Source organism: Aythya ferina, assembly GCF_964211825.1.
Source record: "Aythya ferina genome assembly, chromosome: Z".
In the NCBI taxonomy this organism is placed as follows: Eukaryota; Metazoa; Chordata; class Aves; order Anseriformes; family Anatidae; genus Aythya; species Aythya ferina.
The window spans coordinates 57556293-57628381 of NC_140299.1; the positions used below are offsets into that span (position 1 = coordinate 57556293).

At 37.3% G+C, this 72089-nt stretch overlaps 2 protein-coding genes across 7 annotated transcripts in view; both read right to left on the reverse strand.

Moving 5' to 3' along the window:
- Nucleotides 1-3661: 3661 nt before the first annotated feature.
- On the reverse strand, nt 3662-46136 carry LOC311427337 (uncharacterized protein; the record flags this gene model as incomplete). Its single annotated transcript, XM_084504651.1, has 12 exons — nt 3662-3928; nt 4688-4823; nt 7836-8022; nt 11229-11271; nt 12713-12870; nt 26076-26254; nt 27640-27750; nt 31682-31783; nt 33521-33688; nt 40005-40187; nt 42565-45048; nt 46079-46136. The coding sequence occupies 12 exons, from the start codon at nt 46134-46136 to the stop codon at nt 3829-3831; spliced, it is 3909 nt and encodes a 1302-aa protein (XP_084360777.1). The 3' UTR covers nt 3662-3828.
- A 13320-nt stretch (nt 46137-59456) lies between these two features.
- Nucleotides 59457-72089, reverse strand: part of NUDT12 (nudix hydrolase 12) — a 14102-nt gene continuing 1469 nt past the window's right edge. Inside the window, exons 1-7 of one of the 6 annotated variants that reach the window (XM_084503307.1) lie at nt 70483-70631; nt 69205-69418; nt 66047-66642; nt 64956-65123; nt 63110-63223; nt 60884-61083; nt 59457-59659 (exon numbers count right to left, since the gene is read on the reverse strand). In XM_084503307.1, coding sequence (XP_084359433.1) covers nt 59549-59659; nt 60884-61083; nt 63110-63223; nt 64956-65123; nt 66047-66642; nt 69205-69410 — 1395 coding nt within the window. In that variant the 5' untranslated portion in view covers nt 69411-69418; nt 70483-70631 and the 3' untranslated portion in view covers nt 59457-59548. The other 5 variants (XM_084503309.1, XM_084503308.1, XM_084503306.1 and 2 more) reach the window with 5 other exon arrangements.

A 72089-nucleotide genomic window follows, 5' to 3' on the forward strand; every position in this document is an offset into this window, starting at 1 on the left:
CTGAGCTTCACCTTGTCTCAACCTCCTTTCAGGTAGTTATAGAGAGCATATTGTCTCCCCTGAGCCTCCTTTTCCCCATACTAAACAACCCCAGTTCCCTCAGCCACTCCTCACAGAACTTGTGTTCTATGTCATTCACCACCTCCGTAGCCTGTCTCTGGACATGCTCCAGGGCCTTGATGTCCTTCTTGTAGTGAGGGTGTTGTGGTTCTGCTCGAGTGGGCAGCTGAGCTCCACCACAGGCGCTCTCTCACTCCCCCTCCTCAAAGAGGAATGGGGAGAAAATACAATGAAAAGGGCTCAAGGGTTGAGATAAGGACGAGAAGATCATGCAGTAATTATTGTAATGGGCAAAACAGACTCGGCATAAGGAGATAGTAAGATTTATTGCCTATTACTAACAAGCGAGAGAAGTGAGAAAACAAAGAAAAAAAAAAACAAAAGCACCCTCCCCCCCATCCACCCTCTTCCACCTCCTCCCCCCGAGCAGCGCAGGGGAATGGGGGAATGGAGGTTATGGTCAGTCTACAGCACTTCTTCTCTGCCGCTCCTTCTCGGTCACTCTCATCCCCTGTGCTGTGGGGTCCCACCCACTGGATACAGCCCTTGATGAACTGATCCGGCATGGGCTTCCCACAGGCAGCAGCTCTTCCAGAACTGCTCCAGATATGGGTCTGTACCATGGAGTCCATCCCTCAGGAGAAAACTGCTCCACGGGCAGCAGCTCCTGCCAGGTCACCTGCTCCTGCGTGGGCTCCTCTCCACGGGCTACAGGTCTGGCCTGGAATCTGCTCCGGCAGGGGTCTTCCACAGGCGGCAGCTTCCATCGGTGCAGGGCCACCTGCTCCACCGTGGTCTCCTCCACGGGCTGCAGCGTGGAACCCTGTTCCACCGTGGTACTCCATGGGCTGCAGGGGGACATCCTGCTTCACCATGGTCCTCACCACAGGCCGCAGGGGACTTTTGCTCCGGCGCCTGGAGCACCTCTCCCCCTCCTTCTACACTGACCTTGGCGCCTGCAAGGCTGTTCCTCACTCCTCTCTCTCTCCCAGCTGCTGTGTGGTGCAGCGCTTTCTTTCCCTGTCTTAAATATGCTCTCACAGAGGCACAAAACAACATCGCTTATTGGCTCAGCTCTGGAAAACAGTGGGGCTCTTACCAAACATGGGGCAGCTTCTAGATCCTTCTCACAGAAACCACCCCTATGGCCCCCTGCTACCAAAACCTGGCCACGTAAACCCACTATAGAGGGGCACATTATTTGAGGTGCGGCCTCACCAGAGCAGAGTACAGGGGGATATTCATCTCCCTGGTCCTGCTGACTATGGGGACAGTCTGCTCCTGTGCATTTAAGATTTCCTTCTTGAGGAGCATCCAAGCCTTCCTGGACCCCTCTGCTCTTCAGGACTGACTCCCAAGAAACCCTCCCTACCAGTGTCCTGAACAGTTCAAAGTCTGCCTTCCAGAAGTCCAAGACAACAGTTTTACTGACCCCTCTCCTGACTTCACCAAGAATAGAGAACTCTACCGTGTCGTGGTCACTCTGCCCAAGACACCCAACCACCACACCTTACACCAGTCCCTCTCTGTTTGTGAAAATTATTGAAATTACGGGGGAAAGCACTTTAATTTATAGAGCACTTTATAATGATGAAAATTTGGTGAGATATTAAGAAAAAAAGACCCTTTGCTGTAACATTCATTCAGACTGAAGAGCTCATTTCTTTTTGCAACTTGCCATTGTGGTTACTAAATCTTTCATCAACACTCATTCTTTGCACCACATAAATTATAATATATGTCTTCAAAACTTTATACAAACAAAGACACTTTGCTATGCTGTGACTGAGGTTGGCTGCAAGTAACACTTGTTAAAGGGGAAAAACAGGCTTAGTAAGCTAGCAACATTTGAAGAGGAATATCAGTTCAGAGCTCACATAAGAAGATTATCGTAGGGTAACCAATCCTCTCAGCTTCTTTGTTTAAGCTTTTTATTTTTATTTTATTTTTATTTTTTAAAGGGAAGGGAAGCGCATTGGTTCTGTTTCTTTTTGTATGCAAGAATTTTACCTACTGATTCTTTTCTTCTTCCTATCTGTGAACAGCCACTTTAGATTTGATAACTGCTACTTAGGAAATGTTAACAGTTATTAGTTTCAAATTAACAGCATTTGTACTTGATCTGTATGTTGCCTTCTCCAATGTCAAAAAGAATAAGAAAAATAAATCACTAATACCTACTTCATTACTTGTTCTCACAGTTGTAGTGGAAATGTGCGTTTGACTTCTGAACATGAAAACTTCAAAATGCTAGCAGTAAGTGTAGGATGTGATCATGTTGACCAGACTTGTTCTCTTTCAAATATAGTTATACATTTTTATCTCAGATCTATTTGGGGTTGGCTGCCTGTTTTCAGAAAATTGTTTCTATTACTTTACTTTATTTATTTATTTATTAATTCACTGAAATCACTAGAAAGCCATTTTGACTGTGTAAGTGCTTTCTTTGAAGTGGCATCTTTAAGTATCTAAAGCATGTAAAGCTCTGAGGTCTCCTTAAGATAAGCTTAAATGTGAAGAGGCCTGAAAAAATACACTTGTGGTAGGTGAGGGAGCATCACTCACTTTTTCACTTTTTATAGCACGGCAATTGGTATTTCACAGAATGACAACAAGGGCTAGCACGTAGCTGAAGTACTGCTGTGTTCAAGGTTTGGTGTGTTCTGGTGATCTCAGGGTCTAAGGACTCTCACAAGAAAACTAAGCATAAGCCTTTGTAATAAAATCTCATTAACTGGTATTGTCGTTGTTGTTGCTATTACTATTATTATTAATTAGTGTTATTATTATTTTGTCTGTATTTTGTACATACTTTTTTCCTTTCTGTACTTTGCTGCAGCATTAAATAGCAAATTTCTTAGGATGAGATATTTATTTTGTACATAGTTTCAACAAATAAATTGAACTAACCTTTTACTATTTTATTTGAGTTAGTATTTTGGAAAGCTTGGAAACAACACACAGATTTTTTTCATGGGAAGAATTATTTTAATGTTAGAAAATAATGTAGAACACAGTGTATATGACCAGCTGTAATGACCATATACATCTAACTCCGATATCCTTGTAAGATTTATGCTACTGTTTCTTTCTGATAATTCTAGAGGAAACAGTGTCTTTGATTCTTGATTTCTCTCCATAAATTTGCAGCGCTGTGCTGCCAGATGGCCAAATCCAAACCACTTTTAAATTAAAATTTATGTTAATATAGAATGCACAAGAACAAAGGTATTCATCCATATCATAAAAATTTATTCCATTCCTCCAGGCATACTGTAGTGGTATGTAATTCTTAACAAATCAGTCAGCCTGTCCTATTCCAACCTTGGGCCTCACAGCATCTATAAACCTAAAGGCAAACCCACATATGAAGCTTTGGGATGGAAAAAGCAGAAGTCTTTGCAAAGGATGCATTTGCAATTAAAAAGTGATGCAGATACAAGACATCAGCTAATATGGAATAATTGAAATATAGTGCTTTCTCTTTTGGTTGAATCAGATAAATTCAATGTCACTTCATGGCTTCAAAGCCAAAGTAGTGTTATGCATGACTTATGAACCCTAAAACTGAAAAGAAGCACAAAATAAAGATAGCCACAAAGAAGGCAATATTGCTTTGATTTTATTTACTAAAGCTTGCAAAATATATGAATGTATAGCAATGCTAAAGATTACCTGCTGCTAGAACATCTTTTGAGATGGGACAAAAGACATAACATGAAGTTTTTAACAGAAGACAGAAATTGAGGGGGAAAATGAGCTTTCTTCTCACATCCTTGTCTCCTCCAGTGGTCTGTTCATGAAATCTTGGATTGCCTGGTGTAGGGGTAACCATTTATTAATAGATGCTTTCAAAGCTGTAATCCACCTAGAAGAAAGGAAAGATCAATTGTCTGTGATCAGTGTTATGCACTCACTTTTATATCCTGTGAAACATGTCTTTATAAATTGTTTGTGCAGACGTTACTGTGCATATTGATTGTAGAGAAGCAGGAGACAAAGGAGTTGACTATAACAGCAGTGCATCTTAACACCAGTTTCCAGCATACTGAATAGCTTTGTCCTCTGTTCATTAAATTAAACTCCAATCCTGTAATTAGAAGGCTTTACACAAGCAGAACTCCCACTGAGAGCTGTAGAATTTGGCTGTATTGTGATGACAGTATTCACCTTCAGAACATGATTTCACAGGCCAATTTTCAGTTTTAATTCTAATGATCATTGTTGGAAGTAAATCATCCTTGGGAATGAAGAGAATATACATTCCATTAGTTTGAGCTTCTCTAATGAGAAGGTGCCATAGCTTTTCTGTTTAGTGTAATCACCCCCACAACATTGTGAAAGGCACCTTATTCAGATTTCTTTCTGAACCTCTGCAATCCAGCTCTGCTGTAGTTTCAGCATTGACAGTAACAGAACCGATGACTCACATGTGCCAGCATGTTGTACTGCAGTGTGACTAAAGCTAGAATTAAAGGGAAATCTGAGGGAAAAAGTGAAAACAGAATTAAAAGTTGTCAACAGATCTTCCCAGGCTACAGTGTTCTCGCTTTCCTGCAGTCTGGCAAAAAACAACAACAACAACAACAAACAACAAACAAACAAACAAACAAAAAACTTGGTTTACCTTTTGTTTTCATTAACGTTCTCTGCACATAAGTAGAAAGTTTTAAACTCTTCAGATGGAGGTTTGAGTTCAATTACAGATCTTTTGGAGCCTAGAGACTGTTCACTCACAATATATCCCTGGAGGTAGAGGCCACCTGGTCAGAAAAAAATAATATGCATCATATATATTAAACATACCATTAATGAAACTGCTGCCCATTACATGCATACTGATGATTTTTGAAAAATTAATTTTCAGAAGAATTGTATTGGGTGTTTCCACGGAATTATGTAGAATTTACAAGTAAAATATGAAAAATACAACCGTTTGGTTTTATTCTGAAAATTGATTTGTAAATACTGTGGAGCTCCACGCTTGATCTTTCTACAAGACCAAATTCCTGTTCAAAATCAGAACCCCTTTTTTAAACGTACCTCTCTCTCTCTCTCTCTATATATATATATGTGGGTTTTTTTGTTTTGTTTTTGTTTTTGTTTTTTCCCCCTCAGCTGCTTGGTGTAGAATTTAATGGGAGTTCAGTAAGTTCTGTTTTCAGTTCTGTCCCTGGTCTGCATCAGGAAAGGTCTACACTTCCTTGGATGATAAAAGCGGAGTACAGAGGTAAACGTTTTTGTTATTGCATACTGAATTTTCTCTTGGTTAATACTTCTGCTCCCAGATGTTTTGGCACAAATGTGTCTGTCTAGTTACTGGAACTTAAGAAACAATTCTGTCGCATTATGAAAACTTACTCCACCTTGTTCTGTTTTGCCAGTGCCAACTTGAGAGATAAAGCCATAAAAGTCCATTCACATCCCTAAAATCAGCAAGTATGAATATGACTACAAAAAAAGGATGTTGGTTTAGTGAGAAAGTGACCTGTTCTGAAGTATGGACATACTAAAAGTTGTAGTGAAGTTATTTCATACTAAAAGTTAAGACTGAAAAGGATTATGGATGTGAATTTTGAGAATAGTTACATTTGTGCTGCACTGAGTTTCTTCTGTGCTAAACTCTTGTCCTCAGAACTGTATGAACACCCAAGATTCAGAGGTTTGATTTGTGTTGGTTAATTACAGCAACTGTTTCAAGTTAAACTTGAAAATTTTGTTTTATCTGTCAGGTACTTTAGACATTTTATACACACTGAAATTAAAATGATCTATATTTTAGTTCATTGAAATCAGTGAAATGTGAGCTAAAGACATAAATAGAAGCAGTATTAACATCATAGAATGATGTCTGTATACTTTCTGTCAGTATAGTATAATTTTGTTTCCATGTGTAATTCCAGCACAGTGACTGTATTTAGTACAATCTTCCTAACTTGCAGTCATCCATTTTGTCCAGCATACAATCAGCAGTATAGTTTTATTTAGCTTGTCTTTGATTATGAAGTGGCAATATATTTCTTCTAGCTTTTGATGGGCTTTTCTCTTTCTTTAAAAATTAAAAGGATATAAATTTCAAAATTTAAAAGAATCCTGGAGTCAGCACTGGTTCCCCTTATTTAACCTGAGTAGCTGGAATGCCATTATAGGCCATGCTAGCCAGCTGTGAAGGAAAGGCGTTATACAGAATTTGACACATTTTCATTTTAGCTGCTACTTTGTTTTTCAGATGTCACTCAACAACAATCACAGAATCACAGAATTGTCTAGGCTGGAAGAGACCTCCAAGATCACCTAGTCCAACCTCTGACTTAACACTGACCAGTCACTAATACTAAGCCATATCACTAAGCTCTACATCGAAATGTCTTTTAAAGGCCTCCAGGGATGGTGACTCAACCACTTCCCTGGGCAGCCCATTCCAATACCTAAATGCCTAAATTCCAATGCCTAAAATATATGCACAATGGTGCATATATTCCCTTTGTCCACGTATGGTGAATAGCCAAAAGATACATGGAGCTGATTACCTGCAGTTCCTGCTCCTGACTTCAAGGTCAGTTTTTTTTTTTTTTTTTTTTTTTTTTTTAAGTTCTCACATTTAATGACAAGAGCAACAAATTAATGCTACAGCATTGAAAATGATATGGAGGAGTGAGAATCTGCAGTGAAATTAGAAAAAAACAAGAGTGGCAATAACAAGACAGAAAACACTACTGTACAGAAGAAATTATATGTTGTAGAATATTTAAACACCAAAATGACACAGTTAGCAGTAGGAGCATAGGCTTGGATGTCATAAATACGTAATCCTTAATTTTTGCCGTTCCACTAATTCATTGCTTAGCTCTGGGCATAGCATCAGTGTCCTGTGGAAATTACTGGTCCTTTCACATGTATGGCCTTTTGCAGATGAAAGGTGCTATGTAAGTGATATAAAGTCAAAAGCCTCATGTTTGATTGTTTGGAGAAGAGCATAAACCCCAATAAAAAATTTCCCTGTAGCTGTCTAGTAAGCAAAAGTACAACAGCATTTCCTTTCCGATTCTTTGTCTGCCAGCTTCCTTAGGACACAGAGAGTGCATTTACAGGTCCTGACTAATATCCTTTTCTGTTGGAAAGTTTTTATTTTATTTTATTTTATTTTATTTTATTTTATTTTATTTTATTTTATTTTATTTTATTTTATTTTATTTTATTTTATTTTATTTTATTTTATTTTATTTTATTTTATTTTATTTTATTTTATTTTATTTTAATACATTTTCACAATGTTGTGCCTGCAGGCTCTCTTGAGTGCCTGAAACTCAGCTGCCTGAAAATCAGGTTCAGGGCTGCTCGTGACTGATGCGTGGTAATCTCGTCATGTTGCTGCTTTCATGGAGTGGCCAGACACCTTCCTCCTCTGTTATGAGAGCTGCTAGACAGCTCCACAGCTTTTCGGCTTAGCTGCAAAGAGACATGCCAAACCCTGCAGCACCAGCCTCTGCTGCAGGAGGGAAGTTCTGCCTGTCACTGAAATATACACAGATCTTGGTCAGCTCTGTTCCAGAAAGAAAACTTCAGATCTTTGGACAAAAAGAAAAGATGGGGGGGAATGAGGAGACTGTTTTATTGAAGAGAAGTTGAGTTTAGTTTTCCTATGCTTGTCTTCATAGAACAGTGTCAGTTTGCTGTTAGGAAACTTTCAATAATGGTTAAAGTTCTGCTTGGAAAGACGCAATGAAACATCTCTGCTTTCAGGATTATTTGAAATCTCTCAGGGTTACCCCTACCTTGGGCGGGTGTGGACCGGAGAGTGGCATAGAAGTACAAGCAGCCATCCTTCAGAATGCAGTAGTGCTGAATCCAGACATCTTTGCTTCTGTCCAGCTGGTGGAGGAGCCCCAGGCACTCCGGGTTTTTGATGGCCAAGGGTGGCAGTGTAGTGTTATGCAGTGTGACATCTACCCACACATGGTTCTGTAAAGAAAGCATGACATTAACAGTTGTGGTAAGAAATTAAAGAAGGCCTGCTAGTATGAAAAGACACTGTCTCTGGTCCTCTTTTAGGAAATAAGCTTTAGTTGTGAAAACAATTTGTGAAGTCAACTCTGAATACGTAATTGAAAAGCCTGTATTTGATGTCAAATAGTGATTCACTTCTTCTTCTCTGTTAAAATAATTACTTGTCTTTCCTGTATCTATTCTTTTTCTTTCTTTTTTTTTTTTTTTTTTTTTTTTTAGTAGAGATTTTTGCCAGTAGAAACAGGCATATTTCAAATCTGCATTGAGAAAATTTTTGCTTGAATTCAGCAGTCTTTATTTTACGTAATCTGGCAAGATAAAGTACACCTCCTAACCTCTGCATTACAGAGGAAGTGTGGTGGTGTCTGAGGTCAGAATACAGCACTCAGACTTGGATGGCAGCATTACCACAAACTGAGTGCTTACGGACGGCTTTTCCAGCCCTTTCTTGGTAGCAGGGTCTTCTCCATTACTAATATGATCTCATTGTCATTTCTGGGGTGAAAAAACCCCATCCATAAAATACAGACATTATATAGTTTATTTATATGAATCCAGAAAAAGAGTCAGAAAAAAAAGAAAAAAGTCTGTTGCTACATAAGAGCAAGTTGCCTAATGTGAGATTGCAATATTTCTTCTGTTACTTTAAATCTGAAAGATGCTAGGAACTCAGTCTCTCCAGCAAATTCTACATTTTTTTGCTTGTCTGCAACAGATATTTAAAATTATGCATCAAACAGTACCATTGTTATTTGAAATTTAGGGGGAGAATGTGTGCGGTATCAATAGCATCCTGAATGTTTCCACAGAGCTTTTCTTTTGCATTTATCTTCCTTCCTTACTTCACTCTCACTCTTCTCTCTTTCTCTCTCTTTCTCTCTTTCTCTTTCTCTGTGCTCTTCCTTCCTTCCTTCCTTCCTTCCTTCCTTCCTTCCTTCCTTCCTTCCTTCCTTCCTTCCTTCCTTCCTTCCTTCCTTCCTTCCTTCCTTCCTTCCTTCCTTCCTTCCTTCCTTCCTTCCTTCCTTCCTTCCTTCCTTCCTTCCTTCCTTCCTTCCTTCCTTCCTTCCTTTTTCTTTCTTTCTTTTTCTTCCTTTCTCCCTTTCTCTCTCTTTTTTTTTTCTTTTTTTTTTTTTGTTTTTCATTTTCTCTTTCTTTATGTCTTTCTATCATTCTTTCTCTCTGTCTCCACAAGCCAATGGTGGAAGGAGACCTGACAAAATACAGATAGCTATATACTTTGTTAGGAACAGGGAACCTGCTTGGACCTATTGCAGCGAAGTGCATAACATGACCCTACTAATCATAGACATAAAATACTTGTAAATTCATTAAGAGGAGATTACGATGTTGTGTTGTGGGTCCTACCGTAACATACTAGCTATACTAAAAAGTCAGTTAAAAACAACATAGTTAAAACAAAGAAACAGACAAACAAAACAAAACAAAACAAAAACCAACTGTTTATTCAACTGAATGAAAAATCCATATTGAAGGAAGGAATTAGTTTGATATAGAGTGTTCATTAAAAGCAGAACTTAGGCAATGAAAGTAAAATAATAAATCAAATTTTTTTTTCAGAAAAGGATATTGTTTGCTAAAAAAATAAAAAATATAAAGTGATCAGAAATAAGACGTGGTAGCAAAGAAAGCATGAGAGATGTTTCAATATATAAAAAGATGGATCTTTTTATCTAAAAAGTTATTTTTGCATGTTACATTGAGGAATGGCTCTTTTAGTTTGTGTATATGTGCCCTTCTCATTTTTGGCTGAGACTATATTGTTTCTTTTCGGTTGTGAACATTGTGGACATTTAAAATGGTTTGATTTATTTGTGCTGGTTTTAAGTATCTGGATCTTTTATATTCCTTGAAGCAACACTGTCAGGTAGAATATACTTAGACATAAGTTTGGTTTTGTACTTACAATCTCATCTAGAAAATGAAGCTCAAATATATATCTCTGGTTTTATTTTAGTGGAAGAAAAATTACAATAAAAAAAAGGCTTCCTTTCACTGATTGGAAACCTATTAAAACATACTTCTGAAGGGGTCACTCCTATGCACTGAGTTGAGAGAAGGAAGAAAGATATTTTTTTTTCTGCACTTTATTAATGCAGTTTATCATTTGCACATTATTATTTTATTTAATTTTTTATAGAAGAATTTATTTTATCTACCAAAAGGGTAGACTTTGATACTTATTCTGTGTTTGAGCCTCAGTTTCTTTTTGCTAAACAAAACAAAACAAACGAACAAACAAAAACAAACAACAACAACAAAAAACAGAAGCTGCTTCCCTAGCTAAACCTTTTAAAAAAATTTATAGATCTACAACACATTCTTATAAAGGTGGTCTGTTTACAGGAGGAAAAAGAAGAATCAGGGGGCCAGGAATGGGCAAGCTAAAGCCATTTCAACTCCTATGCTTCCCAACCTGGAATCCCCAGAACAGGCTTTGCAGCTGCCAGTCCAGGGGCAGCCTGGGCTTGTTTTACTAAGTTATGCTGTACTGTGAAAGGTCTGTCTTAAGCAGCCCAAGCTCATATATGGCCATGTTTCTCACAGCCACAGGGACCAGCAGAGAGCATAGCTATATAAAGAGATAGAGAAATGAGTCAAAATTTATAAGTTAACTAATCTCTCTTCATCTCGTAAAATACATAAAAATTGTCCTGTCCCCGCCTCCTCCCCAAATATTCTGTCTGAAGTGACAGTGGATAGCCGCAGAAAGAGGGTAGCTTGCAATTACACTTGCAGGGAATATCTAAGAAGTTAGAGCCCTTCTTTTTGTGTATTCCAAATAGTATTACTTCAAGAAGCACATGCAGTAGTGAGTCTTCTCTCAAATGCTCATTCTCTTCCTCCCTCCCTTCTCACTACCCTCATTTAGGTCATGTTTCTGAATTAGCTTAAAGCTGCAGATATATGGAGAGGGAACATTTTGATTCATACCACCATATGGCTGCAAAACATATTTGCTGAGACACAATCATGTGTGTACATGGCTTTCAAACTGGAGCTGATTCACATCCCAGCAGCCCAGAACAAATGTGTGCAGCTTCCATGTTGCTGTCTGTGCCCAGCCATGCACAAATACATGTACAGTCTCTCATTCTTCTCCAGTCTACTGTGCTATGCTACTCATATAAATAAAGCATTACCTGATGGACAGGATGAACTGCTTTCTCCATAGCCTCCAGCCACCTATAAAATGACCAAAACCAAGAATCACACAGAATCACAGAATTTCTAGGTTGGAAGAGACCTCAAGATCATCGAGTCCAACCTCTGACCTAACGCTAGTATAGCTTAGTTTGGTAGAACAGAATAAATGTGCTTCAGTGTTTCTTTTAATTCCTGCTGAAGTAGACACCTTTCAAAGGGATGTGCAATTTTCAGGACACATTCAAGTATTAAAGATAGAAAAGTAGTGGATTAAATCTAAATAAATACTGCTAACTTGCAGAAAGGTAAGTCTCAGCTTGCTGTATAACATTGTAATAAATTAGAGTAATATTGCAGACAGGATGAAGGTATACATTTTGGACATAATTCACCATGTCAGGCTAAATGATCTTTCTTCTTATGTCATCGTTATAATGTAGATATGGAATTTTTAGAAAGAAATGAGGCATCCTGAAATTGCAGGCTTCAAAATAAAGCAAGATATTTATTGTCTCTCTCTCTCTCTCCTTTATCTATCTATCTATTTATTTATTTATTTTTAATTTTTATATCATGAACAGCATAACAATGAGTAGAAAATGCTGCAATATTGCTATAGTGGATGCTATGTTAAGTACTAAGATTATATAAAAAATATAATCTTATACTTTATATAGAGCTATACAGCTCTATATTTCTGGTAATGAACAATAAAATAAGGGAAAATTAGGCTGTTTTAATACATTTTTAAATTAAAACCTATAAATCATTAATTATGTTTTCAGTGATTTCAGTCCTTTTGTCTGCTATAGTTTTTGGGAAATGCAGAAACATTTTTGAAGAAAAATATTGAAAACTCAGAAGAGCCTAAATTCATTCATTGCTTATCAGTTCTGATATGCTTTTGTGGCATGTTCACACTTTTAAATGCAAAAATAATGATGTGACAGAATGACAGAAAGGGAAACAGAAGATGGGATTGCATTTATTACTTGAAATATCCTTGTCAGGCAGAAGCAAGACCATTGGTGGGAAAGGACCAATAAGCAAGTTTACATCCACAGGAAGATTCAGACTTCTACTTGTATATAGATAACAATAGAGAAGAAGGAATGAGAATACTTTTTTTTTTTTTTTTTTTTTTTTTTTTTTTTTGCCTGGAGGTAACTTCTTTAGTAAGGGGAATCTGGGGAAATTCTGACATGAACGTTAAAGACTTGATGAAAAACTATTTTTTCTCATCAAAATAAAGACAGGATAAACTCTAAAGATAAAAAATATTCTTGAAACTTCTGCAAATAAAATTCAGAAACACCATCCTTCCCATAAGTAGTTGGCAGTTTTATTGTTTGTTTGTTTTGTTTTGTTTTGTTTTTCCTATTGATCAAGGCAGGTCTTGCAAACATCCTACAAAAATTCAATCTTCCTCTCCCCATCCCAGAATAACAAAACTGATCCTATTAAATGAAAGATCACTTACCTCTTCATTTCTTGATTGGAAGTTGCACAGAAGTAGAAAATCCTGTTTCCACTTTGAGGGATACATTTAAAAACAAATGGTTTACCCAGACTGGTATCAGCACCAATTTCTGCTCCTTCCAACTTTGTTACTTCCAGGGGTCTGCACTTCCCTTCATCCTGCCATTAGAAAGAAGAAAGCTGTGCCAAGGTTCAGAGCTGATACAGGGCTGATCCCTGTGGGATGGGATCAACTCAGGGAACATTTAGAGGTGTAGAAATTGGTGAATGGCCTTTCAAATTATTCTAATCATCATTTGTTTTAAGGATTAGTAGCCTCAGAAAATACAGCACAGCACAAAAGACAAACTACTCACCTTCTAAATTTGCTTCTTTGCTTCTGACCTTTATTTTTTAATTTTATTTTATGTATTTTTTTTTTTTACTTCATCAGAAGTTATATCTTTGTGCAGAAACCTCACTAGCTAGTAAATATTCCAACTTTTGTGGGTGCAGATGAGTAAGAGGGGGATTTTCAAAGTGCACTGAATGATTTAGAAGCATGAAGCTCTTCACAAGGCAGTGCTGCTTGCAGTCTGGGTTTATGCTGAGAACCTCACATATATGTGCAGAGAGAGGGAACAAAGGCTTATATTCAGAAACTAGTGAGTGTAACTTAAAAGGATGGTTTTAAATTCCTTTGTAAAGTTGCCCTAAATATCAGCATATTTGTAACCATTTCCTTTCATTTTGAACTACTTTCAGTGGAAAGCCCTTCAAAATCTTTTTTACAGTATTGTCAGGGGTTAAGTTAAAGCTCTTAGAGACTGAAGAGTATTGTCAATGTCTTTCTGTGTGGTTACTTATAAGAAGCCCTTAAACTCCTTAATGTAAGTAGGTAGATGAAACGGTTCCTCGTCCCACCTTCCCATCTCAACTTCCCTCAAGTACATAACTTAACTCAAAACAAAGCTGCACACATATGGACAGTGCACCCTGGCTATGTTTTATGTAATAGTCTTATTCCCTTGCTTTTAAGAGCTATGACTGGTGCTCCAGCAATTGCATCAAATTTGCCAGCTTTAAAATGGAAAACACAAGTTAATGTTAGGACTTAAGAAGAGCACTAGTGCTGTTTGCAAAATACAGAGATGGAGTCTCACAGAAAACTATCAATTCATTATTTGGAGTTAATTGAATATTATCAGTAGAAGAGGATTTATAAATGCCTCATGTAAATATTTTATTAGCCTGGAAATAGACATATCCTTCTATAAACAAAATACCTACCTATTATATATATACATGCATATATATTATATACATATTATATATAATATGTTCATATTATATTATATTATATTATATTAATTATATATTATATTAATTATATATTATATTAATTACATATTATATTATAATAATTATATATTATATTATTATATAAAATAATATACTAATAAGATATCATATATATTATTCTATTATATATTATATAGCATATATATATATATATACTAGTTTTTGAATATAAGCCTTTGTTCCCTCTCTCTGCACACATATGTGAGGTTCTCAGCATAAACCCAGACTGCAAGTATGTATATATATTATATATACACATAATATATACATACCTACCTATTATATATATACATAATGTATATATACATTATATACATATATACATAATGTATATATACATTATATACATATCTGCATACAATGTTCATTGTCACATATAATTATTTCTTTGTTCTTATAATTTTCTTTAGGAACAAAATAACCCATAATACTGAAAAAAAATGCAAATAAACATTCACAAATGCATTTCCTAGATTCTGCTCTCTTATTTTTTCTTTTTTTTTTTTTTTTTTTTTTTTAATGGAAAACTACAGTAGATTAAGACAATCAGGAAAGTTGTCAGTGCTGTGTGACCTACTTTGGTTATAATATCTTCAGACACAAAAATACATTGCAAAGATAACACAACCAAAATACATATTCCATGTTCAAATCTCACTCCTACTATAGAGCATAATATGAAAATTTAGGGGTATAATAATATAAATATATAAATATATATAAATATACATGTATAATATAATAATATGAAAATATAATAATATGAAAATCTAGGGCAATAGAGCAGGGCAATATCCATCAGGATCCCACCTGTGGTCAGTTTTCCGCTGACTGTCCTAGATTGTAGCCTGATTTGCAAGAGTCGCTGCAGATGCTGAAAAGGCTGTGTGACCACTGTAATAGCACATCCCTATAAAATACTTTTCTAAACATTTTCTGTGATGTCTAGAATGAATGCAGCTAGAGCTCTGTGGCATCAAGAATGATTTATGCCCACTGCTTTTCAAATGAATACATCTAGGAAAGGAAAAAGATGGATTTAATGCATTCATTGCAAAGTGAGACCAGATGTTCTTCATTGACTAAAAGACAAACTCTCTCCCCTAATTCTGAAAAGCCAGAGATAAAGGGCATTTTCAATGATGTGATAAACAACATCTTGACAGCATTACTTTTGAAACAAACAAACAAACAAACAAACAAACAAAAACACCTTTGTTACAAAAAGCGAGAAAGCTATATGGCTAAAAAATCATCACAAAACTTACTTGGTATGCCTGTGATTGAGTGTAACCCAACGATGATATGGCCAATATGGAACTTAATATAACTGCCAGCTGCTGTCTGAGTTGATGGCATTTGCCATATTGATTTGAAATGAACTTCCTTGGATTTTTGCTACTACAACACTGTTCTGCACTTAAAAAATTTTTTTTTCTATCAGCTACTTCATGGATTCATGGCAGTTCATAACACCCAACATGGATGAAGTCCTCTGGGTAGAGGGCAGAAAACATAAGCATAAATTTATTCTAAGAATAATAAGGAACAATAGAATAATAGGAAGTAACCTTTCCCTTGATGATAGTTTTCTTCAGGTAGCCTTAGTTTTAGGGGAAATATTTCTGAAAATAAGTAAATAAAAATAAAAATGAGAGGTTAAAATTAAAGAGATGTAATAGGAAAGTATATATAAGTATATATATATAAAGTATATATAAGTATATAATATAGGCATCTCTTAATTTTAATGTATGAAATGGTCATTAAGGTAGGATATGTAGTTTGAGGTGGTGCTCACAAATTAGCCCTATTTAATTTGGTGTAAATACTTCCAGAAGATAAATGACATTCATAGCATTTCCTGAATGATTCACTGGATTTTGTTTGAGCAGAGGCATATTTGCTGTTCTAGTTAAGCTGCTTTGTCTAGTAGAAATGAAAAACTGAAAAGATATATGAACATTTTATGCTATTTGCAGTGAAAGAAATCATTCAACAACAGGAACAACTATTAACAGAGATTAAAATTAAGCTACACAAGACTGCAAGTATTAGGAAAATGGAACAGAAGTTACTGTACATAAAACAAGACCAAATCCTAAGAAAATATTATAAGAAATCTAAAATACAAAGTCAAAACTGAGGAAGCAGAAAATGAAAGCTCAAGGGGCTGGCAGTGCAAAGTGTAAAGCAGTGACCCTTAGGTCACTGGTTCTGTGGTTTCAGGTCAGTAGTGATATGAGATTTTTTTACTGTCTAAATGTCTTCTCATGACCTCTAAAATGATTTCCTTTGTGTGCCCCTGTTTTCTTAAACTAGACTTGTCTAAAATAAGACAGGGAAATGAGTTTTTCTCTTTTGCTTCTTATTTCCCATTTCCCCAACTTTCTCCACAAAAGATGATGTGGCTATGTCTCTGTCTTCCAACTCTGGCTCACAGTCTGAGTTGACCATCTAAATGACCATATCTTTTTCTGGTTTCCTCTGTCCAGCTACTCCCTGACTCATGGTGCTGCTTGCTTGTACCTCTAAGATATCTTGCCCTCCATCTTGCCTTCCATCTCTCAATCTCTCTTTCAATCTCTCTCTTTTTTTTTTTTTTTTTTTTTTAATCATTGTGCTTTTGGTAGGTTTGTTGTTGTTGTTTTGATATTTACAAAATCACTGCTAGAGCATGTTTGCACTTCTTCTGTTAGCTGGGCATATAGGATAGGCTAATGTAGAGGAGTGGAGTCATATGCCAGTGAACAGAGAGCTCTAGAGTCCAGGTCTCTTTGTATGGCATTTTTCTCAAATAGAGCTAAATTGTTTAGTTTTTCATCTTGTTTTGCTTTAAATCTTTTATATCTTTTAAATCCTTTATATCTTACAAAATAAGCAAAACTCCTCTGATTTGAAAGGCTTAATTATCCCACACCTAGATGTATTGACTCTCAGATGATGTCCAATCAAGTGGTCTTATGATATGATTAATCTTCAGATTCCGGTTGATTCTTTTGCTGAGTTCGAGTCTTTTGCTGCACCTCATTGCACAATAGGTAATTAAGAATTTCCAGGACCAAGTGTCATAGGCAGAACTATGGGTTACAATTTTGAACAACTTGAATCAAGTCAAATATATCTGATTATGACTCTTTCTCTGGGTCAGAGTATGCAATCTGTTGGTAGGCCAAAATTAACTCATGCATCATTTCAGCCAGGAGTATTTAACATTTATTAACAGAAAGAATACTGCAGAAATATTGGAAACTTTGGAGTCAGCAGCTCCTTAAATGTAAATCAAAAAATGTATCCTGGAGCCACGGGAGTCATGGAAAACATAGAGAAGAAATCAGATTGTATACCAGCTCTAAATAATGTGGCAGCTCCCAGACTGTGATGATAAAGCTCCAAGCAAGAATGAAGAACACATAGAAGTGATATCTTTATGAGCAATGGCTCAAGCCTAAATCTATTTATAGCTAAGCCTTTTATATAAAGTGCTTAGGATTAGTGATGAATACACAGGCCTGTACAGCAGAACAAAGGACTGAATGTTTGTCTTAGACTGAAATGCTGTGAAGGGTCCACACATGGCAGGCAGGGGATTTCTTTCTTGCTATAATAATTGGACCCTGTACATACCGCAGGAATCAAGATACTTTAAAAGCATCTTTTCTTCTCTTTATTCTATTCTACTGGGAGCAATAGAATAGAGTGCACACAAGCAACCAGAAGCATGTACTGTAGTGTCTGAGTTTCAGTTGTTTTGTAAGTACACTTTCTTTAAAATGCCCCTGTTCCCATGTATAGAGACATAATTCTAGAAAGAAAGGAGAACGTTTAAGTCTGCATTTAAATTTTGGTTCTGTGCCTAGTGAGGGTTTTCACTTCTATGAGGCTTGGGTGCAAAGAGATGAGTCTCAATATGAATAAAGGGTAAATAGAAGTCTGGAATCCAGCTGGTTAAACGCTTTGGGTAAATATTGGTGTTGAATGTTGTTATTTGGAAGAAGAAGAAATAGCAAACTGTAATACAGTTTCCAGGTGTTCTGAATAAGAAAGAGGGTCAGAAGGGAACAATTTACAAACACAAACATATCTAAACAGAGACAGCTAAGTAGCAGCAATTTTCTTTACAGAGGACCCACTAATTAAAGAATACTCAATAAGGAAAGCATTGATAGCATATGATAAAAAGTGAAGGTTAGGAACCCTTTGAATGTGAACTGCACTGTACAATTATCTGAGCAATATTTAATTGCCAGTGTGCTGTCTGTGTTAAGCTGTAATAAACAGAGAAGACTAGATTCTGTTGACCTATTGAAATGGATTGGTTTCATAATGGAAACAAGAAAACAGCCTTATAACAGAACATTTTGTTGTTGTAATTGTTGTTTATTATCACAGAATCACAGAATTGTCTAGGTTGGAAGAGACCTCAAGATCATCAAGTCCAACTTCTGACCTAACACTAACAAGTCCGCCACTAAAACATATTGCTAAGTTCAACATCTAAACCTCTTTTAAAGACCGCCAGGGATGGTGACCCACCCACTTCCCTGGGCAGCCCATTCCAATGCCTCACAACCCTCTCAGTAAAGAAGTTCTTCCTAACATCCAACCTAAAAAACCCCTGGCACAACTTTAGCCCATTCCCCCTCGTCCTGTCATCAGGCACATGGGAGAATAGACCAACCCCCACCTCACTACAGCCTCCTTTAAGGTACCTGTAGAGAGCGATAAGGTCACCCCTGAGCCTCCTTTTCTCCAGGCTGAACAAGCCCAGCTCCCTCAGCTGCTCCTCATAGGACTTGTTCTCCAGACCCCTCACCAGCTTCGTCGCCCTTCTCTGGACTCGCTCGAGCACCTCAATGTCCTTCTTGTAGTGAGGGGCCCAAAAATGAACATAGTACTCGAGGTGTGGCCTCACCAGAACCGAGTACAGAGGGACAATCACTCCCTAGACCTGCTGGCCACACTGCTTCTTATGCAAACCAGGATGCTGTTGGCCTTCTTGTCTACCTGAGCACACTGCTGGCTCATATTCAGCTGACTATCAACCAATACTCCCAGGTCCTTCTCCTCCTGGCAGCTTTCCAACCACTCATTTCCCAGCCTGTAGCTCTGCTTGGGGTTGTTGCGCCCCAGGTGCAGGACCCGGCACTTGGCCTTGTTGAACTTTATACAGTTGACCTCAGCCCATCGGTGCAGCCTATCCAGATCCTCCTGCAGAGCCTTCCTACCCTTGAGCAGATCAACACACACACCTAACTTGGTGTAATCTGCAAATTTACTGAGGGTGCACTCGATCCCCTCATCCAGATTATCGATAAAGATTTTAAAGAGGACTGGCCCCAGTACTGAGCCCTAGGGAACACCATTAGTGACCGGCCTCCAACTGGATTTGACTCCATTCACCACAACACTTTGGGCCTGGCCATCCAGCCAGTTCTCAACCCAACGAAGTGTACACCAGTCCAAGCCACGAGCAGCCAGTTTCTTGAGGAGAATTCTGTGGGAAATGATGTCAAAAGCCTTGCTGAAGTCAAGGTAGACCACATCCACAGCCTCATCCACCAAGCACATCACTTTATCATAGAAGCAGATCAGGTTCGTCAAACATGACCTGCCTTTCAAAAACCCTTGCTGACTGGGTCTGATCACCTGCTCGCCCTGCAAGTGCTGTTTGATGACACTCAAGACAATCTGTTCCATGAGTTTACCTGGCACTGAGGTCAAACTAACAGTCCTATAGTTCCCTGGGTCTGCCCTCCAGGCCTTCTTGTAGATGGGCGTCATGGTTGCTAGCCACCAGTCGACTGGGACCTCCCCCGATAACCAGGACTGTTGATAAATGATGGATAGTGGCTTGGCCAGCTCCTCTGCCAGTTCTCTCAGTACTCTCGGGTAGATCCCATCTGGTCCCATTGACTTGTGTAAATCCAAGTGCCATAGCAGGTAGCCAACCATTTCCTCATGGATAGTGAGGGCCACATTCTGCTCCCCATCCCCTTCCACCAGCTCAGGGTACTGGGTATTCAGGGAACAACTGGTTTTGCTGCAAAAGACTGAGGCAAAGAAGGCATTAAGCACCTCCGCCTTTTCATAATCTTTTGTAACTAAGTTTCCGCCCGCATCCAGTAAAGGATGGAGATTCTCCTTAGTCCTCTGTTTTGCATTAATGTATTTGTAAAAACATTTTTTGTTGTCTTTTACGGCAGTAGCCAGTATTAAGTTGGGGTCTAATTTTACATACTAATAATTATTAAAGTATCTTTATTCCCTCTGCCCTTTCCTCAGCTTTTATATATCCACTCACGCTATGACTGACAGCTTCCTAGAGTCATTAAACTTGTGAGACTAAGAAATGCAAATCAAAATTCATTTTTAAACTGACATTATATATTATCATTATGAATGCTGACAAAAAGTACATTCCTCCACTTCCATTGTGGTCAGTGGAGTACTTCTCACTGAGTATGTGTTCTCACGATAGTTATATGTTGCATTTTTCTTGCAGCATGTTCCAGAACATAGGAACCATGAAAAACTGTCTTGAAGGACATATCTCTATGGGTGATACACTTAAAGGTGAAATTGCTCTTCAATTGCAAATCAGTTTGTTGTTACATCTCAATCTCTAAAACAGGCACTTTCTTACTCTCATGATAGTGATTTCCATCTTAACTAATTTCAACTTAATTGCTCCTACTTTTTCCTATCACATTTCTTCTTTTTACTTTCCTACTTTTAGTCCATCCAAATTCTGGTAGCAAAATCATTGGATTTGTTTTTAATTAAGCTTGTTCCACGTCATTTCTAGCTGAGGGAATTGAGGAAGGAAATGGAATAACTGAAATAATGTAACATAAGCACCTGACAGACAGCTGATTTTACTAGAATACACTAGTCTTGGATTTCTGGAAAATATTATGTCTGCAAGGGAAACACATCAAAATCATAGTTTCCTGTTTGGAACCAGTTTCTCCTAGACCATAACCTCAGTGACATTTATTTCATATTTTCCCTTGCAGGTACTAGATTGGTCCCATTTCACTCTCCTCTTTCCCAGAGTTTTTTATGGCAAAGGGACAGAAAATAGTTCCTGGAAACATCATAAGACACAAAACAGAAAGGTCGTAGGACACTGTTAAAAACATGATGTTTTGTTATTACTTTTAATTTTTTCAACTCTTTTCTTTTTCTTCTTTTTTTTTTTTTTTTTTTAACCCATAATGTCATATATATATAAATATATAAACTAATATATAAATATTAGTTTATATATTTTATATATAAATATATAAACTAATCTTCTATAGCAAAAAACAAGGCCAACTGTGAGTTGAAACTAGGAAAATCTAGCTTTGGCTCACATTTCTAGTGGTTTTGTAAATCCCAGCACTTAATTAGCTGAACTTCTTCTATGAGGGATACTTGTAATGAGGAAATCTGGGAAACTTTTTTTTTTTTTGGGGGGGGGAGGGGGCTATGATGTTTTCTTTATCATTGCGCTTTCCTATTAAACCTAGAACACTGTTAGTTCTTTAGTATGTATGGCCTCCTGATAGATGAATGCATGTTTCACAACCTTTAAACTCTTTATTGGCCCACTTGCCCCCAGGTCCCAGGAATTCTTTTCCTTCTTTTTATGAGTTTAACGTACTTAAAGTACTTTTTTGTCCTGAAGGCTGTAGTGTGTTGTTAATTTTCCAAGTTAGCTGTCAAGTTCTAAAAGATATTTGGTGATGTCAGCTCAAAGTTCCGAGTGAAACTTATTTAAGCTGTAGAGCTGGTGTTCTACTACCATGGCTAGATTGCTTTTATTATCTTCCTGATGTCATGTAAATTTGATTATGGTTTCTCTGTACTACAGTGCAAGATTCACCACAGTTATTTTGTGGTAACTTTGTAGTCACTGTAATTAACATCAAATGCTAGGGTGAGAGGAGCAGACACCTCTAACTATAAAGAAAGACTCAACACTTGACTATGATGATGTACTTTCAGTCCCTGAAGAAAAGTGTAAGCTCATGCAGAAGAAATGTGATTGCTTATATTTGTCTCATAGTACGACCTAAGTATACGACACTGTCTCTCTCTGAACGTGCTCAGATAGCTTTTCTTTAGGTGGTAATTTGGATACATATTCAAAGAAGGAAATACCATGCTTGAGAAGATACAGTGGTCTGAACAATGAGGGATCAGGAATGTGGAGTATATAGGGGGACTTCACTGTCTCTAAGTGTAGGTAAAACTGCTATAAAGCTTAACTAATCACCATAACTTTCTCAAAACAAGGGTCTAATCCTAATGTGTTCATGTTCCTGCTACGAGGTGGCAAACATAGCTATGTCTACTGAGATGAAAAATGTGTTTTAGTTACTTATATGAGTAAGTACTTGATGAATAAAGGTCAGTGACAGCATCTACGTTAGAGAAAACAAGATGACCTTGTAGGTAAAGTGACCGAATCTGTTGCAATAGCTATCACTTTATCAGTTTGTGATTGGATAGAGATGAGTCTGAAACAGCAGCAATTACATGGACGAATCAATATGTAAAGTGCTCTAGAAACATCAATCTCTTTTTTAATGTAGGTGGGAGAAAGAAAGTTCAGGCTGGATAATTTCTACCTGTAAATAGCAATGATGAGGAAATGTAGCTGTGTTTGCTGGTGTGAACTAAAACAGAAGATGAAACAGCCTGTCCCTTCCCAGTGATATGGCATTATATACATCCCTTCAAGCATAAATAAAAAGTCTGGTTGTCTTACACAAATGTAAATCGGGCATGATATTCTTGGAGTCACTAGAATTACACCACTGTAGGTGGTTGTTCTTACTATCAGCATCAAGCCCTAGGTATACCTCAAAACTGACCAATCTGGTTAGTTTGCTTGTAACTGAAATACAGATTATCCTGAACTACTTTTGTCTCTATGAATTATTCTTGCCCTTAATGCACTATTTTAAAGAATATTTTATATTCACTAAGTGGAAACATTTATCCTCTTAAGGGAGGTAAAGCATGGAACAAAATGTTTCCAATGTAGTTGTGTACCTGGCTTGTTATGTAAGTGTTGTGGTATGCTAAGAACACTATTTGTAATTTTCTTAGAAAAGACAGTGGTATGAGTGGGATGTGGGACAGTAGGATGAGTGGGATGCTCATCAGTGGGATGAGCAGCATCTGTATGTGTTGTTGTACTTATGCCCAGATAGAAAACACACACACACACACACAAAAAAAAAAAAAAAAAAAAAAAAGAGGAATAGTGAAAAGGAATCCATCTGAGCTTCCACTTACTTACTTTGGATATTAGATCACTCAGTGGTGAAGAAGTGCGTTTATGCATAAGCATCTTTCTACCTTACAAAAGGCCTTTTCAGAGTACTATTTTGAGCACATGAAGCACTGAAGATGGTCCTCATGCTTTCAGGTGCTTAAATAGTACTGCAATATATTAGTGCATATTCTCTGGAGTATGGAGAGAGAGAGAGAGAGAACAGCCTGTTTAAACAATTACATGAAATGATTCAAAAAGTGGTTGAATGACACTTGTCTTTGATAATGAAAGAAAAACAGTAATCATTATTATAACATATTTATGCGGTGCTTTAAATTTATTTACCGTTTTGAAGCTAAAAAGCAAAGGCATGCTTTCAATGCTAAAAAGCCCACTATCAAAACATAACTGTGGGATGACTGAAATACTTTTTCAATGCATTAAATAAGACAAGGCTAGATGTTTAAAAAAATAAAATAAAAAGATAGGCTTAAAAAGAAACCTGCCAATTTAAAGAAATAAAAAGAAAATGGAATTAAATATAAATGAAAGACTATGAGGCACTTTCTAATACTTAATCCAATTTATATAACAGTCTGTGTCTTAAAAAGGTACTTAATTGATTGGGAAGTGGAGGGTGTTTAAAAGGCATAATTAGATTTATTTTAATTTTTACATTTCAGGAGTCTCATGAAGGACACAATTAGAATAAAATAAACACTTTTCTTCAATGTTTCTAAATGTTTCTATGATATTTATTTATTTAGTTTGGTTTGAGACCACAATAATTAGTGTTGAAATAAGGATGACAGAAAACCAGGCCACTTTGTGGTATGTATCAGTGGTTCTGCAGCATAACCCCTTTGTTAGATGGCTACTGTTAATATCACAGCATATGCAGTGAAATAAGCCTACCACATTTTGTACTGAAAATATCAGGTGGGTAGAGAATTGCAGAAGAGCAAGTTCTTTCTATAATTTTTAGTTGCTTTTCACAATATTTTTTTTTCCACAAGGGTGTTTGATTTTGATCAAGAAGCTTAAATGTCTGAAAACTTGAATAATTTCACTTTGGATATGAAACTGTACTGCATCATGTGAAATCTTTTCTTCATCTTAACATTACTGTCTATAAAAATTTATTCTTAGGATCATCAGGAGGAGAGAGCAGGGTAAATAATAATTTGTTTTCTAGCTTTTTACTAAAAAGGAGAAATATTACAGTGAGGATTTTACTGGATTGGCTCTACTATGAATGTGAAAATGAATAAACAGGCTAGTTTATATACAAGTTATATTTATATATAAACAGACAAATGAAATAAATAGATGGAAGATTGACACATGGGATAGAGAGAAATGATGTAGTTGAAAAAACAATATAAAGGTAGATTTATGATCAGGAGTGAAAACTGTTGTATTAACTTCCCTATTGTCCTCTGTTGGTTGAAGTACTCTAACACTGTCTTTCTGTCTAGATTATACTCATGTTTATTGTAAATCTGTGCTGGTATGTCTACATATGTGCATCTGTACATGTATGTCTGCATCCTTCATATGCAAAGTTGACCAAAAGTTGACCAGGGTAGCAGAGCTCAAAACTATTTTCAGATCATGGACTTGGTGCAATGCTAAGCTTTTAAAATCATTTTTGATTAGGACTTCATATGGGTTAATTTCAATGATGTGGTCAAATCATGTTACAGACGAATGTGTTTCTGCTTGTTTCTAACCAGCTGATATACCCACTGATGTTTTTACATATAGCTAGGTGTTACTTGGGCTTCATCTGGTACTAAACCAATTACTAGGGCAAATTGTCTCAGCTTCACCAAGTATTCTTGAAATAAGGTTAGAGTTAATTCTTAATGGATAATCTTGAAACTTTTTTACAAGCTGCAAAGTGCTTTACCACAAAAAGTCCTGAACAGACCACAAACTTTGAAATGAATCCATTTTAATTTTATAGACGTAATTTTCTCAGTGAATAACTTCATCACAAAGCAACACAAGGGAAGGGATTAGTAACTTGTAATTACATGTAGCACCTGCTAAGCCGCCCCACAAACTACGGTAAAATGCCATGTTCCTCTGTTAGTGGCTAGGGCTACGAGAAGCACCTGTGAACCAAGTTCCCCACCTGCTGGATGCCGGCTGCAAGGCGAGCACTGAAGCCTCCGGTAACTGTCCAAACTGTCCAGAGGCTGCTGGTGAGCCTGCCAAAGACCCATGGAGCTTCTAAGGAAAACTGCATTTTCTCTCTCTCCCTCTACTTATTTTTGATGTGATTTTTTTCCCCTTTATGTTTTTATGTTTTACTTTTTTTTTTTTTTTTTTTTTTTTTTTTTTTTTTTCCCCAGCAGCGAAAAAATTTGTAGAATACTCATATGTTTGTAGGTGACAGGAGAGACAGTGATTTACAGCATTAACACTCACTATACATCCAGGGGTTTTTAAATTATGCCATAATTCAATTCACAGACTTCTGAGGATTAGAACTTTAAGATTAAATGTGAATCCACAAAAGCCCTTGAGTTTGAGTCTACATGTATGTCAGCGACTACTGTAAAGGAAGACGGAATTGCTCAATAAGTATGCTCAGCATACCACATATAAAAACCTTCTTTAGTACTGGTGTTATTTTGTAAACATTACAAGTCAAGATAATCAGCTTATAAATCTGACTACAATATTACTTCACCTCATAGTTCAGGACACAGCTTCCTTCCTCACCAGCCTGTCTCCTTACCTTCTTGTGTTTGTAATAGTGGAGGTAGCCATTATGTTTCAGCACAAACCACCTCTTCCTCCATCCCTTTAATATTGCTGATTGTGTTCGTTTGTGCAAATATCCTCGGCAGGTAGGCCTGGGGGTATTAGGGTAACGGCTGATATCTGATCCCACCACCATGGTCAAGATATCAGGACCTAAAGTATTACATAAAGAATGTGAAAATATAAGTGAAAACTATAATCCAGTGTATCAATAATTTTGAATACCCCTATGGGATATGGAGCAGGAAGGCAGTATTCTAACCCTTGTCCTTCTCCTCTCAGTAAGGAATCCAGGAACTAAATTCATTTTGTCTGGAGCAGTTATAATGGAGACAGCTATCTGAAGACACCTCCTAAAACAGTTTTTGTGATCCTTCTTTCCAAGTAGCAGCTTAGGCACTTCCTTATTTTATTAGGTTAGAGAACTGGCTTTATTTCCTTGCCCAAATGTGTATGCATAATTTGGGGTTTATAAAAAAAAAATACTGAGGATGCCCAGAATGTCACTTTCACTCTCTGTTTTCTTAAGTATGTTCTTGAAGATTCTTGCTTTTACATGTCCTGGAGTTCTTTTCGGCTATCTGTGCCCCTCTCTGAGGAGGCTTGCTGTTGGAGGTTAACCTGTGCTAAGCTGCCCTCTTATCAATTGCAAGGTAAGTACTCAAGACTCATGTTAGGTTGTACGATGTGACTATGACACAATTTCATTTGTAAAACATTGCTGGATCTCTCTTTTGAGGACATTTGACTTTGGAAATACTACTTGCATGCCAAGATTCAGGCCAGGGGGTGTTCTCCTAGAGGAGTTAAAAATACCCTGTAATTAGAGATTTATCTATTGAAAGACTTGACAGGCTCTTAAACTTATCAGTGTGAATGGCACTTCTAGAATTAAAGAACTTGGTATGTGTCAAGACAAATTTGTCACTGTCTTGTAAAAGCATTTTAATTGATTGAATTTCCCCTGAGCACTTGTCAAAACTGTATTTGGGATAAATAAAAGAACTGCAGTAAACTGACTTTCAGTGTGTGAACACGGGTAACTTTGGGTTTTGTCATCAGAATTTGAGGAAGAATATGAAATGATCAATATCACTGAATCTTTGTTTCTTTGATGCTGCAAAAGGATACCTCAATGAAATAACCTCTCTGCACTCCTGACTGGTCTCAGTGACAGAAATAACTACTCAACGCACTGAACCAAGCTGTGAATTCTCTCCATCAGGAAGCACAAGGTATAAATAGGGTATTAGGATCTCTACAGTCACTTTCAGGACTTTCTCAGCCACTTCTTTAAGGCAGGAGAGCCAAAAGCATTACTGATAAATGTACTGTTTGGGGAATATTTTGTAGATATGCCCCTTTTATTCTGTGTTTCTAGCATGGTCTAGATAAATAAGAGATGTAGGCAATGCTAGTGTATTTAAATACCAATGTATGAAACTGTTTTGTCTGGGGAAACCATTTTGTCTGGATCTTCTAAGCATTGTACAGCAATTACGACCCATCTGTGTAATTTACTGTGATCTCAAACTTACCTTTCCTTGCCAGATTAGCAGCTTCTGAATGTGGCATGCTGGTGACATCAGTTCCATTGACTGCTATCAGAATATCCCCAACCTGAAGACCTGCTTCTTCAGCTGCACTATCTGGAGTCAAAAAGGAATTTTACTTAGACTTAATGTACAAAATATGATCAGTTTTCTCTTCTTGTAGCAAAACAGGTATCTGTCAGAACAGCCAAATCCAGATTTTGGGGGCTTTTGTGACTTCAGCTTGGAGATGGAGAGTGTTTTCCTGAGCAACCCGTTAGTGGTCTGTAAATGAAACTTCAAGATTTTGTTGCTCATTCAGAAACATAGAATCACTAGCAGTGAAGAAGCGTCCTTTAAAAATGACATTTGGACTTAAATGCTCTAAGAAGCAAACTGGCATTTCAATATCATGGTATTATTCTATACAAGAAACAAAGAGATCTTGTGCAATGTTCTGTAAAATCAGTAGAAAAAGCATCCCTTATTCTGGTGAGCTTTGGATTTAAGACCAAAAGATGACCTAAACTTTTTTCTGTGCTGATGTTTCTTTTGATGTTTAACAATTTGGCCATAATATTTTGTTGGTTTTATCTTTAATGAGAAATAAGATAGAAAGTCAGATAAGGGCCAGTGAAGGAGGGACTGAAACAGATTTGTTAATACATCATCCTTTTGTGTATTGGCTAAAACGGTCCATTTACAAGAACTAGTACATAGTTATCTAGATTCCATCTACATATTCCTCAGACTTTTTTTTTTCTTCTAACCTATAATGAAGCATTCCTAACGTACTGTGAAAAAGAAGTGTTTTTATTTTTTTGAAACTAATGTTCCACATTTATATCACTTAAAGTAATTTCTATGTACTTTTCTGTCATGTCAAAATGTGTTTGTTCAGAGTGTTCCTGAGAATGCTTAGAAATTGTATGGAAAAGGTTAATAAAAGCTTAATAATGAATAGTTGGCACAAAAAAGCTGTGGTTAACAGTCATATATATTACAAATCATTTGCAAATCAGACTCTTTGGTTTCTGTTGGTCTTGTAGATTTCATACAAAATTTTATGGTCATAAACAATCTTCAAAACTTTATTAAAATGTCTTTATTTCACTGTGCAAACAAAAAAGAATACAGATGCAAGTTTTATGTTTGTTTTAATGAAATGAGTCATATTTTGAGAAAATAAAACTTCACTGAATGTTTGTCTGTAAAAAGAATCCTCTACCTTTTTAAAGCAACTGCATTTGAAGACAAAACATAAAGATAATTTTAATAACAGTGATATACTATGCTATTAGTTGTTTTGCTATGTTTCATTTTAATTAGTAGTTTATAGGAATAAATTGTTAGCTATTAAGGCTAATGCTTCACTCATGACCTATTTATATTTAGGTACAAAACTTCCTCCCATTCTAATATGAAAGGCCTCTTCTTAGGTTACAGAATTTCACAGATTTTCTAGGTTGGAAGAGACCTCCAGATCATCGAGTCCAACCTCTGACCTAACACTAACAGTCCCCACTAAACCATATCCCTAAGCTCTACATCTAAACGTCTTTTAAAGACTTCCAGGGATGGTGACTCCACCACTTCCCTGGGCAGCCTGTTCCAATGTCTAACAACCCTTCCGGTAATAAAGTTCTTCCTAACATCTAACCTAAAACTCCCGTGGTGCAACTTTAGCCCATTCCCCCTTGTCCTGTCACCAGGCACGTGGGAGAACAGGCTAACCCCTACCTCACTACAGCCTCCTTTAAGGTACTTGTAGAGAGCGATAAGGTCACCCCTGAGCCTCCTCTTCTCCAGGCTATTATATTATCTTTTCAAGAGCACTAAGGCAATCTGTATGTTTACAATGGGGAAGTCAGCTAAAACTTTTAATGTTAGAGAGAAGAAACATTTCTGTGCAAGACAGATTACTTTGTATGAATGGGGACTTAAATTCCAAACAATCTGATATAACTGGTTGTTATCCAAGTACACATTGTCACAGCCGTGCTATTTAGATGAATGCTGGTTGAATCCAGTAATTCTATTTCCTTAAAATAATCAGCAACAACTGATATTCATCTTTAACTTTTTAGTCAAAAGTAATGTTCTAATAAGATGAGCAGAATGACTTTTTTCCTTCAAAATTACTTTCTCAGATTCACGGTAAATCATTTTTCAACTGAATTATACTGTGAAGATTAACTGGTTTCAAGGGCTATAAATTAAAAATGTATTCTGGAGTTAAAGTATGTATTTGTTTCAGGATGAAGAGGATTACATAGCCAATATTTAATCTTAGTAGGTCCTTTCTACAGTATTCTGTAGGCAAAGTTTTGTTGTTTTATTTTTTTTTTTTAATTTTTAAATTTACATTATTGTCAAGACTTCAGTCAATAATGGAAATTACTGATTACATTCAGATGTGTAAATAGTGAATGATTTCTAGGATCTTTTGACAAAATCATGTTTATCTTTTTTATTTTCATGTAGGTAACAGTAAAAGTTTAAAAGGTCCTTGTATAAAAAATAGATGTAGACATATTAAGAGAACTACTTCCTACCTTTTTTTTTTTTTTTTTTTTTTTTTGAATAGGTCTGTCCTTTGCATGAGTTGCTCTTCTGAACTGAAGGCTTTATTTTTAGTATTTATTAAGCAGAGTGTTTTCATGTTTGCTCTGAGGCAAGTTAGAATGCCTTTTAGGACTGAACAGGGACTTCATGCACAAAACACGGCTAAGGTATAAATTCAACAATGTTGAGGTCTTAAGGGAATAAACATGATTCTAATATAAATATGGAGGATTGTAAAATGTTTGTTAATAACATTTAATAACATGTTGACCTCTGTGGATTTTTTTTTTTTTTTTTTTTTCTCCTCTGCATGTTGCTCCTTTGCTCAGCTTTCTGACTTTTCTCATTTTCTCTTCTGAAGTTTAATGATGATTTTATTTAGCTAAGCATCCAGTTTTTAAAATCATGGGTTCAGCTAATGGGGTCATAGGCCTCTGACAATAGCTCAGTGTTCTTGGGAAGCTGATCAGTATGATACATGAAGCTGGGAAATTAAAAGAGCTATTCTTAGGTGCCTTGCTAAGGGCACTCATTAGCATTGTTGGTCTGGAGAGACATTTTTAATTATATCTGCCTTTGGCAGTAGAAATCTTTGAGTTCCCCATACCTTCTGCTCCTTCTTAAACTCTGTTTTGTCCATCCTGAGATGCAGAGAGTGGTACAGTAAACAATACTCTAGGGTGAAACCAAGGTTTTAGCCAAATGAGTCCCAGTGTCTCATTGTCACTGCTGTTACTGACAGGGCCAACTTTAGCTGGCTTTCCAAGCTGCCATTACATGCAGCTGAAGATTTTAGGGTGGTGACTCCCAAGATTTCGTTCTTGCATGTAGTTGCCAATATCATGTTCTGCATCATTCTCCTCTAGGGGCATTATCTTTTATCCTTGTTACAGTTTAACCTGTTAAAGATCTATACGTACTTCTCTCCCCTCCTCCCCTCTCCCCCATTTTCATGAGGAGTTCCTCGCAATCATCAGTCTACCCTACAGAACTTAACATTCCACTTGTTAAGGTTTGTAGATGGCTCACTAGAAACCCATCCAAGTAGAATTGTCTCCAGCTGATTGGGCTTTTGGGAGTGTAGTTAGGAGGATCACGGCATCTTCCATTTCATCCTGAAGGGTCTGTTGTCATTAATGGATGTTAGTCCCCAAAAAGCTCTAGACTAGTTCTGGAGAAAGCCTAGATGAAGACACTTGTATGAGGTATGAACTGGCATGGGAAGTCACAGAACAGTGTAGTTCTGTTTGCCTACAGACATGTGAGGCTCTAAGATAGCTTGTTTTCAGCTATTCAGGTATGTTTCTTTAAACATTTTAAATCAACTACTTACGAAAAATATTTACATATATGAATATTATATATTACAAAATATATAGGTGCTTTCATTTATGTATATTATAATACTATTATATCATTTAATATTATATATTTACTATATATGTTTTCCTAGCAGAATTTAACTGGTGCAAACACAACTTACTTGTGTCAACTTCAGTCACAAGAATGGGCTTTGAGAACTGGATCCGGAAACCCCAAGGGTAGTTGCCAGTTCCTTTAGCAATCTTCACTGTTCTTTCACGAACTGCAGAAAATGGAAAAAGAGATCCCTTTTTCTCTGCAAATAAAATTCAATTTAACTAGCAGCAGTGTATTTTTAAACCTTTTTATTTACAGGCACTGACAGTTACTGATTGCGCAGATGGCTAGGATGGTTTAGCATCACTCCTAGCTGTTTGGTATTGCTCCTCTTCCACAGCATACCACCCTCACACGGTGACTGACAGAACATCACAAAGACTAACAGTGTAAATGAAATGTACTTTCATCAGCAGTTAAGTGGCTGGACTTTGTAATGAGGTGGCAGAGAAGCGCTTAGATGTTCCACTCCACTGACTACATTCTTTGAGAGAAAAATACTTCTGCTCTTTGTTAAATGAATGCATGTCAGACCTCTAAGCTGCAAACACAAAGCACACTCTAAATTTTCAAATCTACTTATTGTACTATCACTCTTTTTCCATTTTAGGTCTCTCTTGGATATCAATTGTATCCTTTATTTCTTTTTCGCCCACGTTTCCCTGTTCATGCTCCACTCCCACAGCCTCTAATTCTAACCCCACCACACTGGCATCTCCTACCATCAGTGGTTTTACCCATGTGAAATGTCATGTTAGTAGAATTTAAGACATAACAGAATCATCCTCAGTAAAAAGTAAAACTGGGCTTTAATTTTCCATTGCATGTTTCAACTTTATGGGGGGGTTCGGTATCAGTACCATTTCTCAAATTGTCTTGCTTCTTTCATAGTCATGAAAGAGTTCTGTGTAAATTTGAATTTTCTTTTGTGTCTGCTTTTGATCATTGAACTGTTTTACTGGGTTTGTTTAATGGAGGCTGATTTAATAATAATTTATGACAGCTGTTTTGTCTTCAAATTGTGTAATATTTGAAAAGTTGAAGTTGCTTTAGAGGTTACTTTACTAGCAAGCCAGTTGATATTGTTTACTTAAAAGAGCATAAATATTTCAATATGTACTTTATATATCTTGCTGAACTTTTGAGCTCTCCTTTGGGAAGAAAGGCAATCACAATTCTCTCCAGAATATTCTCATACAGTTTAAGGGAGATTTTTCGTATCTGGAGATGTATAGAAGATATTTTTTTTCTCTCATGTGAATAATTTATGAGTTCCAACAAAGAACTATCTCCTTAAAAGATAGGTGTTCCACTTTGTTCTTTGAACTGTATTACCTTTAAGTAATTTACCATATGAAAAATGAAGGAAAATGGCACAACCCCCACAAAATTATTCACTTTATCTGTTTACATGAGTGGGTTTAAATTGCAAATAGAACAAGACAATTCCTTCATATCCATTGAAAACTTGATGCTTTTCTTTCTTGACCAACTATGTTTGAAAGTTTGATGTAGAGTGGATTTTATGACTACTACTAGGCTTTATGTCCAGAAACAGCTCTCTACAATGTGATGCTTGAAGAAGTGATGAAATTATATTACATCTACATTTACATGTATCTTGCAACAAGAGATTATGTTTATTTTCAACTTTTTACCAGTATCAATTTTGTCAATTAATTACGATATTTTTCAAGATAGTAGTTAAATAAGAACTACTTACTTATTATTATTTATTTATTTATTTATTCCCCTTTTAGTTTCTTGGATTTAGATTCTTGCTCCTGTCTGCATCATAAGCAACTGGCATCTTCTCCAAAATGTTGATTTCATGTTATCCTCAGAGTGTGAAAGCTACTTATATTTTTAAGACATTTATTACTTGTTGCTTTAAACAACTTACTTGCCACTGGTCTAGGTCTTTTGCTGAGACATCTAGGACTATTATCAGGAGAGACATCATCTCCTCTGAAAACCCAGGAAGCAGAATGAAAATTTTCTGTATAGAAACCTCTGTCCTCATTTTCAGAATGTAGTCCTAGATCTACAGACCGAGCATCCTCAGAATTCACTGTCATGAAGATAAAACAAATAAAAGTAATGTTAGTAGGCAAAATACATGAAGAATTAAAGACTCCAGTCAGCAAGTAAGGAAGAAGTGCCCTAAGTGATGTGTTTGTAGTGTCTCTGCTTATCTGCTGCTGTTAAAGGAGCAGTATGCAAAGATGTTAGAATAATAAAACCACAAATTGGATAATATTACATACTGAACTTGAATACTAAATGCAAAGTGTCTAAAGAGGAGCTGCAACTGTGTAAGAGAAGTCTGGCTTTAGCCAATTGTTGAGCTTTCTTATGCACACCACTTGATCAGGAAACTAAACAAGTTTTTGAAGACTTTAATAAGAGTTAAGCACACATGGGAAAACAAGAAGCTAAAAACTGACTGACAACTCAGGTAATGATTACTAGATTTGTTGTTTTCTTAACCTTAACTCTTCCATATGTCTGTATTTAGTTTTATTGAAAAGGAGGCGAGAAAAGATTTATTTATTTGTTTATTTTGACATAGATCTCCTGGTTTATCATAATCTGAATATTTGTCTGATGTTACCTGTGTTACTATAAGGATTTTCAGATTTGTATTTGATAACACTTTGCATTCAGAATGTCTTTCAGTGAGTCTGCTGGGCCAGGCCATGGCACCCGGGTTAGCGTGGAGATGGACTAATTCCTCTGCTACAGGAAAAAGCAATAATTTTCAGGCTCACAAGGAACAGGAGACAGCTGGCTGTGGGTGAGGTTGTCTCTACACAACAGTCTGACTGGAGAAAAAAGAGGCTGTGCAGTGATGTGACAACTTCCGAAGCAGCCTGGGAGCTGGAACTGGAAGGCTAAAACCAGGTAGTGAAAGGCATAGAAATGTATATAACATCAGAGATTGGATTAATGGATAAACTGAAAAAATGCTTTAGCATAAGTTGTCTAAGAGGAAAATGTATCCTAGCCCTTTCAGTACAGAATGCCTACTATAATGCAGCTGGATTTATATGCAGCTGGAGAATGTATCTGTTTTATTTGTCCTGTATTCGATGTGACGGTTAAGTAGAATGATTTCCAGTTTCAAAACAGGAAAGATTCTGTAAAATCTTTTCAGAAAGAAAATCCTTCTGTAAAAAGGGTTTTGAAAAACTGACCCTTCTGTAGTTTTGTTCAGCAAGTTATATTCTGAATATATCTAAATGAGTGTATTTTAACTTTAACAGTTTGCCTAACTGTATCTATACAGACAAATATGCCACAGCTACTGACCTCTTCCATATTATGCAGGAAGTATGAGATGGCATGATTAATTGTATAAAAAATTGCATGATTAGCTGTCTATCAAGCTAATAAAAAAATATATACAAATAAATAAATAAATACTACTGAGCAGATACGTTTAAAAAACATCTTAGCTTTCTATCATGCATTTATAAATGAATATAACCTAGACTAATCCCAAGCAATTCAATACAACAGTATTTTGGCAATTTAACACTGAATTGTTATAACTATAGTAGGGCTTAAAATTTACTTAGTGGGCAAAACCACAGAAGTGAATGCTGCCGCATTGGCATTATGGAGTTATGTAAAGACATTTCTCAAATGTCCTTTCACTTCTCTTCTCCTTGATATTTTGGCACAGATGTCAAACCTAGCAGCTTATGAGTGTTAGGAACAAGCTGCTCTAACATTGGTAGCTTCTAGCTGCACTTCTGGCTGCTAGAATCAAGCATCTAAGGAGCTGCTTGTGCCAAATATTGATTACAGTTGTCTCAAGTCTGTAAACACCAGGGAACAGACCAGCTACCCAAGAGAAAAGGACAGAAATCTTAGGCATGTAGCACAAAATGATTAGAGACTAGGAATTGTGACATGATTGTCTGACCACTTTCCTTTTCCTCATGGAAAGCAAGTCTCAATCTTGCAACTTGGTCTTTATATATATATTTATATTTATATTTATATTCTCTCTATAAAACCAGTGTGTGCCTGATCTGATACATTTTATGGTTCACTTTATACTCCAAAGCAATCACTCTTGAAATCAACAAACAGTTTATCTTGCTGTATGCATCTCCTGATATGTTTTCTGAGCTCTGGTGTTTTGTGGCTCTGGTGGATTAAAAAAAAAAATCCCTGACAGAGCATGATTCGGTTATCTGAACATAGGTAGCTTATGCCATATTAGATGCTTTAAGACACCACTTGTCACCGGTGTCTACCTGGACATAGAGCCATTGACCATCACTCTCTGCATGCAACCTTCCAGCCAACTCCTTATCCACTGCATGGCCCACCCAACAAATCTCTCTCTCTCCAATTTGGAGATTAGGATGTCACGTGGAACTGTGTCAAAGGCCTTACAGAAGTCCAGGTGGATGTCATTGGTTGCTGATGGTGTCACTTGACTATAGAAGACACCAGATTGGTCAGGTACAATTTGCCCTTACTGAAGCCATGTTGGCTGCCTCAGATCACCTGTTTCTCTTGCATGTGCTTTGATATTGCTTCCAGGAGGATCTTTTCCACGATCTTTCCAGGCAAGAAGGTGAGGTCTGTGGTTCCTCGGGTCCCTCTTTCAACCCTTTTTGAAAATGGGAGTGATGTTACCCTTTTTCCAGTCACCATGGACTTGGCCTGGCTGCCATGACTTTTCAAATAAGATGGACAATGGCTTGGCAGCTTCATCAGCCAGTTCCGTCAGGACCCTGTGATGCATAGCATTGGGCTCCAGAGAGTTATACATGTTCAGTTTCATTAGGTGGTCTCAAACTTGCTCTTTGCTTACAGTGCAAGGGACTTTGCTTCCCCAGTCCTCACCTAGCAATTCAGGGACTCAAGAGACATGGGAAGCCTGCCCACAGAAACAATAAGTTGTTGAGTGCCTGTGCCTTTGATGTGTCTGTTGACATGAGTTTTCCCTTCTCATCCATCACAGGGGATACGCAGTCTTTGGCCTTTCTCTTCTGAGCAATGTACCTACAGAATCCCTTGTTATTCTTTACATCCCTTTCCAAGCTCAGTTTCATCTGTGCCTTGGCTTTCTTGATCCCATCCTTACACATCCAGACACCATCTGTGTATTCTTCCCAGGCCATGTGTCCCTGTTTCTACTGACTATGCATTTCATTCTTGCACTTCAGTTTGACCAACAGGTCCTTGCTCAGCCATCCCAGTTTTCTGCCCTCCCAAATTGCTTTCTTATACATGGGAGGGAGAGCTCTTGTGCTTTAAGAAAAACATCCTCAAAGAGTTGTTAGCTCTGTTCAGCTCCTTTGTCTCTAAGGACAGTGTGCCAGGGTATCTCATCCACTAGGTCTTTAAATATCTGGATTTTTGTTCTTTGGATATTCAGCATCCTGACTTTACTCTTTGCCAGGCCCACATTCCTTGAGATCACAAACTCAGACATAGCATAGTCACTGCAGCCCAGGTTGCCTCATATCTTTAATGAGTTCACCTGCATTAGTGAGCACCAGGTCCAGTAATGCTTCTCCTTTGGTTGGTTTGTCTAATAACTGGACCAGTAAGTCCTCCAACGTGATGAGAGCATGACACTTCTTGTAGTTGAAGCAAGAAGGCCTCATCAACAGGCTCCCCTTGATCAAGTGGCCTGTAGTAGATCCCAAATCCAAGGTGTCTTTTATTGGTCTGGTCCTTAACTTTTACCCACAAGCTCTCAACCTGTCCGTGGCTGTTTCTCAGAGTCAGGTCTTTGCAATCAATCCATTACCTAACATATACAGCAACATCCCTTCCCCTTCTTCCCTGCCTATCTATTGTAAAAAAACTTGTAGCCCAGTGTTCCAACTGTGGGATTTGTCCCACCACATTTCTGTGATAGCAGTGATAGCATTGATGATATCTTGCTCTCCAAGTGATAGAGAAGCTAATGAGGAGAGGTGCTCTGCTGGACCTCATACTCATCCACAACAAAGGACTTGTTGGGAAAGTTAAGGTTAAAGGCAGCTTTTGCTGCAGCTGATGAACTTCAGAATCCTGAGGGAAGGAGTTAGGGTGAAATGTGAGATCACGACCCTGGACTTCAGGAGGGCACACTGGCCTCTTTCAGAGACCTGGTTGGAAGAGTCCTGTGAGATAAATTCCTGCAGGAAAAAGGGGCCCAAGAAACAATTTTTTTTATATATTCAAGAATCACCTACTCCATGCTCAAGAGACATCCATCCCAACAAATAGAAAGTCAGGCAAAAATGCCAGGAGGCCTGTGTGGATGAACAAGGAGCTTCTGGGCCAGATTCAAATGCAAAAACGTGCAGAGGGTGGAACTAATGATGGGTGATCTGTGAGGAATACAGGGACATTATCTGAGAATTTAGGGATGAAGTTAGTAAAACCAAAGCACAAATAGAATTGAAGCTGGCCAGGTATATCAAAGACGAGAAGAACTTCTTTATGTACAGTGGTGACAGAAGACTAATGAATATGTGGGTCCACTGCTGAATGAGACAGGTGACTTGGTTACACAGGACATGAAAAAGCTGAGGTAGTGAGTTCTTTGGTAGCAAGACTGGCCCTCAGGAATGGCAGGTCCCAGAAACCAAGGGAAAAAGCTAGAACAGAAAAGATGTACCCTTGGTGGAAGAAGATCAGTCAAGGGAATACTTGGACAAACGGGACATATGTTTACTCCTTGGGACCTGATAGGATACAGCCATGAATACTGAGGGAGCTGGCAGATGCCATTGTGAAGCACTCTCAGTAATTGTTGAAGAACAATTGTGACTGGGAGAAGTGCCTGAAGACCGGAGGAAAGAAGATGTCAATTCTATTTTCAAGAAGGGTATGAAGGAGGACCCAGGGAATTAGAGACTGGTCAGCCTCACCTCTGTTCCTGGAAAGGTGATGGAGAAGCTAACCCTGGACACCATTTCTAGGCACATGAAAAGCAAGAAAATCATCAAGAGTAATCATCATGGATTCACCCAGGGGAAGCTATGCTTGGCCAATTTGATAAGCTTTTTCAATGAAATAACCAGCCTCATGGATGAGGGGAGAGCAGTGGATGTTTTCTTCTGAGACTTCAGTAAGGCCTTTCACACAGTCTCCCATACAATCTCCACAGATAAGTTGTGGATGCATGGGCTGGATGGGCAGACAGTGAAGTAGACTGAAAACTGACTGAATGGCTGAACCCACTGGGTGGTGATCAGTGGTGCAGAGTCTAATTGGAGGCCAATAAGTAGCTTAACGTTTTTATTTATGATTTGGATGATGGCTCAGGGGCAATCTCATCAATGTCTATAATATCTTGAGAGAGTGCAAAGAGGATGGAGCCAGGCTCTCTTCAGCGGTGCTCAGTAACAGGACAAGAAGCAATGGTCACAAACTGGAACACAGGTTCCTTCTGAACACCAAGAAACATTTTAATGTGGGTGGGTAACAGAGCACTGACACAGGTTGCCCAGAGAGGTGGTGGAGTCTCCCTCCTTGCTGATCTTCAACAGCTATCTGGACGTGGTCTTGGACAACCTGCCACAGGTGAGCCTGCTGGAGTAGAGGGGCTGGATCAGATGATCTCCAGAGGTCCCTGCCAACCTTAACCCTTCCATGATTCCCTCACTGAAAGTAAACATTCTAGCACAAAATACTTCCACTGGAAAGTGTGCATTTCTTCATCTGTTAAAAAGTACCTTTTACACTAGTTAAAATAGCAAAAAGGAGACAAAGGTGGTGTTAAGAAGTAGCACATACGCTTTATCTTAGAATGTGCAACACTTGCTTGGGGACTTCATCTGCAGGAAAAGAGAAAGCATTAAACAGTTTATCTGCATAATTCTTTACCATGTCATTTAAGCTGCTGAATTTGGTATAAACTCAAGCATATGGTGAGGTGACAGATTGCGTAATGAAACAGTTGCAGGACTAACTGTTCCAATAACTATAGGGACAAGGAAGGACAATCGCGGCAGTAGATCTGAAGATAAAAGCTGGAGTGGGTGGGTGTCTTAATGATGAGAGAAGGACTCCCAGCTCACCATGTCTTTAATATAGGCAAAACAGACAACAGAACTGTGACTTTTGTTGCACCCTCAAAACTGCTGCCATAAATGATTACTTGTCTAAGTCTAGTGATTGTCTTAGGGTTTATTGCATGTGGACAAGGATGGTACAATCTTTTTTTTTTTTTTTTTTTTCAGCCAGATTTTCCACTACTGACTCCCATGATTAGAGTTCAGTCAGATAAACTATTCTTGCTTATGATAACAAAGATAGAGACAGGTTATGAATGGAAGATCAGTTTCCTTGGCTGAAAGTCCTGACAGAGTGTCAACTGCATAAAGAAAAAATAATAAAACTATAAGATTGATTTATATACTCACTTGATCCTTCAGTGATTGTGCTGGTTATGGAACTTCCACCAGTTGAACTGCATTTTTTGCTGTCTCTGAACTGTTTCCGTCTCCTGGCCCATTGGTCTATTGCTTCTTCCTGGGAGCTGTCGCTGGCTCTGGCATCTTTCATTAATGGTGTCTTTCTGTTTTTATTCATTTCTGATTTCAAGTCTAAATTATAACCAGACATTGATTGTAAGGAACGTGAGAAATTACACAGTTTTACATTTTCACATTATAAATACAAGAATATCTACTTTGCTAACACAGAAATGAAAATATCAAATAACACTCAAAATACCTGTAAACTATATTTTTTAGACTTGCTGATGTATTCATGCAGAGAAAAGTGCATGTGACTATAGTGTGATAGGTGCACCTGTACTTAAATACCGATACAACCATTTGTATGGCATTTTTATACAGAAGTAAGTTAATTTTTCATGGATTTTATTTAAAAGTGCTTGTACATTTTTGAAGTGATCAGTATGTAGATATATAAGGTATTTTTAAACATTAAAGTCTAGCAAGATGAATGCAGATAAAAGGAGGATCTGTATTTTTATTTTATGCTTCCTTCTAAATACAACAATAGGAATTTATTTTATTCTATTACCGTTTCAAAGAAAACAAAAATTGTAAGACTGTGTTGGATTCCCTTCTTAAAATGCACCTGTGTCCACCAACAAAGGCAGATAGGGTTGCACTGGAAAAAGTGCAAAATTTCTTTTAATGCCCTTTGCATGAGTCCTTGTCCCTCTGAACTAAGTTCCCACATCATCAGGCTTCAAGGTTGCTCAGACTCTCCAAACTTGTTAACAACGTTTTCATCTGTTTTTCCTCTGTGTTCTAAATGCTGTCACCCATTGTTGAAAACTGCCACATTTTCTTTCCAGTATCACTGAATTATTGAGCACAGTAAGTCTTACATTGCCTCGTGTGCCCAGTGTCTTGGCGGAGTATGTTTGTATTCCTAGATTACAAGTGGACTTTGATTCACATTAACCAATATTAAAATTTTGCATGCTTATACTTCTTTCTGAATGTACAAATTTACTCATTTAAGGACCTCCACAGCATCACTAAGAATTTCACAGATGGAAAATCAAAATTTGACCATAAACCAAAAGAGGGACAAAGTTACAGGTTTTGGGTGGGACAAACCAGATGAGGTGATGGCTAAGAGAGAGCACACAGTTATATAATTCTTAGTAAGGGGCAAAAGAAAAGAGAGGAGGATTAAAAATAATACATCAAATAACCACACCTTGTTGTTGTGAGACAAAGGCATTTTTATGCTGTGTGTTAAATCATTGAGGTCTGATGTTTTTGAGCATGCAGGCTTCCTTCAGTATCTTCTTTCTAAACCTTGCTTTAAGGAACATTTAATTAATTCTCTGCTTACTGTATTATTTTAGATATTAACCAACATAACCACATCTATCAGTATATCTGTCTATCTAATCAATAGCAAAGTTCAGGTTTATTTGAAATTTCCGTTACCAGTGCCAAAATCAAGAAACAAACATACAAAAACCATAAAAAACAGTCTTGGAGGACATGGTATTTTCTGTAGATATTGTGAACTTGAAAAAGTATTAAAAACTCACTGACACTTTATACTAAGATTCTTGAATAGTTTTAACCATGATAAGAATGTACATATTTTTCAACAGTAAAAAAGCCCTAACCTCCGAACCTGCTGGAAACAATCTCTTCTACAGAGGATTATCTGAATTATATTTGCATATAATGATTAAAATTAAAAAGAAAAAAGAAAGATTGAGGGCTTTGGAGTGATATTTCAAATGTACACACAAAAATGTGTTTATACATATTCATATGTATAGACGTAATATAAAAAGCTTACACTGCAGTGTGCAGTGTCCCTGTCCATTTTTCCATTTTTATGATTCAGAACTCTCCTTTTAAATGACCAATTATAGATATAGATGAATGGATTACAGAAGGGATGATAAGAAATTCGTGAAAAAAAAAATCTTTTTTAATATGCAGTTTTCTTAGCTATATAAATAGAGGAGAAAAGAAGGTTCAATGATCTGCTGTGGTCATTCTATGTCATGTAAAGGCTCAGCCATAATTAGGACCTAGATATACTTAGAATTCAATATTTGCTTAGAAACCATTGATTCCAAAAATAGATTTATGTGATTTTGAAATTGTGACCAGAGCTCTGAGTATATGCCACGTGTCAACCTCAAAACTCCCATACTGTTTTTTTGTTTGCTTCTATCACCAGAAGCATCAGATGGGTTGACTGTTTAGCATAGAAAAACTACTTCTTGAGCAAAGCTGCTTTAAATATTTCTTTATTTTTTAAAATTTAATTTACTTGGCTTACAGGATCACTCCTAGCATCCTCAATACGATAACTGCATAGTATAACCAAATGGCTAAAGTATACCAATATCATCTTTTTGTGAGGACAGAACATACTTTCCTTTTCCCAAAGATGTCACTAGAGCACTAAGACAACTATGCAGAGGTGTGTAAGGGACATTAACTATAAAAATCTCAGAATACCTACCTTTCTGACTAATCTGTTTTACTGATGACAGGGGGAAATCTATATTCTGTTGAAAATCTTCTTTTATTTCAACCTTTTTCTCAACTTCATCGGAGGTGGATTTGACTAACTGAGGTAGTTGATTTGCTCCAGCCTCTGTTCTTATGCTATCATCAGGTGATTGTTTACTGCAAAGGTTCTCTGGTCTTTCCTTGTTATGTGAATGTTCTGTGAAAATTTCTTTCTTTTCAGTATAAGCTGAAGAGAGAGATAATATGGCAGTCTGTACAGAATCATTATGGCAATTGATTTCAGGAAGGGTATTCCCAGGCATACCTTGTATTTCAGAAAAGCTTTCTAATTCATTATCTGTGTCATGATCCTCAAGATCCAATATCACGGGGGATAGCAAAGATTTTTCTTGTATACTACAGAAAAGTTTAGGCTCTTTTCTTACTGCAGAGCCAAAGGGATCAGGTACCAATTTAGTATCACCTTGGACAATGAGTCTTCGTTCTAGTTCTCCAGTTATTACAGTCATTACTGATCCTCTCCTTTTCTTTGTTACATCAGGCTCTGTGGAGGGTGGGTGAACATTTTTCTGTATGGCTGAAAGCTGGTTTGGAATGCATTCTATAGAAGCATAATTAGTACTTTCCTTGTCACTAAAAGGTTCACCTGCAGGGGTCCTAGAAGGTGTACCAGCTGAGGCCTGTACCAGCTGAGCTTTGTTCTGTAAATTTACATGCTTCTCTAGATGGTTGTACTCTGGTGTTTCTCCATCTAAAACATCTTCAGTAGACTCACTGTCTTCCTCCCAAATGGCTAGGTTTCTCAAAGGCTCTGCATGCCCATTTTCTTTTTTCTCATTTATAGTATCAGTGGAATGAAGACTCTCCATTAGTATTTCTTCTGTTTCCTCACCTTGCCCAACATAGTCTGCATAGTCATTCAGTAAGCAAGTGTCATCTAGACTTTCTTCAGGCTCAGGTGGATAAATGGCAATATTATGATCAAAGGAAGTGAAAGCATACTGATATGTAGACTTAAGACCTTTCAAATTTCTCAGTGAGGAGGTCAAGTCAGGACACATACAAAGGTTTGTACAGTGGTTGTGAATGTGTGAGTTCTTGCCACAGATGTCTGCTTTGGTCTCCTTAGGTGGTACTTTTAAGGACAAGGATGGTAATGAATAGAAGCCAGAATCCCTTCTAGGGTGAACTGGTGATGGTACATCAAGGGTAGTATCAGGGAAGGACTTTCTTCTTGCTGGTTTTTGCCCTGTGTCATTGCACTTATAAATGTTATTTCTTTCTTGAGCTGCTGCACTGTTCTTATTGATGTGCTCCTTCCCAATGTTTGAATTATTCAAGGTATTACTGGTTAGAAGACAGTTTGTATTATTCATTTTTGAGAAAAGTATCTTGTCTTTTGAAAAATCTTCCTTTTCATTGTTGTGGTCTTCATACTCATTTTTGTTATGTTTACAGAAGTAATTTTCCCCCTCCCAAATTCTCAAGGCTGTAGAGAGGCTGTCAGGTTCCTCTCCATCCTTATCAGCATATGAAGAGACCCCCTCTGCAATAGTATCTAAATGCATTTTGTCACAGTCAGCAAATTCTTTAGGTGGAGGGAGAAGTATAGACCCATCTGGGAATATAAATTCTTCTTTTTCATGAAAGTGAAAATGTGACTCACAATCTGTATTGCAAAGTGCCTTTGTTACATAATAATCTATTTCATTCCAATATGTATCTTCACATTCCTTGTTGCAGGTTTTCCTCTGTGTACCAGGTTTGATGTTAACTTTTAGGTTTTTCTTTTTGTTAATATATTCTACCTTAATTTCCTTTCCTTCAATGTTCATTTTCAGGGAGGCATTCTTGTTGAGAGCAGTTTGTATTTTGTGTGTAGAAATTCCCTTACACCTCTGAATGTCTACTTCTGAATGGTCATTTGGAGGACGTTGGTATTTTGGACATCTTGAACACTGGTTTTTCTGGCAGTGTCTTTCATGGCAGTGTTTATTGTTCTTTGAACTTTTCCTTTTCTCAGCCACAAGGTTTGTTCCAGAATCAAACAAAGAAACATTCTTAATTTCTACTTTCACATTAAAAGACCTATGTTTTACCTCTGCAGTAATTATTCCAGTAGCCAAGCTAACAGATTTTGCAGAGTCTGGTTTGCCCCACACTGTAATTTTTCCTGTTGATGAACCTCCTGATTCACTGAAAGTTACTGTAGCAAGGATTTCATTTTGCAGAGAAGAGAACATTGGAGGAGTGCAGTTCTTTTCCTTCTTTCTTTCTTTTTCATTTTCTGACACATTGTCTCTATCTTCAGACACATCTGAACTACTCTGATCCTTGATTTCATGATCTTTTCCATTTTCTTCAGAATCCCTCACATCCAGTGGCTCAGTGAAGTAACCCAGAGATTCATCTGCTTTATTTTCCAGGTTTTCTACATTTTGCTGGCATTTACAAGTGAGTGACAATTGTTCATCTAATTTAAGATGAAAAAAAAAAAGAAAAACATTTTCCCATGATTTGGTAAACAGTATCACAAATGTATAATTAGCTTTGAGACACTTTTACTTGAAAATGACTGTTTTGTCTTTAAAATGTAATATATTTTCTACAACAGCATTTTTTTTTCTTTTTTTTTTTTTCGATCCAGCATTTGCTTCTTTTGTCTTAGTTATCTGATAAGTAGTATGAAGGGTATATCATGTTAACTCACTCTAATTGGAATAAATTAATATATTAATGGTTTTTCTTTTCTTAGAAAGGTTCACAGTTTTTAGGTGATAGGGTATTCTTTTTGCATTTAGAAAAATGTACCCTTTTTACTTCTATTATTCCTTTGAGTATTTACTTCATTCCTGTGGACACGCTGGGACAATCAATATCCCATTGCATACTTGCAGTTCCAGGTAAATTACATGGAACTTGACTTTTATAATCCTTTTACAGATGAGCAAACAAAGGGATTAATGAATATTGTCACAATCACATAGCACATCGGTGGCACATTTCCCAGGAGGTATGAGCCCTGTTTGAAGAAGAAAATACTGTTTCCTGGCAGGAGGTACTAGGCAAGATTTCATAGTGTTTATACATTTCTGTGAAATTCTGCCTTGCTTGAACTTTTTTTTTTTTTAATATATATATTTTTTTATTTTTAGAATCATTCATATGCATTATTAGAGGATAATAGTTTACAGTTTATTTTACTTAGACAACATTCATTAAGAAACTTGCAGTAAAATGATGAGAATTTTGACAATTTGAGGCAATTAAACATGAGTATATTTTGAAAGACTGCCACAAATAAGTAGGATAGTAGCTCTACTAGAATAAGACATGTAGTCTCATCAAGACATTGGCTATATTTACTACACTTGAGTGTAAATATTTCCAATTTGAAAAACAGCTTTGGGCTTAAACAAGGATTTCTGTCTTGATGAGTGATTGGATCAACCACCTATGATTCTGGTGCTTTTACTTCAAATCAAATTCTTATGTAAACTTACATTCTCTGGAATCAGAATTTTTTCTGCCCTTGTAGCTTTTTCTTCTTTTTCTACTCATTTCTAAGACCTGAGGGCATCTGGGCTTCAGTCTTCTGTGTGGGAGGGAAAACATTTGTATTAGTATTAGTAACATTTGTATTAGTATTTGTAATTTGTATTAGTAATTTGTATTTGTATTAGTAACTTTCTATTGTAAGAAAGTTACTCCAGAATAATTTTGCTGTCTAATTCTCTCAGGCTGTCTAAGCTGACATTTCTCCTGTGTAGCCACTGACTAGCTATAATGAAAAATACACAAGTGCTTGAGCTGGTACTAATGCAGGTACTTTCTAGTCTTGGTTACTTAGGACCAAATTTTCAAAGTTGTTTCTAAGTAGTAACTTAAAATATCAGTTAGCTGTATTTGTTTAAAATATACCTAATATACCATTGTCTTCAGCTATGGGGTCTAAATGAATACCCTTTGAATTTTGTGGAACTTTAGAGTCATGACTGGTGTTTTTCAGCTCATGATATTATATGATTCTGATTTTTGGACATTAACACATTAATACATTAATATTATGCTTTTTAATTCATTCCTGTTTCTATATATAATTAAATACTTAATATTCTCTCTCTATTTTTTTTTCTTCTTTAAAAAAGAAAACAACAGACAATGTCAGAAAACAGCGGTGACTAACTGAGCCACGTGCAGAGCAAACTGAGACCAATCCATAAATCAGAGTTTGGGTTATTCCTTTAATTTGGTTGCGGGAGAAAATAATTGTCTGAGAGTAATTTTTTTTCAATGTATAGAGGAATGTGATAAATATAAGATTAGCTGTTAATGCTAACTTGGTATTGAAGTCCTACTCTAGTAAAAACTCACCCACTTCCCTGGGCAGCCCATTCCAATGCCTAACAACCCTTTCAGTAAAGAAGTTCTTCCTAATACCCAACCTAAACCTCCCCTGGCACAACTTTAGCCATTTCCCCTTGTCCTGTCACCAGGCATGTGGAAGAATAGACCAACCCTCCCCCACCTTGCTACAGCCTCCTTTGAGGTACCTGTTGAGAGCAGTAAGGTTGCCCCTGAGCCTCCTCTTTTCCAGGCTGAACAATCCCAGCTCCCTCAGCCACTCCTTAAAAGACTTGTTCTGCAGACCCCTCACCAGCTTCAATGCCCTTCTCTGGACTCGTTCAAGCACCTCAATGTCCTTCTTGTAGCGAGGACCGCAAAACTGAACGTAGTACTTGAGGTGTGGCCTCACCAGAGCCGAGTACAGGGGGACAATCACTTCCCTAGATCTGCTGGCCACACTGCTTCTTATACAAGCCAGGATGCTGTTGGCCTTCTTGGCCACCTGAGCACACTGCTGGCACATAGTCAGCTGACTGTCAACCAATACTCCCAGGTCCCTCTCCACCAAGCAGCTTTCCAACCACTCATTTCCCAGCCTGTAGCTCTGCTTGGGGTTATTGCGCCCCAGGTGCAGGACCCGGCAATTGGCCTTGTTGAACATCATACAGTTGGCCTCTGCCCGTAAGTCCAGCCTGTCCAGATCCTCCTGCAGAGCCTTCCTACACTCAAGCAGATTGACACACGCACCTAGCTTGGTGTCATCTGCAAACTTACTGAGGGTGCACTCGATCTCCTCATCCAGATAATCGATAAAGATATTAAAGAGAACTGGCCCTAGTACGGATCCCTGGGGGACACCACTACTGACTGGCCTCCAGCTGGATTTGGCTCCATTCACCACAACTCCTTGGGCCTGGCTATCCAGCCAGTTCCTAACCCAATGAAGCATACACCTGTCCAAGCCATGAGCAGCCAGTTTCTTGAGGAGAATGCTGTGGGAAACAGTGTCAAAAGCCTTACTGAAGTTAAGATGGTCCACATCCACAGCCTTTCCCTCATCCACCAAGCACGTCACTTTGTCATAGAAGGAGATCAGGTCCGTCAAACAGGACCTGCCTTTCATAAACCCATGCTGACTGGGCCTGATCGCCTTGTTGCCCTGGAAGTGCTGTGTGATGACTTTCAAGATAATCTACTCCATGAGCTTCCCTGGCACAGAGGTCAAACTAACAGGCCTACATCCTGCTCCCCATCCCCTTCCACCAGCTCAAGGTACTGGCTATTTAGAGAACAACTGGGTTTGCTGCTAAAGACTGAGGCAAAGAAGGTATTAAGCACCTCCGCCTTTTCCTCATCTCTTGCAACTAAGTTTCCCCTGCATCCAGTAAAGGATGGAGATTCTCCTTAGTTCTCCTTTTAGTGTTAATGTATTTGTAAAAACATTTTTTGTTGTCTTTAACAGCAGTAGCCAGATTGAGCTCCAGACAGGCTTTGGCCTTTCTAATTTTGTCCCTACACATCCTTAAAACATCCTTACAATCCTTCTGAGTGGCCTGCCCTCTTTTCCAAAGATCGTAAACCCTCTTTTTTTTTCCTAAGCTCTAGCCACAACTCTCTTTTCAGCCAGGCCAGTCTTCTTCCACGCCGGCTCATCTTTGGGCACGTGGGGACACACTGCTCCTGAGCCTTTAAGATTTCCTTCTTGAAGTGTTCCCAGCCTTCCTGGACCCCTCTGCCGTTCAGAACCACCTCCCACGGGACTCTACCAACCAGTGTCCTGAACAGCTCAAAGTCAGCCCTCCGAAAGTCCAACACAGCGGTTTTACTGGTCCCCTTCCTGACTTCGCCAAGAATGGAGAACTCCACCATTTTGTGGTTACTCTGCCCAAGACAGCTCCTGACCACCACATCTCCCACCAGTCCTTCTCTGTTTGTGAACAGAAGGTCCAGCGGGGCACCTCCCCTGGTAGGCTCACTAACCAGTTGCATCAGGAAACTATCATCCATGCTCGCCAGAAACCTCCTATACTGTTTCCTCTGAGGTTAATTGCATTTCCAGGTTATGTCTGGGAAGCTGAAGTTCCCCATGAGGACAAGCGCTGATGATTTCACAACTTCTGCCAGCTGCCTGTAGAATTCCTCATCTGTCTCCTCATCCTGGTTTGGCGATCTGTAACAGACCCCCACCAACATGCTTGCCTTGTTGGCCTTCCTGCTGATCTTAACCCATAGGGATTCAACCTTATAATTCCCAGTCTCAGTCTTGAGTTCCACAACATCAAAACACTCTCTAATACAGAGAGCCACACCACCACCCCTTCCATGCTGCCTGTCCCTTCTGAAGAGCCTATAGCCAGACATTGCAGCACTCCAGTCACGAGAGTGGTCCCACCACGTTTCCGTGATGGCAACCAAGTCATAGCCTGCCTGCCGCACAATGGCTTCCAGCTCCTCCTGTTTGTTGCCCATGCTGCATGCATTAGTGTAGATGCACTTCACAGAATCACAGAATTTCTAGGTTGGAAGAGACCTCAAGATCATCGAGTCCAACCTCTACCTAACGCTAACAATCCCCACTAAACCATATCCCTAAGCTCTACATCTAAACGTCTTTTAAAGACTTCCAGGGATGGTGACTCCACCACTTCCCTGGGCAGCCTGTTCCAATGCCTAACAACCCTTTCGGTAATAAAGTTCTTCCTAACATCTAACCTAAAACTCCCCTGGTGCAACTTAAGCCCATTCCCCCTTGTCCTGTCACCAGGCATGTGGGAGAACAGACCAACCCCCACCTCACTACAGCCTCCTTTAAGGTATCTGTAGAGAGCAATAAGGTCGCCCCTGAGCCTCCTTTTCTCCAGGCTAAACAAGCCCAGCTCCCTCAGCTGCTCCTCCTAGGACTTGTTCTCCAGGCCCCTCACCAGCTTTGTCGCCCTTCTCTGCACCCGCTCAAGCACCTCGATGTCCTTCTTGTAGCGAGGACTGCAAAACTGAACATAGTACTTGAGGTGTGGCCTCACCAGAGCCGAGTACAGGGGGACGATCACCTCCCTAGCCCTGCTGGCCACACTGTTTCTTATGCAAACCAGGATGCTGTTGGCCTTCTTGGCCACCTGAGCACACTGCTGGCTCATATTCAGCTGACTATCCACCATCACTCCCAGGTCCTTCTCTGCCTGGCAGCTCTCCATCCACTCCTCTCCCAGCCTGTAGCTCTGCTTGGGGTTATTGCACCCCAGGTGCAGGACCCGGCAATTGGCCTTGTTGAACTTCATGCAGTTGACCTCAGCCCATCGGTGCAGCCTATCCAGATCCTCCTGCAGAGCTTTCCTACCCTCGAGCAGATCGACACACGCGCATAGCTTGGTGTCATCTGCAAACTTACTGAGGGTGCACTCAATGCCCTCGTCCAGATCATCGATGAAGATATTAAAGAGGACCGGCCCCAGCACCGAGCCCTGGGGACGCCACTTCAGCTGGGCCATTGCCTGCTCCCCTGGCCCTGACATTGTTCTTCCTGGCACACCTCTAATGAGACTTATTCCCTCCCTGTTCCCCTTCCTACCTAGTTTAAAGCCCTCTCAGTGGGACCCGCCAGCTCCTGAGCTAGTGTCTGTTTTCCTCTTAGAGACAGGTGGGAAATTTCACTGTCTGAATTTAACAAACTTTAGGAAACACAATATTAAAGAAAGGTTAGTACAAGGAAAACATTATGGTGATTAAGATTTTTGTGCTTTAATAATTTGAGTTATATGAAGAATCCCCAAACACTCGATACATGGAGGAGTAAAAAGAACTGAAGTGAACACAGGATAATACCAAAATGAAAGGAGGAAAAAACAAACAAACAAAAACAGGAAAGATGCTGGAATTTTAAGGAGGTAGACAGTACTGTGGATCAATTCAAATGAAAGGCATATTCATTTAACTTTCTCATCATAGTTGCAACGTATGTTTTGTGAGATGTCCTGACAAAATATACAGATTTTCAAAATAAATTCCGTTCTGAGATGGTCGATAGTTCTACTACTTTTCAAATAGCATTTATTGGTATGGAACAATCTGAAGGTAGATAGTGTCAGTTCTCTTTGTGTCAGGATTGTGGGAAATGATTTGTTGGCCCTAACACCTATCCAAATATTACTTTATGCCCACTCCTCCAAGATTTACTACTTTGGAAGAGGGTGGGACAACAGCCCTTTTCTTTCCACTCATGTTTTCAATGTACGTTTTCCTTATATTGTTGTTGTCTATTCTTGTTTTTTAGTCCTACAGCTGAGATATGCAAACAGAATTAAGAATTCGTCTTCAGTCCTAGTCACACAAATAGTCCTGTTGACTTGAAGAAGGATTAGTTGAATGCATCAGACCCTGCATTAGGGACTGTTCTGTCCACTGCTGGACACTAGGTGAATGCTAGTCCAATTAGCTTCAATGACAGCAGAGGTGTTCAGCAGTTCATTAAATGGAAGCCAATGTCCACTGACAAAGTGCTCTACGTGACAGGTTATTCTTACTACATACACAGCGTTTGGTTGGCTCAGAATGTATAACCTGTGAACTCAGAGAGAAAGATGACTCCTTACCATCACAACAGTTAAAGCTTGGTCTAGAATGTGTTCAATTTCACTGTGAACAGTATTCCTGATAGAATTTCTTTCAAGATAGTGCAAGTGATGACAAGCTCTGTGATAATAGAGGCAAGAAAATGTTTTTCTTTTTCTAACATGTGACTCAGAGATCATGTTTTTAGGCAGAAAAAGCTGCCTTCATAATGTTTCTTAGAAGTAAAGTGGAAAATGTAGGGATTATTTTATTTCATTTTTATATATTGGAGTTTTTATGTGAAACCATTTGCTTTCTTAAGTTTTCTAGAGAAGAGTGTTCAGTGAAACTAAGTTACAAAGCACTGGCAGAAAAGACAGACTAAAAAGGAGAAGGAAAATATATAGGAAATATTTAAGCATATTGAATCAGAATGGTGTGGTGACAATACATTTGCAAAATGCTTTATGTTCCTTCAGGATAGTATTAATTGCCCTTTTGGGGTGGAAAATGTCTCTTGTTCTAGAAGGCATGGCTATAAATATATTTAGTGGCAGTTCACTGGATAACTCCACATTAAATCCTATACTTAAATTATTTCACCTTTTACAGACTGTACAAGAACAATGTCACAGAATACTCAAGCACTATTAAAAGTGCTTGATGAAATTCCTGAAGGTTGAAACACCTGGAAAAGTCCTTTCAATGCTTTTTCCTTATGAATTTCAACCACATCAAAAACATCTGATTTCTCTCTTCCCTTTGGATACAGAATCCCCTCTCCCTCCTCTCTTTTTTTTTTTTGTTACCCCAGATATCCTTACTTAACATGGAATTTTGTGTTCATTCACTTCCATTCTGTCTCATTTTTCTTCTATTTCTCAGTATTCTTTTGCTCCATGCTAACATTTTCTTTCATTGATTTTGCTCCTCTATCATATTACCTCTATCGTATTTGGCCGTTTCACTGCTTAATTCCTCCCCTTCTTTCTTCTGATAAAATTGTTGTTAAAGCTAGGCTCTTCCTTATGATTTCTTCCTTTCACTTTCCTTAGAGATTGTATTTTGTGGCATATTACCCTTATTAGCTTTTATGCAGATTTCCCACAGAAAATTTATTCTAACAGACAATGCCATTTTGAGTATGACAGCCTAATCATTCCATAGTCAGAGAGTAGTCAAAAAAAGCTTATTTATTTATCTCTTATTTACCTAATTCAAGTGCTTCTTATTTGGATACTTTCTTTTTTTTTTTTTTGCCCCCCCCCCCCCCCCCCAAATTTCTTAAATTTGCAAAAATGCTCCAAATCTCCTTATCAAGTTACCTTATCTGAATAATTTCTCAACACCCAGTTCTGCGGTACTTTTGCCAAATACCCTATTTCTTGCCTATAGGCAAGAAAAGAGAAATGTTATCAGAAATACCATGGTAGTGTTTCTTACTCAGGTGGTATGCATCTTAGTTTCATTTACTTATCATTTGTTCTATGTGTTTTCCAGAAAACAGACTGGTCTTTAAGAATGTCTTTGCAAAATGTCTAGAATAGCTATTTATTAATATGGGTCTGTAACAGGACCCTAAAGCACTTCACAAATTTAATTAAAACATAAATTACATTGCTGCAAAGAATCAGTTTCCATTCAAATGGAACTCAATAGTTATCTGACAGTATCCAATTAGCTATAAGAATAGTACATCCAAATGAAACGCTTAGAAAAGCATGGGTAAGCAAAATTGCTCTGCAACTGATATTGTGCTAGGACCCAGTGATTAATCATTTTATTTCATGAAATGTTCTGTGGGACTTTTAATAAAGCACACCTAGTCATGATCTTTTATTTTCAGATGATCAAAAGATAGCAAATACCAGCCAGCAATATTTCTGCAGATCTGGTTCTCAAGGAAAGTTACTGTCTAAGCAACAAGACACAAAGGAGCATAATCAGGAAATCCTTACCTTATGTAATGAAATTTTGCATTATGCTGTACACACATAAACAAGTGACACCACAGTGTTAAATAAGTTTTGATCACTTTTTTTTTTTTTTTTTTTTCCCTCTTAAACACTTAGCAGGAATACTATTCTGGCTCCTGTGTTAGGAACAGCTACCTTCAGGGAGCCCTTTTGCCCTTTGCATTAGTTCTAAAAAAGGCTAATAAAATAGCAGTCAGTCAAATATCTTCAAGACTATTTTAGCTTACAATTGAGAACACAAGTGACAGGGAATTCATATTGAAAAATTACAGTTCAGCCATCATAAGCTTGTGTGTGTACAAGCACCTGTGCCTTCTTAGGCAGAAGACAAGGCATAGGTCCAGTTTTCAGTTCTTAAATTCAGCAAAGCCATATGCATTTTTTTTTTTTTTTTAAATATAAAGCTAAATGAAAGATTCTGCCTCTCTGCTAAGCTAATCTTGCTATTTGTTTAATTATTTTGAGTCTCTGCTGTAACATGAGTAATGAATTACTAAGGATAGGCATTTATTTAATGTTTTTGAAGTTATTTCATTTCTGAATCAAATTGTTTGCTCCTACTGTCATTTAGTTTTCCACTGCACCAAAATGGTGAACCAGTATGTGGCTATGCTGTCGATGGTCCATATAGAGATCACCTGTTGACTTTAAGTACCATGTAATAAACACTTCTCCTTACTGACCACATTTTTCCAGTGGTGAATATCAGTACAATACCATGGACGCTCATGTATTTATTATATGTGTAAAAACACTTTCTCACAACTGTCATAAAGAACATGTTTTATTATGCATTTTTTCTGTTACAGTGGATGAAAGTATTTTGTCTTCAGCAAAAGTTCAGAAAATATATTAAAATATTTACCGTGAATTTCCATTTGTTTTCTCTGTTGTGTCTCTGCCATTCCTGTTCTAAGACCAAAGGAAAAAATGCCAATTTGAACACCAGCTGGATTAGCCCTTTTCTTGTGAGTTTATTATACTGATGTTTGGTATTTTACATTTAGTTACATTTAACTGGCTTTTTTTTGTTTTGGCATATAATTCATGCTTTCTCAGCATCAGTCATGGGAGCAACTAAATGAAATACCTCCCATGTGCAATGTGGCAAATGGCCATGAAATGAGCAGAAATCTCACTACTGCTTCCACTCACAGGAAATAAAATTTCTGTAGTAAAATGGTGCTACCAATAGAATACTACAATCCTTTGTCAAGTCAAATTATTGAAGTTCTCTGAACTTGTGAACAGTTCATCCATCATAACAGAAATGATGTAAATCCAGAATCTTGAATTCTGCTTGAAACTCAGCTCACCAAGTGAAGCCTGTCAATCAAGTAGTACACTACCACAGTTAACCCTTTGAAAATATATTAGCTTGTTTTGAGATAGTCTGCAACTAGAAAATATAAATTACGTTTATTTGAGAAAAATCTGTCCTTTCTTATAGAATAAATTAAGTTCAAAAATATATCCTAGCTTCTAGGATTCAATTTCCACTGTCTAAAATGGAAAAATTTAGAAACTGTATTTCCTGACTATGCAGTTTCCATGGTCAGTTTCTGCAGAACAGGAATTTCAATTGCATAGGTTAGGAGCAATTTGGGTTTGGAGTGAAAAACAAATTTAATACTTCATAGGCTCATTTTTTAGTAAGCGTGTTGAGAAAAGGTTTGCATTCCTTCAGTGAACTGGGAAGGACAGCTTCAGTGTCAGAATGGTTCTCTCCTTAGAAAGGAATAAGAAAGTACTTTAACAAAAACAGTTTAGTAAGCAGGATAAGGAAATGGTAGGAGAACAACCTGCAATCAAGGCTTATTTAAGTGCTGCAAACTGAATTTGTAAGCTTTTCTACTCAGTGGTATATAACATTTCTTCTTGATTAATATCCCTGTAGTCTTATCATTATCTTTCCTCACCTTTCAGATCTAAAATGTTATTTGCAGGAAGATAGTTCAAAAGAAACAAACAAGCAAACTAAATCAAACCATTTCATTCAGATAGGCTTTCAGTTTTGAAATTACACAGTACTAAACTTTAGTTCCTGTATGTTAAAATTACAGATAACAGTCTTAGGAATCAAAAATCCATCTTAGAAGATGGATTCTACATATCTACTGTTTAGGAAAGCATTCTTATTTATTATTAATAATAATAAAATCCACCTTAAAAAATCCCTTTTATTTAGGAAACCATCATTCTTATGTATTCACAAAAACTATATACTCAATTTAATTTCAATTATACTTAAATATAATTGAAATTCTTTAAACTATATCCACTGTGAAAAAACAACTTCAGAAATCCCCCATTTTACAAAAACTATGATGAGTTACAGTAAGTTTATACAAAATATATACTGACAGGGTTGTTACTTAAAATAAAAAACATGTTTATACTTACTGTTACTATGAGCCAAGATTCCTTTTCCTCAGATGCTTGCTTGCTATTATAGACTCTGTGAATAGTTTGCTTTTCTAAGCTCATGAAGGATGTGCTAGCCGTCTTGCTAAGGCTTAATAGGATAACAAGTTCAATTCTTTTTTTTCCTTCGGACTTATCCACTTCTGTACTGTCAACCCCAGTTGGCAATGATATGCAGCATACATCTACCCTTCCAATCACTGAAGCAAAAAAGGACTACTGCTTATTTAACTCTTAACAGCTGAAGCAAATATGAAAAATGGTAACTCAACTCACTCAGGCTTTACACTTGTCAATTATGTCTGAAAAGTCTTAGCCAATAAAATTACCTATACTAAAATTAAAGATAAGAGAGAGAGCAATGTTGTTCACAGTCTTGCTCCACTTCTTTTTCTATTTCTGTCCCTTAAGCTCAGAATCTGATTAGTATATTTAATTCCATGAAGCATCATGACTGGTCTACCTTTAATCAGCCTACTGATATCCAGCCTTTTTTCCTTCACATGGTGTAGAATTCAAGATCATTATTTACCAGTATACACAAAATACGACACATACTGTTCGTACTATATTACTGATACTGGAAAGATTTTATTTTTCGTATGCTTATCCATGTCTAATACTAAAAATGAGATAAAAGAAGTATGCTTATGGGAACTGATGCAGATTTAGTAAAAATCTCACAAAGGTATTCATAACATGGGCTTACAGCTTTGTTAGTAGTATGGATTTTGTGTTTAAACAACATTTATTTTTTTGTCCACTATATTATTATTTCTATTTCTTATAATAAAAAACACAATGGACAAAATACATATCTAAAGATATATACTGAATAGAAATTAATTCTCATTAGTTGACTGGCAAACTGGAAGAGAAAATGTTTTGAGAATTTTCTCTAGTTACTACTTACACTTTTTGCTTTGGTACCACAGCAGAAGCAAGACAGAAGAGAGTGAAAGATCATTACCACACAACATGAACAAAGTCCCTCCATTTTTAGTGGTTTCCAGGATGGCATTTTCTTAACATACTGTATTAACTTAGTGGTAAGAAATAACCTCCTTGCACAGCTGCAGTCTTTTGGATAAAGCCTACAACTCTAATGTTAGGGAGCTGTTACGCTGATCATATTCCAGTGAGAATCACTACACTTTCTATTTAATTTCCATGCTAAATTTAATTTGGCCCTTTCCTAAATTGCTCTGGTTGCTAAATAACTACAGCATTTGGTTCTTCAATTAGGTATTTCATACATAATCTGAAAATAACCATCCTTCAGAAAATTTCTAGGGATAGGTATTTGCAAACTAAAACTCAAACTTGCAAACAAGTCAAATTAAGGCAATAAATACCCAGGAAACCTATCATTTTAAATAGGAGATCAAAATGATTAAATTAATTTTCTTAAAGAAATGATGTTTGTCCCCTTTACTGTGAGTGGTTCATCTGCTGAAGAAAGAAGGACTGCTAGTTAGCTTTCAAAAATGTATATGCATTAAAAAAGTAATTATCACCAAAAGTTACTAGAAATGATCATTAAAAGATCATTAAAATATTATTCACAAACTCAGATTACTAAAACACTGTTGTTTTTTACAACCTGTGCTTTTTCTGCCATTTTCATGCTGTAAAGTTACAGTTCTTCTACTTATTAGTATTGTAACTACAGATACATATTTCTTATACAAATTCTCAATTAAAAAATCTGAATCAATATAAATATTGGTTATGGTCAGAAACTTCTTCTGGTTATGGTTATGCTCAGAAACTTCTTCTGAGTTTCACAATTACAAACCTACAATCCACCTATATATATAATCCACCTATATAAATTCCCTACATGAAAAAAAAATACCAGAATGTAACTTTCATATGCATTTTTAGTTACCTTAATGTGATAAATGATTTACCTTCCTAAAATCTATATATTGCGTGATCCTTCCTCTTCTGTCTGCTCCTCATTCCTTCCTTGTTCATCTTTCTTACCATACAATCATTGCAGTCCTAGGCAAACGTTTCTTCCACTACGCATGCTTTCCATTGTTCTCTTCTACTTGTATGAAGTAGCTGCAACTAGCCTTCTTTCTGTCCGATGTTTTATTTTATTTTTTTAATAAAATTATTTCTACCATGACCACATATTGACAATAGTGGTAGTCCATGAGAGCTTATTGTACTTCTCTGTAAAAGAAAATATTAAATAAAACAGCGTATTGCTTCCTTCTCATTTCCAGGTAGCTCAACTGATAAAAGTTATTTTCTTAATTTGCAGTTGTGGGTGAAACAAGGGAGAGAGTAAAGCAATATAATGATTTGTTAGCTGTTCCAAGACTGTCAGAAGAGCTTCTTGCTTTAACCTTGATGCCATAAAAACAAACAAAAAATGCTGCCATAGTATGAACACTGAATAGAAAGACATAACACTTTTACTGAGTGCAGAGTCTGCACAGAATTTTGAAACAAATCTTGCATAGTTTATTGATTAAAAAAAATTCAAGTTGTTCTGAATAAACAAATTACCATTTCATAATAAGTTAATTTTTATGACTATCATTGTATTTCCTCCTGTTCATTTGCATTTTTTATAACACTGCAGTGTCTGCATAATCACAGACTACCGAATCGTAACATAATTAAATTAATAACAACAGTATACTTTTATAAACTTCCATTTTAAAAAGATATATTCTTTAAATAACACAATAAATTAAGGCACAAATCTGAATTATAGCATTAAATATCCATAAGTAATTATTTTAATTAACATATTGCCTTCTCAGTCTTACAGCTGGGGTTGATATATTTCTTAGAACTGTAAATTCTTAATAGCAGTAAAAATCTAAAAGTCTCAATTCGTATAAAACAATTTTGTGTATATTTTCAGATATTATGCCTTTTAAGTAATCTTTTCTCCTCCATTACAAATTATCAGAGAATGAAATAACTCATTGGCTAGGGTCAATAAATGTATTATTATCTTGTTTTGGTTTTCCAATGCATTATTCATAAATACTGTGTTATACCTTTAAATTCAGGATGACATAACTGTGTAACTGGGTGAAATCAAACTGGAAGAGTAAATACTCTGTTTACAGCGTTGCTCATGTAGATAAAAAAGTACTACATATTTACCATATTTACTATTAGCTTAAAACTAGCTGTTGCTGATAGGACTCTCAGCAATGAACAGTGACTGGTGTTTTTTGTGCTGCATAGAATTTTTTAAAATGGAGACAGGGAAGAATGAGAAGGAAACTAGTATGACAGAACAGGAGGATGTAAATATAGAGTGCAGGCAACAGGCAAGGTTAGGCCTTTTTGTAATGTGACTCCTAGTGGTGGACAGGAAAATCCAAATCAAACATTAAGAATGTGATAATGGCAGGCATAATAATTTGATCAAACAAAAACAAAGCAGCCTCTGCAAAATAAAGTATTAATTTTTCCTAGTTGTTTCTTGATTCCTTGGGATGATCACTGTGCTATTACTCAGTTCTCACTCAGGTCTGAAAAAAATTGTAAAGGTTTGCATATTCACTTCAGGAACCAAAGCAAAGACTCAAAAACTTACATGGTTGCACAAACATTAGATAAACAGTTCTTTCTAGTTTATTCCTAATTTTAGCATCCACTAAAAGAAATAATTCAACTTAAAGAATTTGAATTAAATTATATGAATTAAAGATTAGCATTCATTCCAATCCAATGTTTTATCAGCTGGTGTGCAATAGCTTGACTTGGTGGTACAAAGAATGAACGCTGATTTCCTTTAATGAGAACTTCCACGACCTGCAATAAAAAGAAATTATTTCTGTTAGAAAATAGAACTATAAGCCATATGGAATCTAACACAGGAATTAACAACGATGATCAGTCTAATGTTACTGTCCCCATTAATAAATTACTACCAGAGAAATACAAGAAAAATATTTAGAAGAGTTGAGTTGTTGCATTTTTAAGCTTAAAACGTGCCCCAAAGGATACTTTCATACAACCGTGGAGATAGTAAAAAAAAGTGATATTCAAGTTTTTTTGTTAAGTCTCTGCAAGGAAGAACCACCAGATGGTGCTCTACACCATTCCATAAATTCTGTTTGTTTTCTTTTATCATGTAGCGTTGGAGAAAATGTTTTGTTCATTTTCTGAGGCAGTAGCAAGCAACATGCGTGTATACTTTCAGTTTAGCACACTTTTGTAGTACATTTATTCCCAGTTCTAGACCAATCTGCATATGTCTAGCTGTATGCAGAACTAATACTCATTTAAAATAACATTCTGATTGCTGTCAGAAATACACTGAGATTGTAGGTGACTAATTTTTCCTTCAAGTTGACTTAGAGTCACAACACTTGTAACTGCTAGGCATTTGTATAGTGTTACAGGAAATTTATCTTGTAAGTAGCCTGTGACAAAACCTGTGAAGACTGTATTGTATAAACAATCGTTTTATTTTCTACTCATGAGCTCTTTCTGTGAAAATTTATTTTTTTCTCTTTTTCATTTGAATTTCCTATTAATGCATAGTAACTTGCATTCAATACCAGAGTATTAAAAAACTAGTTCACGGAAAAATATTCAAATTAGAATTCCCAGAATTTGTACCTAAACCTCACCTCCACCCCTAACAAATCTGGTAGCATGCTTGTTTGGAGAAAGTCAGGTGATGAACACTATTTCTGCCAAAATGCAGAGCACAGGCTTGTAAAAAAAATGGTCTAACATAACTATAACTTGGATATCTCCCAAAAGGAAAAGGTGAACAGCTAACTGGTAAATATGTCATAAAATGGACTTGCAAGTGACCCAGTAATTACTGTGCTCCTTATCAGTATCTGCCTTCCACTGTTTATGTGTAATCTATAAATACAATATAATGCAACTGTAGTATGATAAAATGGAGAGTATACTTGTTTATTCAACTTGCTGAAAAAAAAAAAAAAGTATCTATTCTATGCCAGAAGTGATACAGTCACAGACTAATCAATACCAGAAGGAAATTAAATTGAACTTTACCTGTTCTCTAGTGAACCAGCGGGCATCCTCTATTTCATTCTTGTCAACTCTAATTTCTGTAGACACTGCAACAGCTAAGCAGCCAATCATTAGGGAGGAGGGCATTGGCCATGGCTGACAAGAGACATACTGAACATGGCCAACTTTGACTCCAGCCTCCTCTTCTACTTCTCTTCGAACAGCATCTTCTATTGTTTCGCCTAATCAAAAAGGGCAAAGAACCAACAGCTGATGAAAATACTCCAACCAAGGATTACATCTTGTGCTTTGAACTGACTCAAAAGATTTGAAACTGCACCAGACAATTACCTATAGACATCCAGTTCACAGATCAGGGCACACACCTTAAGCATGGGATGGTGAAGTCTAACAAGGTAAAAATAGCCACCAAAGCAAAATTTAACTTTGTAAATAAAGTGTCATAATTTCTCCATCATACTGTTTATTTCCCGAATTGATAATTTATCAATTATAGCATGTATGGTATATATAAGTATGTATATACAACCAATCATCACGCTGCTTAACACTTTAAACATTGAGTAGGAAATACATTGTTCCTTAAATGAATATGAAATACAGATTTGTTCATTTAAAAATAGCATTGTGTTAATTTTTAGGTTTTCTGTATCATTGTAACAGTAAGCAGCTAACTAAAAATCTAAACTAAAAATGTAGAAAATCTACATTTAAAATGGCAATAATAAGAAAATAGAGACTTAAGTAGACTTGCAGATTTCTGTGCTGTATTATTTACTTCACCAAATTCATTCATTGTCTTAATCTAAATACTTCTCCAAACTTAACTTGCAGTGGAAAAGCTTATTTCTACATTCATGTAAGACTTTATTAGGAAAAGGTTCTTTGCTAGAGAGGGTGGTCAGGCAGTAGAGCAGGCTCCCCAAGGGAGTTCAAGAAGGGTTTGGACAGTGCTTTCAGACATGGTCTGATTTTTGGGTGGTCCTGTGTGGAGCCAGGAGCTGGGCTCAATGATCTTTGTGAGTCTCTTCCAACTTGGGATACTCTATGATTCCATGATTCTATAATTTCTGAGTGTACATGTGGACTATTGATGGTCATAGGCCTATATATGTACACATGTCCCACTAATTACAAATTCATTAGATAGTCCATGCATCAGTATGTGTTTATTTGAAGACAATTGAAAGATCCGTTCAAGTAGTTTGAACCAAATTTTTTATAGACATCTCAATATACAATGATGTTTCTATACATCTCACCTTGTCCCATAAGAAAACTAATCACTAATATAACAATCTTTTCAGTCTTTTGTCTTTTCATCCAATTATGGAATTAACTTCTGAATAAATTTCAAAACTCGCGGATGTTTCCTTTGCCTTCTTTACTAAATGATAGCCCAAATATTATTTTAATTAGCAAGTGAACTCCTAAGAGATAGAAGTTCTAGTGCAATTAAGTTCAACTGAACAGAACTGGTAAGATCAGCTACTCTTAAATTTTAGTACATATGCTTGAAATCAGTATCAGAAAGTGGATGATAAGAAAGAAAGCAGTGAAAAAATAAACCTCCTGACTTCTTTTAAATGACTCTTCAATCAGTTCATTCATGCTGTAACCACATTTCATTTGCATACCGTTACTGGATACAGTTCAGTTGTACAATACAATATAGTTATAAATTACACTATTGCTGGTGATTAAGATGTATTCACAATGTAAGAATGCTTTACAACTTTTTGTAGCTACCAACAGTTTTAGCTAATTTCAAATATTATTGCTAAATGCAGTTAGCAAAATCTCTTTATTTTTCTTTCTCATATTACAAAATTTCTACTTATCTTCCATAGAATCAATCAAATAAGCACGCACTTAACTTTAATTTATGCTTTAACTCTTATTTTTCCTATACTGAAATCCTATTTCCCAGATTTCCTATACTGAATTCATATCACCACAGAAAGTTCCTTTATATATTTTTTTTCACTTAAGTATATGATTTATGAGAATGCTGCGATGAGAATTGATGAGAAAGCTATTTTAAAATTGTATTTGCTCATTGCTTTTTGCTATTAAAAAAAAAAAATCAACCTCTGCAGAGTATGGTAGCTAGCATGTTTATTATAACAACATCTAATATGAAGAACTAATATTTTATTTGACATAAAACAGAAGAAATCTCTATATTATTTTCAGTGCACAATATGTGAGAAAACCCATCGGATAAGGGAAAATGAAATTACTTACCAGGTTCTACAAATCCAGCAAGACAAGTAAACATTCCTGGAGGAAACCTCTTTTGTCTACCTAAGAGGCAGTGGTTCCCATCTGGATGGATGACTTGCATTATCACAACAGGATCTGTAATGGACATGAAAGGAATATATTACAACTTTTGGGGGACCTAAAAGCGGCAATAAAATTCAGCCTATTCAACACCAATGCATATACAAATAAGATAACTTTAAGTGTATGAAATCAAAATAGGCTAGATGCCCAGAGCAAGTTGTTATTTCACCTTTTTTTTTTTTTTTTTTTTTTTCTCCCCATAAGATACTATTTATTTTGTTTTGCAACATGCTTTGTGAGTGTAGCCAAGGTTAGGGCATAAATTACCTGCAACCCAAACATATAATCTGTTAAGAGTATAAACAATACATCCAGCAGATAGAAAATTGTGTTTCTTGCTGAAATTGTTGCTATCACCTCATCTACATACACAGGTTCCTAGGTTGTACTTTTCACTACACATTGAAGAGCTAGGTATTCTAGCAAATACTGGCTAACCTTTACACTTTTTCTTCTGTTTGCTTTCAACCCCTTATCTGGTGGAGCATTTTTATCTACTTTTCAGTCTTGGTTGTTTTATGTAACTTACTGTTTCTTGCTAAATATTTTCTCCTATTGGTATCATTCATTTTGTCATGACTTTCTGTATACAGTTCACCTACCCTCTTCTTCCCTTTTAATTCTCTACTTTATTACGTATACCAATGTTTTGTTTTTATTTTTTGTTACCTCTGCCTTTATATATTTTTCTCTTTTTAATATTAAAAGACTTACTTCAGCAATTGCTATAAGCAGTGATTTCAAAGACTGTTGTCCTGTGTGAAGGTATTTGCCACTTGGCACAATGCAAAATATGCAAGAAAGGCATAAGTAGAAAATGCTGGTTCAGCTGTCCTTCCTATATAATCCCTTTATGTCTCTAAACTTGTTGTGTGAGAAACTGCAAAGGAATGGCCACTAGTATTTTAGCAAGCTTCATAGCAGCCCATGAGAGAGAAGGACATGGCACAATTTTTTGATTATTACAAAGGTATGTCTAGAGCATGTAAGAGAAACTAATTCAGAAATACAATACACATGCAATGGAAGTTCTGGAAAGAACTACAACTGCAAAAGAGAAGACAAAGTAGGGGAAGGAAAGGTGATTACCAAACGTGGTCACTAAACAATCCAAGAAAAAAAAAAAAGGTAATTTTTCTTTCCATGTTGTCTTTCCATCGCTACCACAGCAATTTTAACAACCTCCTTTGCAACACATAATTAACAGGGGTTATAAAATATATCAAAGCTTGTATTTTGGGTAGAAATAGGCCTGGCAGTTTGCAGTTGACAATGAAGAGTCAAAGCCAGCGAAGACGGCTAATGCAGCTGAAGAGGCACTACAGAAAAACGACCACCATACCAAAAATTTGTTACAGAGCCAGATTATTTCAAGCTAATAGGACTTTTGGTAGGTGAGAAAACATGCAGAAAAAATAGAAAGAGTAAAATGTGACCCTCTGGACTGTTTATATTGTTGGAACATCTGATATAGCTGCATTGTGATAAAGATTGATATTGTCACTGCAATTTCTGCCACAGAGTATAGTACAAGAAAGAGAAACCTGAATTTCTTAATCCTAAATATAGCTGAGACACACATAATCTTGACAGGGGTGAACATGTAAGTACTGGGACAGAAGCTGAAATAATTAAAAAGAAACAGAGTTAAATAAATAATTAAATAATGAATAATTAAATAAATAATTTAAAAGAAACGTGCATATAATCCCTTTTGACCAAGTTTATCTTACAATATCCTCACCTACTCTTGGGTATGATGTGTTGTGAACACCTTGGAGACTGGGACAACCTTCTTTTAGACAAGTTTTCTTGTAACCCCCTTCTTCAATCTTGGTTGCACTCCCACATGTTGGGCAGAATCGGTAGCGGCTGTGCCATGCTAGAACTGATCTAGCCTGGGCTACTACACCTTTTAAAGAATACATTGAAAATAATTAATACTCCACACTAATTCATTTAAGCCTTTAACATTACACAAAAAAGCAAGTATTAAAGTTCAATGTAAAAATCAAAGTAGACTATGGCTTAACAACATAAGTCGAATGATGCAAGTCATTTAAATCTTTCTTTGCAGCACAACATATGTAATACAATGCAGTATTATGTAGATACAAACCAATTTATTTGCTTGGAATATTAATCCAGACCAATACAACCTCTTTCTTACTAAAATTATTTTTCCTGTGTGAAGTGCCAGAATTTTGTATCACACATTTTTTTTTCCAGATGGAAAAGGTACTTCCTACAGGTATCTTGACATAATAATGCATTGTCCCAGATAAACTTGAGGTACAAGTGGAGCTTGTCCTTTATCCTTCTGTAAAGGATAAATTTTACAAAAATATTACAACTGCAGTTGTTGTAACATGTCCATTACATTGGACACTGGGATCCTGACTTTGCAACACTTGCTCTAACTTTTTCTTCTCAGGAAAAGTATCCCACAAGCTTCTACTAAGGAGATAGCTTAATTTTTTGTAATGAAAAGTCATTAATGACAGATTTTTTTTTTTCATTTTAAAATAATGCACATGCATCAATATTAAAATACTATCTATTATTTGTAAAACCATGATAATAAATTTTACAGTTTACAATTCACAGTTGAAGATGTTAGCACTTTGCAACTGCACATTTTTACATATAGAATTATTCACAAAGCCACTGCCAGACTGTTATTTTTTTTTTTCCTAAAGCCACTGAAAATACCTGACTTTCAGTGAATACCTGAATACCTTTGCTGTGGTTAGTCTTTGCAGCATACCTCAGTGTATCCTAAAGCATATTCTTCTGATCACACATTTGATTAGTGTTGCATTTTATGCATCTTACCTGCTTCCTTTTCAGTTAGCTGCAGTAGTGCTGGCATTGGTGGGTGAAGGAAGTAACAGTCCTCATGCTTCTCTTTGAATTTCTCAGCAGAAGTGGGATCTATGCTAAGAGCAAACCAAGCAACTAACCCATCATCTTCTTCTTCTTCCAGAACCTTTTCATTGCCAGCAGCCATAAAATTCTTGTTGAACTGAAGTTCAACTCCAAGAAAAATCAAGGTGACTTCTTCTGTTTGACTCATATACTGTTCCACATCCTTGTGATACAGCCTACAAAGCTTGACTTCTGGTGGCTGGGACCTCTCTGTTCCCATACCTAAAGTAACCAAAGGACTTAGGTTTGAGAAGAGTATGTATACTGTAGCTGGATGGCTTTGTTTTCTGCTTAGCCAGTTGGAATCTGTTCTTTTATCGCTTCTTCTGTCCAGAAGTGTCATGCTAAAATAATTTTCACACTCTTTCACTTCAGTTGACAGAAAATTAGGCTTCTGCCCGCCCTTCACATTAGCCAACAAATTAGCAATGTGCTTGTACCCCCAAAATTTAGCAATGTCCAGAGCTGTCTGCCTTGACATATTAACGATGGACCTGTCACACCTACAGAAACAGAAAAGAACAGTGGCTATCAGCATAAGGCTATGCAAGAAGAGTGTAAATACTGTATTATTATTCACAGCATATACATCTAATAATATATAGGTGCAGGAACTTTCCAAAACTCAGCAACTAAGTCATTCTTTAGGCTAAATACTTGTGGTATTGAAAAATGATCTTACTTCATTTTATTTTGCTAAGGTTAAATCCCACATCTATGTTGCACTCCTGGTATTACTTAACAAGGTTCATGCCTTACTACAACAGTGACCAATTAATTTAAATCCCAAATACTGCAACATGTCAAAAACAAACTGGTATACCAATGTTTTGTATACCACAAAAAACCTTCAAGACATGTGAAACTTTGTAGACCAAGACACAGCTTTCTTCTGACTAACCAGTAAGACAAAATTCAGTAGCTTAATTAGCATTACTTTCTAGCAGCTACCAAGCTATCAAAGCAGTTATAAGACTAGATTTACCATTGAATAAGAACCAAGAATATGGCTTGTGTTTAGCGGTAGAAGAAGCACTCTGAACTGTGGGGAATGAGCTGGTCTATAAGCATCTCTTTGTTCTTGTAACAAAGCAAAATGGTAGAGGTAGGAAAACAGTCACTTGTGGCAAATATTCAACTATATTGAAAAAAATCTCAGATAGGTAAGGGTGGATAGGGAAGTCAAAATGAGCACACTATTTTTTCGTTTGTCAATTTTAACTCAAGTGGCTAAGTAAAACGAAAATAGCACTGTAAACTATAAAGTACACAGTAGATGCTGGGTCATACTAATCAGTTTTTAAAACGATAGGATGCCAAAATATTACTAGTGCTAATACACAGGTAACTAACTGTATCACTAGCAAGACTGTTTTTACTTACGGTTTTATATTTAACTGAATGGTTTCTGAGAGAGTTTGAGTACATTTTAGAAATGCATTCAGAGCTTAGCTTAAAAGCTTTTGGTGCTAAGGGAACTAAAGTTGCCCACTTCTCTTCACAAATTAATTATCTTTAGTTTAAAATCTTACCTTATTTCCTACTTAATTACCTATTGCTCAGACACAGTCTTGTTCTGATCTTGTCTTCTACTTACTGTCTGCTCAGCTACATGCAGACTATGATGAAGCTTCTATTTCACGTGCTCTGCAGTGGCACAAACTCTTCAGATCACTAAGATCTTTCTTTCAGTCCATAAACATTTCCTGTAGCTTTTCTCAAGCATGGATGAATAAAAAAAATGACTAGTTATCCAGGCTCAGTCTCTGGAATGTTATATTATATTACCTTCATAGTTGTATTTGATGTTCATGTTTATGCATCCAGCAGCTGTATTCATCTAAATGATTATTATGACTAAACCTGACTAAAATGAAATCAAGAGGTTGAGGTAACATATCAGTAACTATATTGTCTAAGAAAATGGCCATGAAAAAGGCATTTACAAGCAGAAATTCACTCTTCCTTATAGTAAGCACAACTTCAGATCTTGTTAACCTGTTTACCAAACTGGTAAATTCTCCAAAATCTCAAAGTATTACTCAATGCACGACGATTTCAACCCAGAAGATCTGGCACAGTGAAGCTCTATGGCTTGCTAGGATACACTAATTACGGTGCAAAACAGCAGTTCGTCTGACACTCCATGCTGAGCTCCAGCAGAAAGTACAGCATCTGCGTAGGGCTTAAATAAAAGTATATCCTGGAGGCTGTGGAATGACAACCTTGAGATTACTCATAACCACAGAATGAACTAGTCTTGCATGGCTCCGTAATTAGGGTTGCAGAGGAACAGATCAGCCTTGATTAAGACAGAGCTCAGCTGAACTCTCACTCTTATTATGAAATGTTTTCCATTTGAAACATGTCAATCCTAACTTTATTCAGGCTTTGGAAAAATCTTCTTTGAGGTTTCAAAAACTTTGCAGCATTCTGTGCTTTTCTCAGTGTCTTGCTAGACTAGAACTACAGGAGTTGAAGACGGACAACAAATGTATGAAAACAAGCCTTTGACAAGCAAAGAACATGCATGGTGTCATAGTGACTGAATAAAAAAATATGACAGCTGAAAGACGAAGGAAGACTCATGTAAAAGAAAAGCAGCATGAAATTCAGCAATCACTAACTTTGGTGTAGGTATGTCTGTCATATCCTACATAATGGTCAATATGCCTGCAAATGTTCTGCACTGTAACACAGATGCAAATGGATTACAATTAAACCTTACAGAAAAAGCCTAAGCAGAACAATCAAATACATCAAATTTATATTCAGAACAGTGTTTGGAATGGGGTACAAATTTTGTTCTGTTCTGCACGTTTCTGTGAGGAGTGACAATGTATTTTTGAAGATCAATAATTTTAGGGATCCTTGTATCTTTTCAACAATTTTTAGCAAATAGCACAATCCAGTTATAAAATGACACAAAGTATATAATTCTGAATTTTAAGCCTGAATATTCTTCCACTATCTGTTGAGTAAGTCTACTTGTCTGATGTCATATTTAACTGGACAGAGAGGAATTTAGGTCAGAACTCTTCAATGGGATCTACTAAACAGCTTACCCTTCTTCCAGAAGAATCCGTACAACATCAAAGTGTCCATTTCTTGCGCCATACATCAAGGCTGTCCAGCCGTTATCTGCAGCTGCATTGATAAGTGATGGAGAATGGCTGAGCAATGCTTTCAGTTTGGCAACATCTCCAACAGCAGCAAAATTATGCAGCTGAGAAATCATTTCCTGATGGAGGTTCTTTTCAAAGGCTGTCATTGTCTCAGCTAAGTTAGAAAACAAAAATACATGAAAAAATATCAGCTGTTAGTAACACAATTCAAGTAAATGACATAAGCTTAATGCTACATAGGTAACCCAACACTGTCACCAAATTGGTGATCTAACAGTACAATTCTTAAAATTAGCATGAAATTGTTAATCCTGAACAAATCTTAGCCCCACACATCACCAGACATGGCAAATTTTTACCCTAAAACTCAAGACTCGTTTGAAAAAGGCTTAAGGAGAGGAACATTGTGCTATGAAACTGAAACCTATTCAAATATGGAAAACATGTTCTGGCTTCTGATCAAACAAGGACACAAAATAAGACCTTTGAACGGTACAAAATTCCACCCCAAGAAATGAATCTCGGTTGGATATTCTAGAAAGAATGAAAAATAAATGTGAGACAGCTGTCCCCTTCCAGGGAAAAGGCCTGTTCACCTCACTCCGAGGCGTTTTTTTTTTTTTTTTTTTTTGCTGAGTATATCTCTGCTCGGGAGCAGTGACAAATTAATTCAGTAACTTGTGCCGTGACCCCTGAGGTTTCGATCCCTTCAGAGGGCAGTCTCTGCCGCAAACAAGCACCTCTGGCCTTTCAGGGGCGTTCAGCGCCACCAAGCTCCGTTATCCACCCTCCTCCACAGGCCCGACATTTCACAGCCCCCGCACCACCGCCTACCCAAAAGGGCCAAACGCGGGTTTTCGGCACGAACAACGCCGATGTCCTGCGCCTTAACAAACCCACTCCGCGCCCCGAGCCGCCGGCGGTGCCTGGCGCTGGCCGGGACCCGCCGGCTCCCAGCCCGGGCAGCCCTCGGAGGGGGGCACCGCGGGGCTGCGCTGACCGGGAGAGGGAGGCGGCGGGGGACGGGGAGGTGCTCGGGGGTGCCGCGTTACCGTGAGCGGCCCGGCCAACGCGGGGAGCCGGGCTCCGGCCGCCCTTCCGCCGCCGTGGGGGCGCGTCCCGCCGCCGCCGCCCCGCCTACCCGGAGCCTACCCGGAGCCTACCCGGAGCCTACCCGGAGCCTACCCGGAGCCTACCCGGAGCCTACCCGGAGCCTACCCGGAGCGGGCGAGGCTGCGGCTGCGGCTGGGGCTGAGGCTTCAGACCTCAGGGCAGCTGTGGGAGAGCGGGGGAGGCTTCGGGGCAGGGCGAACGCTGGCGGCAGCGTGAGGAACGGCTCGGCTCGGCTCGCGGGCGATGCCTGGTTTTAGTTAGGGAGGCCAGCCAGGCTTTATGTATTTATTCGCTTATTTATTTATTTATTTATTTATTTCCCACCATGCTAACAGAAAGCGAAACCAGGTTGTCAACGGAACACGCGAGTGTTCGTGCAAGACAAGTGGAGCAAATGATACGCAGCTGGGGGCGGTAGTTAAAAAGCAAAAAAAACAGCAGAAGGCAGGCTAACGTGCACACTTCCATTGACGCTGTGGAAAGCTTGGGGAAGTGTGGCTGCTCCAGTCCCAGAGAAATGCGTGTAGTTAAGCTATCGTCACCTCCTAGGAGCTACCACAAGTGGCATCAAACACACTGAGTAAGCACCAAGAGCACGGCCTATGGTTAGCTGTCCGCAGCAGAGGACTAGCCCTGTGAGATGCATGCCCTCTCTGCCCCCCGTAGACACGAAGCAGTGAGCGTGTGCATGAGGAACTGATAGGAGTATTCTTCCAGATAGGAATAAATAAAAAGTTAAGGGATGTGATTTTAATTTTATTTAATCATCTGGAAGCTGTCTAGCCATACCTGATACAATGAGGGTCATCTATCCATAAATAATTGTTTCCACCTGGTGAAGAGCTGCCACCAGCCCTTCAGTAGGTGATTCCCAGTGGCATTCGTCCTTTCTCTGATGATTAATGACTGAAGTAGGAAATAGCTTTCTCATTGTAATAGGCATTCAAAGGCACAAATTACTTCTTATCTTCTTAGTAGTGTCTTAAATCTGCCATATATGAAATTATCACCATGCAGCCTTACATCCTGATCTGTGTAACAAAGTCACTGATCTCATAGGTGGGCTGAAGCATTCTTTGTGTTCAGGCAACTGGATCTTGTCTGGTAGCATACTACAGAACTTTGTGTACTGGAATAACTCATGTTACCCTGGTAAAAACTTTGAAACTTGCTTTCCTTGTTTGTACAAGGAAAAAAGTCAAGAACAAGAAAGCATCCTAATGCACAGACAGAAGACGAGGAGGGAGAATAAGCTGAGAGATGGATATTTGGGAATTCAGAAGGAAGCATATCACTTGAAGCTTCTATGAGACAAAGTATAGCCAGTCTCCTTAACATTTATATTCAAGATAATGAGATACATCTAAGCTGGTTATATATAATCTATAGACATGCACACACACAAATCTTACAGTAGCAGTGATCAAGTTACTGTGTCCTGCTACTTGGTGAAACATGACATAGGCAGAAGGATCAGATAGTGTTTGAGGAGGCTTCCATTATCTTTAGTGGTGCTTCTGGCAATACCCATTTCATGTACAATATGAAGCGTGAGATACAGATGAGCATCTAACTAGACTCAATAAGTATTCAATTATTTTATTGGGATTTTTTACTTGTAATATGTTTATACATTCTGAAGGTTACAAAACAGTGGTACTGCGTTGCCAAAACTTCTATTTTTCTGCCTTAGATTTTGTAAGTGTGTCATG